General features: G+C 39.8%; 4 protein-coding genes, 3 long non-coding RNA genes and 1 pseudogene across 7 annotated transcripts in view; 2 read left to right on the top strand and 6 right to left on the bottom strand.

Annotated features, from left to right (window-relative positions):
• LOC104108844 (serine/threonine-protein kinase EDR1) overlaps positions 1–293 on the top strand; it is a 12226-nt gene extending 11933 nt beyond the window's left edge. Inside the window, exon 13 of the mRNA XM_009617972.3 lies at positions 1–293. This exon is cut by the window's left edge and continues 333 nt beyond it. The gene's annotated coding sequence lies outside the window, so the exon portion shown is untranslated.
• A 1197-nt stretch (positions 294–1490) lies between these two features.
• LOC104108842 (uncharacterized) lies at positions 1491–3836 on the bottom strand. The gene is made up of 2 exons (XR_011409529.1): positions 2095–3836; positions 1491–1882 (listed from the first exon to the last, which is right to left on the bottom strand). It is a non-coding gene; the product is annotated as an uncharacterized lncRNA (long non-coding RNA).
• Positions 3837–4145: 309 nt separating this feature from the next.
• LOC104108841 (uncharacterized) lies at positions 4146–4667 on the bottom strand. The gene has a single exon (XM_009617969.4). It carries the CDS (start codon positions 4665–4667, stop codon positions 4146–4148), a length of 522 nt encoding a protein of 173 aa, XP_009616264.1.
• A 691-nt stretch (positions 4668–5358) lies between these two features.
• LOC104108840 (probable RNA helicase SDE3) lies at positions 5359–9146 on the bottom strand (annotated as a pseudogene).
• Positions 9147–32223: 23077 nt separating this feature from the next.
• LOC104108839 (uncharacterized) lies at positions 32224–36878 on the top strand. The gene is made up of 4 exons (XM_009617968.4): positions 32224–33415; positions 33507–33656; positions 35562–35747; positions 36428–36878. Exons 1-4 carry the CDS (start codon positions 32366–32368, stop codon positions 36506–36508), a joined length of 1467 nt encoding a protein of 488 aa, XP_009616263.1. The 5' UTR covers positions 32224–32365; the 3' UTR covers positions 36509–36878.
• Positions 36270–36457, bottom strand: LOC108947314 (uncharacterized). Its single transcript, XR_001971754.3, has 2 exons — positions 36365–36457; positions 36270–36330 (listed from the first exon to the last, which is right to left on the bottom strand). It is a non-coding gene; the product is annotated as an uncharacterized lncRNA (long non-coding RNA).
• An 11732-nt stretch (positions 36879–48610) lies between the features above and the next one.
• LOC117276979 (uncharacterized) lies at positions 48611–49437 on the bottom strand. The gene is made up of 2 exons (XR_004507243.1): positions 48887–49437; positions 48611–48849 (listed from the first exon to the last, which is right to left on the bottom strand). It is a non-coding gene; the product is annotated as an uncharacterized lncRNA (long non-coding RNA).
• Positions 49438–49565: 128 nt separating this feature from the next.
• Positions 49566–52725, bottom strand: LOC104097182 (uncharacterized). The gene is made up of 2 exons (XM_009603710.4): positions 52251–52725; positions 49566–50682 (listed from the first exon to the last, which is right to left on the bottom strand). The coding sequence occupies exons 1-2, from the start codon at positions 52583–52585 to the stop codon at positions 50028–50030; spliced, it is 990 nt and encodes a 329-aa protein (XP_009602005.1). The 5' UTR covers positions 52586–52725; the 3' UTR covers positions 49566–50027.
• Positions 52726–72089: the final 19364 nt, after the last annotated feature.

The following is a 72089-nucleotide window of genomic DNA, read 5'->3' as shown; positions in this document are numbered from 1 at the left end:
ATTGAAATGTGTCGTTTACGTGCAACTCTTCTTGTATAGTGGTTGTGTATAAGTTGATCCCGAAGGGAGCAGTTGTCCTTTTGAGTTGTATATTCTTAATGACATAAATTCCTTGGTTGAGGCCCCCTCAAAATAATGGGGTGGTGCCCTTAATCACTTATCGCATGATCCCTGTATAGTCTATACAACAGTGGCTAAGTTGCCAGTTATAACGAATATATCATTGATCCCTTTGGCAAGTCTGCACTGTATCGATACTTGAAAAGCGAAAAAAAGATTAATATCTTCAGGTAGCCTGCTCGTGTGATCATCGTCTTGTTTGATGAGTAAGAAAGATGTGGTATGATTTGGTTATTTATCAGATCTTGCTTTTACATATCAATTTAACAATGTGATATATGTCTTTATTCTGACAGAAGACTAGAAAAACTCTTGGCAAATACTAACAGCCAATACAAGTAACAATCAACTTAGTTCTGATTTTAGTTGGTTGGTTTCACCTCTGAGTCCTTTGATTGCGTTGTGTTCTATTCTTAGTTGAATTTGTATTTATTCAGAGAGAGAGAGGGTGTTTTTTTTTAAGTTAATTTTTCTGAGTTCTGGTACCTCTGTCTTCTTTTAGCACATTTGTTCGTCATAATGTTTTACTTCCGGACTGATGCATGTGCAAGTCGGCGTAGAGCATTAACTTTTTAATATAATTTTATCTCTTCTCTTTGATGCCTTCTTTTTGCACCATTTGTCGTATGTAATGATCTCTAATCTTTTGCGAGTATGAAGACATATCCATCTTAATGTCCACGTTTTTATGACATTTGGATATGTTTTCCTTGGATTCTTAACATTCGATTGCATATAGTATGTAATTCTATAGAATTTGCCTTGGAATTTTGGAAGGTAATCTTCCCATCACATCGCATTCCTCAATTTCAGTCATTTTTCGAGTTTTTATTATGTTCTTGTTCATCATGTCATTTTATTTGAAGATGGAGTCCTGGTATGTGGATTATTTTCACTTAGGCATTACAATTTCGTCTAATCGTTCTTCACCTTAATCCTTCTTATGAAAGCTATTTGATATAGTGCATGTATATGTCATATTGCTATTACTTGAGACCCCCACTCTTTTGGTTGACTTTCGAGCTATTTGTGGTTAATTAACACCATATCATTTTTATCTAACTCGCGCTATATTCACTCGTTTGACATCTTTTCTCTACTTAATATACGATTGCAAAGCTCAGTTAGTCATACTATTACTTCTCTGGCACTTTCATCAAACCAGTATAAGGGTATCATCTGATCTGACCTAAATGTTTTTACCACAATCCCTTAATATTTCACAGCATTTTCTGTTTCATTACACCTAATTCAATGAGTTTAACTGAGAGCGATAAACAATTTATCATATTCTGTGGCGTCAAAATTTATTGTCAAACAAACAGATAGTACCCATTCTGAAGATCACATTTGACTTAGTTGATACTATGTAAAACAGAAAACCTGAATGCCCTTTTATTTGGAGAGTGAAACTCTGCCGAGTTCCAGTCAATACACAAAAAGATCTTTACATAGTAAAGAGCAAAACAAGACTGTTAAATATCAGACTCAGTGGATAAGAGACTGTACATCACCAGATCCACTATTTTCCCCTTGTGGTAGCCATATTTTCTCAATATGCCCTCTTTTATGAACCCAGCCTTCACTAATACCCTTTGGGATGCCTTATTCTTAACATCAGCTAATGCCTGAGGCCTTACTATTTCAGGAAAGTCATTGTATACTTGAGGGATTGTCATTTTGACTGCATTTGTAGCAATCCCCTGCCCCCAATATTCAACTGCAATAGCATATCCTACATCACCTCGGCTTCTATCATCACCTGATTTAGAGAATCCGAATTAGTTGGTCTAGTGATTGAATAAATGCAACAACAACAACATAACCAATGTGTTCCCACAAGTGGAATCTGGGGAGGGTGAGGTATGCACACACCTTACCCCTACCTTGTATGAGGTAGAGAGACTATTTCTGATATACCATCGGCTCAAGAAAGATATTGAATGAATGCATAAATAGAAAAAATAAGTTCACCTGATCCAGAAAATACTGATACGAACCCGATGGAGCGGTCATTGATGCATATTGATCGACGCCAAGGGTGAGGTAGACACACTTCCTTGATAAAGGTCAACGCTTCTTCTGTCGAGGTCAAAGTGTTCCATCGGATGGTCCGAGTTACTCGATCATCGCCTGCCCATAACATCATATCATCAACGTCCGTTAACTTAAATGGACGCAGACTAATTCTAGAGGAGTCCATATCTATTTCCAGTGTGAAGCAGATCTCTCAGTCATAATAATTGGAGTTCTAATGGATTATAGGTTGCTCAGCTAAGCTTTATATACTATGATAACATAAATGGAGTAGTACCTACCTTTACGAATTGTTAGTCAAAGACTAGGGGGGGTTTTAAATTGTGACAATGGGCAGTGGGGCATCATTTGTTTTTGCATGTGAAATTGTGGTGGGCACCTAAATCAAGGGCCTTGGTCTGAATTGCCGAAACGAACTGATCGTTGAAATTTCCACTATCTATTTATGCATTTTTTGCGGTGATACTTTCAAAGATTCTTATCATAACATGTTTAATACTACAAATTTTAAATTTTTTTTATGTTTCTTAAGTTATGGAACAGTATTTTTGAAGTTCAAGAGCACTTTCGTCTGTTTATATCCATTTTAATTGATAAATACAACGTAGCAACATCACTTCATCTTCATCCACATTTATACTACAATCAGACAAAACAAATGAAATGCACCAGTGAGAAAATTGCAATCAGGCCAAGCAACGAAAAGGAAGCAGGGGAAATCTTGAATTATTTTCCATGAATTCTTCTTAAGGAGCACAATTTCACTTGATTTGGAACAAAGTCACCATATCTTGCTATTCCTAGAACCTTATACTCATTAGCCAACAAGTCGCAGTGAATTCTACTAAAAAATCATAGGTTGCATAATTGAAAGGGAGATCCGAAGCTGCATTTTAAAACTTCAAAAGTAGTGGTAGAGCCAGGAATTCTAATTAAGAAGATTAGAAAAATTCAAGAATGTCACATCTGAAATTCGAACTTTCATCCCAAAAAAAAAAAATTTAAAAATTGGGTCTTGATCAAGTGGCACCACTGTACCATTACTTACATAAATGAAACAGTGAAAAAAAAGAAGAGGTTAACTTGCACATCAGCAACTAACAACAACATACCCAATGTGAACCCACATGTAGGGCTTGGGAGGATGGGGTGTACATACCTCACTCCTATCTTGTGTGAGATTGAGAAATTGTTTCTGATAGACCCACGGCTCAAGAAAAGCGTTCTCAAAATAGGTTTGAAAAATACAAGAGTAAAAAGCTAAGGATGCCAATACTGAAGAAAAGAAAAGAGCTTAACTTGCAGATGATAGAGATAAAAACTTGAAATTCATGGGCTTGGAGGGATGTTATCTGTGGATAGAAAAGTGTAAACCACATCAACCACCACAATTTGACATCCATTGATCTGGACTTGATGTGTTATGGAACCTTGGTAGAAAATTCCTGCCTTCTCCAATACCCTATGAGAAGCCTTGGCTAGGAAATGAAGTAGTCCACATTTTGGCTAGGAAAATAATCAATCAGTCCAACATGAATCAAACAGTTTATCTGCCATTTCCTCCACCTCTTGTTGAGACAAAGATGTTGACAGACAAAGATGGAGCCTCTTCTTTAAAGCTCGTTGTACACATAGGATGTTATCCGAACTTGTCAATTGTAATGCCTTACGAGGCATTCACTGTGGCATGTAATATAGAACAAATTTGATATATTTTCTCAGAAAAAAAAAAAAAAAAACTATAAATCAATGCAACAGGTGAAGATCACATTAATAGCACATCAACACAATAATTGCATTTCAAGATAATCACAGATAACTTTGGATAGGGTTTTTTCATCTTATATTTTTCATTGTCACTATTATACTATTCAAAGTATTGTATTAAAAAAAAAAAACATAAGAAATAAGTACAACAGACTTGTTCATGAAGAGAACAAAAGAAAGGGGTTCAAGAAGATGATGTTGAAAGCACAGATCTTGAAATTTTATGGATCTAATGAAGGTACAGAATCAGTGGAAAGTAAACTGTAAAGTACAACATCCTTAATTTCCCCTTTGAAGTAAAAATATTTTCTGAACATGCCCTCCTTAACAAATCCAGCCTTCTCCAACACCCTATGGGATGCTTTATTGTTAGCATCAGACAATGCTTGTAACCTTACTATTTCAGGAAAGTCACTGAAAATCAGAGGGATTGCCATTTTCACAGCCTTAGGAGTGATCCCTTGTCCCCAGTAGTCAACTGCCAAAGCATATCCTATCTCAGCTCGACATCTGTCATCATCAGATCCAGGGCGCGCCACCACGATTCCAATCGAACGGTCATCGATGCATATGGATCGACGCCAAGGAATGGTAGATTTTTCAATGAAGGTCAATGCATCTTCTTTGGAAGCCAAAGTATTGAAATGGATGGATCGAGTTACTCGATCATCACCTCCCCATAATAGTAGATCTTCAACATCTGTTGATCTATATGGACGGAGAGTGATTCTTGATGATTCCATATATACTGGAGCTGCTGCTAATTTCTACCAGATTGTTGTTATCTGAAAAACTTGGCATTATATAACAAAAGAGTTATTTAGTATTGTTAAAAACGTAAGGACATAGTTTTTGGGAGCATGACAAAGAGGATAAGATAAGTCAAAAAAGGCTACTTTCTTGGCAGCATGTGATATAAATAATTGGACTAGATCACATTGACCGAAAGCATGCCCAGACTTAGGTTTTGAAGGTGGTGGGGCACACAAGCAAACTACCCAATGGGACTTAAGACTTTTGATCTTAAGGCTTCCAAGCAAAATATATGATTATTTTTAACATATATAAACTTAAATACAAAAAAAATTGCGGAAGTTAACTGGGTCAGGTGACCCCTCTTCTTGAAGCGTAGGTCCGCGTCTAAGTCTGAAAGAGTATAAATCTTGGTGTCTCAATTTTTTGATTCTTGCATGTATCTTTTATCTTTTCTCGCTTAGTAGTTAAAAAGTAGAATCTCTTATTTGCAACATCACCAAATACTTGCACTTCAAAAGTTGAGCATTTCAGAAAAGTCACATATTTGCAGAAATCTAGCAATTAGTCTATTGATAGGTTTATATAGTCGACTGAAGTTTTGAAAAGTTTTTGAAATATTAACGAGCAGCCAATTCACCCTCCACTAGATCTTGTGTTTTATATCACCAACAACCACCGCTTTGATTAGGTTTAGATTTATCCTTTAGATGTTGGCTCCTCAACATCTTCAGACAATCTTCTAGGAAGAGGACATCCTTGATAGGAATTGTTATCCACACAGTACCATAAAAGCTTCTGCCAGTAAATGTCCTGCAACAGTAAACAAGCAATACTTTTAAGATTAGAACTTTCCACTTCTTGGATCAAATCATAAGCAGAGATATCATTGCAAGATCCCTAAAATGTCTAACTTCCAAATTGCCATAGAAAATAATACTCAAGGATGCAGCAATCATCCTTTCTCTTCTGTTTCTTTAGTTGATTTTCCTTTTTGGATTGGGATGTTAAAGAACATACCTTACAGATTATGTGTGGATTGCCAACAATAATGAGCAATGATTTGGCCCTTGTAATTGCAACATTGAACCTCCTGGGATTACTGAGGAAATCAATGGAGTAAGTTCTGTCAAACTCATTGTGCTTGACTGTGGATCGGACAGTAGACACAATAATAACTTCTCTTTCTTGTCCCTGAAACTGCTTAACACTTCCAACTTTAACATCAAATATCTCTAATGTTTCAAGGACCTTAGATATCTTTAGTACTTGCTGTCGATAAGGTGCTATAATACCTATATCAGTCTCTTTAACATCTTCACTTGCTCTGACCTTTTTAATAATATCAACTACCTTGCTTGCCTCTATTCTGTTAAACCAGGACGGGTTATTACCTTCTCTCTCGTCGCATCCTTGAATGCCAACAAAGAGTATCCGAAAATCTTCATGTGGAAGAAGTTGGAGCAAAGCCTTATGAGAGGATGTATCCTCTTTAGATGCAATCAGTTCTCCACTATAAAAGAGCCTGGAGGGGAGGTCTAGAATAGTGGGGTGACATCGATAGTTCTTAACAAGCTTCGTGATGAAATCACATTTCATTAGTCTCTCCAAATACGATATTCCTAGCCCAAATGTCGTTGCATCTTCAGAGTATACAACTGGACCTAATTGCTTAGGATCTCCAGCAAGTACGACTACTGTGTCCTGACGACAAAGATTAGCTATAGGGACCATTGTTTCTGGTTCTGATGCTTGGCCAGCTTCATCCAAGAAAATATGGGAGAAGTGGCCAGGTTTAATCTCTTCTGCAAAAAGTAAAGATGAACTCATATAGGTAGAGATAATGACCCTATAACACAACAATGCCTTGAGTAGAGGACACCTAAAAATGGAGTTCTCAAAATAGCAAAAGCGGAGAAAATCGTGCTTAATATCTTCATATTGACGACTAGAAGCATTTAGCCTGAAAACTTCATTATCTTTCACTTCAGCAGTTTCATCGCTAACAATTTTCTATAGTATGTGATCTGCTGCACTGTTGGAAGCTGCACAGACGAGAATGCACGCATTTTTCCTTCTAGTGTAAAGTTGTAAGATTGCTTCCACTACTGTCATCGTCTTACCCGTACCTGGAGGCCCATGGATCACATAAGGAGGTGCACCCTTACAACCAAGAATCATTTCAACAGATAGCAGCTGCTTCTGATTGAGAGATGCAAATGGAACTAAGGGAGTTCCTTTATTCGACCGGTCTATTATTTCTGAAGGAAAGAGAATATTCAGGTCTAGACCTTCAGCTGCTTGGACAGTTTGGTATAGTCTCCTCATGTTAACTCTGTTGCATGAAAATTGAATGTCATACAAGTTCCGGGGATGATGTTGCATATGAAAGTCCTCACAAAATTTCAAGAGAACTTCATCTGCCTCGATACAGTATATGTAACCCTGGAAATTATCACTTGTTGTTAGACACTTACAAGGTATTTTTAGTGGATTGTCTGCTACAGTATGCTAATATTACATGATTATCCTGCTTCGAACTTACTGTTTTACTTGGTGTTATGTTAGATTCAGAAGGACAAAGATACAAAAAATTCAAAACCCAACTGTTCGAATGAAGGTTGGAGAAAGGCCTAAAAGATAAGATTTATTTGCAAAGTCATTTCACCAATGCTGAGAGGCAAGAAAGGTAACATGCCATGTGAGTATAAATAAAAATAATCTTTTAACTGCTTTCCTCCAAATTGCAAGTCAAAGAACCAAAATACATAGAACATGGAGTGTGAAACATAACAATTAAATAACTTTTGACCTCAAAACAAATTTGGCCAGAAAGTAAAGCAGACTAGGCCTGTCTATCTCTATTTGTATAGTCAATTTTTGTGGTTCATATTTGGCATACTCTGGGAGGTTAAAGCAAGATGCCTACTCCTCTGATCATTGCATTATTACTCTGTGCTCAGGAAGATATTTGCAGAAGAGGATGATATTTATATTAAGAACTATATCCGAGCAAAGATGTAACTTGTTGTTATGCTCTGACAATCCTTGTGTTACTAATTTAAGACACTAAATCAGAAACTTTACATGCTTTCTTTAGAAAAAGACAGGTAATAATCTGTGGTTCCCTTGAGTATATTAGCTACAAATGTCAATTCTAGATCCAATTTGAGTTCATTAATTTAGTCTTGAAGACGCAGGGGCGTATCTAGAGTATAGCGTATGGGTTCCCGGGAACCCAGTAACTTTTGCGTAGACCCTGTATTTTTATTAAAAAATTTACTAAATATCTATAAATATCTATCTGTGAACCCAGTTATTATGGTTATTAATTTGATCTAGATCGCGACAGGAACCCATAAATTTCAAATCCTGGATCCGCCTCTGTGAAGACGAAACAGCGAAAATAATTTATTTAAAGTGGTTCTTCCAGTAAAGTAACTCATTTTCCCCTTAAAATGAAAATATAAAGGTTAACCTGATGTGTAGGAGTTGAGTGATTTGGTTCTTCAAAGGTAAGTCTGGCAAACACAAAATCTCCATGCACAAGGGAAGGCCTTCGCTCAGCCAGGCCTGGGAGTTCAAGAGCCAATAAGCGATTCCTTCTGGTTTTTATTTTGGCATTCAATGTATCATAGTTTCTCATTTCCTTCTGAAATAAAACAACATACCATTCATATAAACCACAATGCAGATAAATTATGAACCACAACCTAAATAATCAAGGACCACAATTTACTTCCACGCATACTGCAGATAGGGACTAATTTTACCTCCAAATGTAGTTCTTCCATGATAAGTAGAGTGCTGAAGTAATCGGCATATTTCTCCCTCTTCAAACCTTCTCGAACAATTTCAGGAATTTTCTTGTTTGTCAATAAGTTTCTAACTTCCTCAGGGATTTCAAACTGAGGGAGCATAAAGTTGAACCCTTTACTCATCACTTTAACATTATGTGCAGCAGCCACAGAGAACTCATGGGCAGCTTGTCCGCGTCGTGGGATTCTTGAACATGGTTTCCTGGTAGACAACGACTGAGAAACTTTATCCTCAGCCAATAGAAAAACCACGCGTTCAATCCTATCATCTCCAACATCAAGTTCCAGAATAGACGTGTGCAAACCAATTTCCTTAGGTTTGCAAGTTAATCAAATAGTCAGAGTCCGCTGTGGCTGGGGTGTTCTATCATCAAGGGAAAATCCCTCTAAAAACCTTTGAATATAATCTGCATCTGAATCAACTGAAGGGGGTTTAAGTAATGATAAAGTGAAAGAGTCAGCAGGGTTTGAACAGAAAATCTTCACACCCCAAAGTGGCACTGACTCTCTTGTTGTATTCTCCAAAGTAATAGGGTATGACTGATAGTTGCAGACAGAGTCATCATCCTCAAAATCAATAAAACTAAACTCCTGCTTGTCTCCAATGATAGAATATTCATCATCTCCATGGTCCCTCCCAAATGTATCCATCTGTCAGTGAACTTCTAAAGTTCTGAAAGAAAAGGATTTTGATACACATTACAATATATTTTATGCAGAGTCACTAGTTAGAATCTATATAGTAATCATACTGGGGCAACAAATGCTTGCCAAAAAGTATGAACCAAAACATATCATGTCAATGAAATTGATGGAACCTGAGATATCAGCTAAGCTAATTTACATGGTTATTGCTATCAAAAGCAAGTGTGTTTGAACAGGTGCCTCTTATTTAGCATGCAGCCATACTACTTATGTTCTAGTGTTGGGTTTCACTGGCCTTGTTTACTAAATCTCAACACTGCGCTTTGCTTTACAACAATCCAGTATAATTCCACTAGTGGGGTCTGGGGAGGGTAATGTGTACGCAGACACCCCTACCCTGGGGTAGAGAGGCTGTTTCCGATAGACCCCCGGCTCCCTCCCTCCAAGAACTCCCCACCTTGCTCTTGGGGTGACTCGAACTCACAACTTCTTGGTTGCGCTTTGCTTTAGAAGAACATAAATTTAACTTTAGATTAGAAGAGTCATCACTCTTGAAGTCTTGAAGTTGTCATAAATTCAGTCAATTTTAAGAGTACTAAAGCGTAAATGTTACAAAGATTTGCCTGAAATTCTCAACTCTGCAAGACAAAAGACGTCAAACATAATGCTAGTTCAGAGCTCCAATGTTATTACATGTCGTGTTCACAAACACTAGTTTCTCTGAGAAAGAAACAATGGAATGAAACTAAAATCTATCTATTGATTTACTAAGTTTAAGAGGTTTGAACATTGTCTTTCACAATGTTAGTGAAAATATTGTAAACACAAGTACTGTCCTGTTTCCTTATTTCTTCCTTTTTAGCTTTTAACCCTCCATTTCTTGTCCTCTCCTTAGAAAGCCTATTGATCAAACAACAAGGAGAAAAAGGTTTCAAACATTACGGTAAATCTATTTTTGCTTGCTTTTCTAACTACGTCAAATTAACTGTAATCCAATCCCAAAATGTGAAGTCCACAAAAAGTATTGCTACCAGGAGTTAGGGTCCGACCTAATCATAAACTATATCAACTAACTAAGCTATGATCTGATAGATACCAAAAAACTAAACTATCTTTTTCCTGCTCGGGGCAGTCCGGTGCGCGAAGCATCCCGTGTTCACGCAAGGTTCGGGGAAGGGCCGCATCCCAACTTCCCAAGGGGTGTGATGTAGGTTGCCTACCCTAATGCAAGCATCAATGGCTAATTCCACGGCTTGAACTCATGACCTATAAGTCACAGGAGACAACTTTACCATTGCTCCAAGGCTCCCCTTCATTTTTTTCTTGATCCAATGGGAAAAAAGCCATGGCTGAATTGTTTATCTATCTTACCACTATTCCTATGCTATCAGTTGCATGTTGCCTAAACTAAAGGAAAAACATAGCAATGTCAAATTGTATACACACGTTATGATCAACAACAAAGCAAGAACCTCCCAGTTACAAATTGGGCATATGCTAAAATGATGCATTTCACCTAAGTCCTCAAGTGATCTTCCTTCATTGACATAAAATCAACATATTCAGGGGACAAAGGCAAGTATTCACATCTAACAGAGATGTGTGAAAACCTTACAAAGATAACTGTTGAGGTTTTGTTTTTAAGATGAAATATTCTTAAAATGAGGGTGAATGGGAAATGGAGGGAAAATGAAATTTTGAGTAAAATTTTAAGTTTCCCCTCTTGACAATGAGACATTGTCCCATATTGGAAGAGGAAGACATTTTTGGTGGGTATATATATAATTGCTCTTCTTGTAGCTCTTAAAGAGTTAAGAAGAAAGCAAGCCTCGCGCCGTCGTCGTCGTCGCTCGGCTACGGCTACGGCTACGGCTACGGCTTCGGCTTCGGCAATGTAAGATTATCCGTATTTGTAACGGATATTTTCCAATCTGTGTATTGACCATTTGGCAGCCGCCTAATGCTCTTCCCACCATGAAGTGCTTGCTCCACAAACATGTAATGCTTGCTCCACCATGAAGGGTGGACGTTTGGTCTTCTTCAATATTTTGCTGCTATATATATGTGCAGCAGATATTGAAGAAAGACACTCAACACACAACACACAATTCGCTTAACAAATTGGCTATACAGTGCACTCCTTCCTCTCAGCATTTCCATACGATTTTATGAGTTTATACTCCTTCGTTCTGCATTGTTTTTAACTTCAAACAAAGCAACTGTAAGTGTGATTTGCTACCAAACTTTGTGTTCGCTGAAACACTGGGGTTTGAAGTAAGTATCGCTACACCAGTGTGTTATTCGTTCTATCCTGGGAGGAAATAATCCATTACCTTGGGTACTAGGAGGGGAATAAATTCCTTAAGGAAACACTGTGAATTCAGTGGGCTCGAATTTATTACTGTTTCATAAAGTTAACTTATATTTTGCAGAATTATTATTTACAAATACAGCAATATTGACGGGAATAACAATCTTAAGGAATTTAATATTTATTTCTGTATTTGTGTTATTCTTATTATTCTGCAAACTAAAACCTTTGTGGTTTGTGTACTCCCGTTTTGGAGAGTTAAGCCTTCGTGGCATTTTGTTGGATATTAAAATCTACGTGATTTTTATTCCAGTTTGAAAACGTGTATTAAACGTTTGTTTGTGTCATTCTTTTACAGAAAACAAAAATGATGACTGAAAGCGAAAACCAAGCTGTTCCGATGGTAACTGCCAACGCATCGACAAGCCGAACACCGGCGTTGGCACCGGCAGAAAAACCCGAAAAATTTTCCGGGATTGATTTCAAGCGCTGGCAGCAGAAGATGTTCTTCTATCTAACTACGTTATGTCTACAGAAGTTCATCAAGGAAGATGTTCCTGATCTGCCAGATAAAACTCCAGAGAATGAACGCTTTCTCGTGATTGAAGCGTGGAAGCATTCTGATTTTTTATGCAAGAATTATATTCTTAGCGGACTGGATGATAATCTGTATAATGTATACAGTAGCGTGGAGACCTCAAAAGAATTGTGGAATGCGCTTGAAAAGAAATATAAAACTGAAGATGCCGGGATGAAGAAATTCGTTGCCGCAAAATTTTTGGACTACAAAATGGTAGATAGCAAATCTGTTATTACCCAAGTCCAGGAATTGCAAGTGATTATTCATGATCTACTTGCTGAAGGTCTTGTCATCAACGAAGCATTCCAAGTAGCAGCAATGATTGAGAAGTTGCCTCCGTTGTGGAAGGACTTCAAAAATTATTTGAAACACAAACGAAAGGAAATGTCCCTTGAAGATCTCATTGTTCGGTTGAGAATCGAAGAAGACAATAAAGCTGCTGAAAGGAGAGGCTGTGGAAATTCAACAATAATAGGAGCAAATATTGTTGAAGCTAACAAAAAAAGAAAGAAGGCTTCTGGTCCGAAATACAACCCAACCAAGAAGCGGTTCAGTGGAAACTGCTACAACTGTGGGAAAACCGGACACAAATCTATGGAGTGTCATGCTCCGAAGAAAGACAAGAAAAGGGGTCAAGCAAACATGGTAGTAAACCATGATGATGTTGATAACTTATGTGCCATGCTTTCTGAATGTAACTTGGGGGGAAATCCTAAACTGTGGTGGTTTGATTTAGGAGCCACTCGCCATGTTTGTGCAGTTAGAGAAGCTTTTGCTACTTATGCTCTTGCTGAACCTGGAGAGACAGTTTATATGGGAAATGCTTCAACAGCAAACGTTGAAGGATATGGAAAGATATTTCTGAAAATGACTTCTGGCAAGGTCATGACTTTGAACAATATCCTTCATGTTCCCGAAATGAGAAAGAATTTAGTCTCTACTGGACTTCTTGTTAAGCACAGTTTTAAGTGCGTTTTTGTGTCAAACAAGGTTGTAATTAGTAAGAATAAAATATTTGTAGGAAAAGGTTACCTCACCGAGGGCCTTTTCAACCTAAATATAATGGTTGTGGAAAATAATAATAATATTTCAGCTTCTTCTTACTTACTTGAGTCAAATGATTTATGGCATGTACGTTTGGGTCATGTCAATTATAAAACCTTACGTAAAATGATTAACTTGGAAGTACTGCCCAAGTTTGAATGCGAAAAATCAAAATGTCAAACATGTGTGGAATCTAAGTATGTTAAACATCCTTATAAGTCAGTTGAAAGGAATTCAAATCCTTTAGACTTAATTCACACAGATATTTGTGACATGAAGTCAATACCATCTCGCGGTGGAAAGAAGTATTTCATAACTTTTATTGACGATGGTACTCGATATTGCTATGTTTACTTACTGAATAGTAAAGATAAAGCAATAGACGCATTCAGGCAATACAAAAATGAAGTTGAAACGCAACTTAACAAGAAAGTAAAAATGATAAGAAGTGATAGGGGTGGTGAATATGAATCTCCTTTTGAAGAAATATGTTTAGAATATGGAATTATTCATCAAACAACAGCCCCTTACACGCCCCAATCTAATGGGATTGCGGAAAGAAAGAATCGCACATTAAAGGAGATGATGAATGCGTTGTTGATAAGTTCTGGTTTGCCACAGAACTTGTGGGGGGAAGCCATTCTTACGGCTAATCGAATATTAAATCGAGTGCCCCATAGCAAAACACATTCCATTCCATATGAAAAATGAAAAGGAAGGAAGCCCAACTTGAATTTCTTTAAAGTGTGGGAGTGTTTGGCAAAAGTGCAAGTTCCTAAACCCAAAAGGGTAAAGATAGGACCGAAAATCGTTGATTGTGTTTTCATAGGATATGCGACAAATAGTAAAGCATATCGATTTCTGGTTCATAAATCAGAAAATCCCGACATTCATAATAATACGGTTATAGAATCAGATAATGCTGAGTTCTTTGAAAATATATATCCGTATAAAAAGGAATGTGAGTCGTTTGGTGAAGGATCTAAACGACCTCGGGAAGAAACAAAAGAAAGTACATGTAATCAGGAGAATCCAAGACGTAGTAAACGTCAAAGAACGTCTACTTCATTTGGACCAGATTTTGTGACTTTCTTATTGGAGAATGAGCCTCAAACATTTAAAGAAGCTATGACTTCTTCGGAATCATTGTTTTGGAAAGAGGCAGTCAATAGTGAAATAGAATCCATATTGAACAACCATACATGGGAATTGGTTGATCTTCCTCCTGGAAATAAACCTTTGGGTTCTAAATGGATTTTTAAGAGAAAAATCAAAGATGATGGCACTATTGATAAATTCAAGGCAAGGCTCGTAGTCAAAGGGTATAGACAACGAGAAGGTCTAGACTACTTTGATACATACTCTCCAGTTACAAGAATTACGTCCATACGGATGTTAGTAGCATTAGCTGCAGTGTATGGTCTTGAAATTCATTAAATAGATGTTAAGATTGCCTTCTTAAATGGAGAGTTGGAGGAAGAAATTTACATGGAACAACCTGAAGGATTTGTGGTTCCAGGTAAAGAAAAGAAGGTATGTAGACTTGTTAAGTCTCTTTACGGACTAAAACAAGCACCCAAACAATGGCATGCGAAATTTGACCAAACAATATTGTCAAATGATTTTAAGATAAATGAATGTGTACATTAAAAATGTTCCAAATCACATAGTCATTATTTGCCTATATGTGGATGATATGCTGATAATGAGTAATGACATTGCCAACATAAATGCTACTAAGCGTATGCTCAATAGCAAGTTTGATATGAAAGATTTGGGAGTTGCTGATTTAATTCTGGGAATTAAGATCCATAAGACTCCTCAAGGTCTGGCATTGTCACAATCTCATTATATTAAGACAGTACTTGAAAAATTCAAGCACTTGGGCTTTAAAGTTGCAAAGACTCCAATTGACGTAAATCTTGCATTAGCAAAGAACAAAGGCCAAAGCATATCACAATTGGATTATGCTCATGTGTTGGGATGCTTAATGTATATCATGAATTGTACACGGCCAGATATAGCTTGTGCTATAAGTAAACTGAGTCGATATACGAGCAATCCAGGCCAATCTCATTGGATGGTAATGAAACGAGTCTTGGGATATTTAGAACATACCCCAGAATTTTGAATTGCACTACAGTAATTTTCCTGCGGTGATTGAGGGATACTGTGATGTAAATTGGATCACCGGTTCAACTGATTCTAAGTCCACGAGTGGATATGTATTCACTATTGGTGGAGGAGCGGTATCTTGGAAGTCGTCCAAACAAACATGTATTGCCCGCTTTACAATGGAGGCTGAATTCATAGCCTTAGATAAAGCCGGTGAAGAAGCTGAATGGCTCCGGAATTTCTTGGAAGACATTCCATTTTGGCCCAAACCGTTGGCACCAATATGCATACATTGTGATAGTCAAGCGGTAATTGGAAGGGCTGGAAGCGTTATGTATAACGGTAAATCTCGTCATATACGACGAAGACATAAAACCGTTAGGCAATTACTCTCTAGAGGAATTATCACGATTGACTATGTAAAGTCAAGTGATAATGTGTCAGATCCACTTACAAAAGGCCTAACTAGAGAGGTAGTTGAGAAATCATCAAGGGGAATGGGGCTATGGCCGAGAACAAGTCATTGTGGCGGTAACTCTACCTAGAAGACTGGAGATCCCAAGATCTAGGTTCAAAGAGATCAAACAAAGTCATTAATGACGGTTCAACATTGTCAAATAAAATTTTAGTCCATTCTCGTGATGAGACAATGTTCAGTACCAAGGATAAAGCATTAAGGCTTTTTAATGATTTCTAAATTTGATACGGGGTATATCAAATAGTGTATCTACAGGATGACACGTTTAGGAATCACCTATGTAAGTGTGAAGTGTTAGCCGCTTCAAGGAGAACTTTGTAAGGCCAGTTCTCTATGCACTTATGAAACCAGGCGGTGTTCATGGCTGAAACGAACACAACAATGAGAACCAAAGACGGTTAAGGGTTGATTGTGTGACTTATGGTTGTCTAGGTATACACCAAAGATCGACGGTTCAAAGATATCAAATCTACCGATTGACCGAGTATATCCGACATAAGTTTACTACGGAAAGTTCAAAGGGAAACCTACTTATCCAGATGCGATTAATCCTTACTTGTAAATCACACAGTTTTTCCATGCATACTTCCGTGATATAGCCATTCCCCATTCATGTGGGGGATTATTGAGGTTTTGTTTTTAAGATGAAATATTCTTAAAATGAGGGTGAATGAGAAATGGAGGGAAAATAAAATTTTGAGTAAAATTTTAAGTTTTCCCCTCTTGACAATGAGACATTGTCCCATATTGGAAGAGGAAGACATTTTTGGTGGGTATATATATAATTGCTCTTCTTGTAGCTCTTAAAGAGTTAAGAAGAAAGCAAGCCTCGCGCCGTCGTCGTCGTCGCTCGCTCGGCTCGGCTTCGGCTACGGCTACGGCTTCGGCTTCGGCTTCGGCTTCGGCTTCGGCTTCGGCTTCGGATTTGGATTTGGATTTGGATTTGGATTTGGTCAAATGATCGATTGATTGATTAATTTTTTGGACCAAATTTATTTATTAATAGTAAATATTAACGTAAGATTATCCGCATTTGTAACGGATATTTTTCAATCCGTATATTGACCATTTGGCAGCCGCCTAATGCTCTTCCCACCATGAAGTGCTTGCTCCACAAACATGTAATGCTTGCTCCACCATAGAGGGTGGACGTTTGGTCTTCTTCAATATTTTGCTGCTATATATATGTGCAGCAGATGTTAAAGAAAGACACTCAACACACAACACACAATTCGCTCAACAAATTGGCTATACAGTGCACTCCTTCCTCTCAGTATTTCCATACGATTTTTTGAGTTTATACTCCTTCGTTCTGCATTGTTTTTAACTTCAAACAAAGCAACTGTAAGTGTGATTTGCTACCGAACTTTGTGTTCGCTGAAACACTGGGGTTTGAAGTACCGCTACACCAGTGTGTTATTCGTTCTATCCTGGGAGAAAATAATCCATTACCTTGGGTACTAGGAGAGGATTAAATTCCTTAAGGAAACACTGTGAATTCAGTGGGCTCGAATTTATTACTGTTTCATAACGTTAACTTATATTTTGCAGAATTATTATTTACAAATACAGCAATATTGATGGGAATAACAATAACTAATGAAGTGACATTTTTATGATGACCCACAAGTGCAACATATTCAGTTGTAAGAACCTTAAAAATTGAATTCATGAAGTTTAAATTCTAAATCCACCTCTACCGTCTACACAAGAAGCACAAAAGAAATACTTCTACATGATTCCGGAAATTAGTAAAATTAGCCAAATGGCATAAATGCATTAATCATTTTTTCCGTATGTGGAGACATGCAATATCTAAAATCAGTTGAAGAGAACATCATTTTCAAGATTACCAGCTAGCAGCAAACCAAAATACTTGCGCTTCTTCAAGATCAAGAATATGGCGAGTTAGCACAAATGCTTAATTTGCATTTATTCATACTCACGTTCAAAATTTGAATTAGATTAATCAGAATGAAGAAATAAAAAGATCCAAAAAAAGTGTACCTACTGCTGTTATGGTTTGATAAAAAGTCCAGACACTTGAAGGAGGAGACTTTCCCGGTTTGCAGTAGTACTTTGTTAAAGCACCATTAATAGTAGAATTTAATCCATATTGTAATATATGAGCTCTTGATTTATAACCGTTGTACAAATATCGCATTTCCCAAATGGAGAAGTTTTTGTTAAACTTTAGAAGTTTCAATGAAGTCCAGTACAATTTTTATGAGCTTTTGTAGTGTCAAGGAACATGACTCTTTGTAGTAATTTAGAGGAAGAGGGTGTTTGGATTGGCTTTTATAGCCTGTTTGGCCGAACAGTAAAAATCAGTTTATTTTGAGAAGTGCTTTTTTCAAAGTGCTTCTGAAAAAAGTAATTTTTGAGAGAAACAATTTGTGTTTGGCTAATCACTCTGAAAAGCACTTTTGAGAAATAATTTGTGTTTGGCAAACTTTTCAAAAAGTGCTTTTAAGTATTAAATTACGAATAAGAACAGGAATAGATTTTTACTTAATAGTTAATATTATAAGTAAATAAATAATCTCAAAAATTTATTATTACGGGTAATAATTAAATCTTTTCATTTAATTTAAGTAAAATATGAAAATAAAATTAAAAATTACTTTAATTCTTTTAATATTATTCAAATATATTAAAAATTATTCAACAAATATAAAACCATTCACTCTTAAAGTCACTGTATATTAAAAAATTATCCTAAAAATAAGAAGAAATACTTATACATTAATATCCTAAGTATTAGATTTAACGGTTATTTTGGTATGTACTATATTTTGTTAAGAGTATTTTTGGTAAGAAGAAAAGTCAAAACTGCTTCTATTTTTGCTTTTGGGAAAAATTACTTTTTTTTCCTTCTCAGAAACTGCTTCTACTTCTTCCTAAAAATATTTTTTTTCCCCAAAAAAGCTTGGCCAAACACCTTAAGTTAAGGGGAAAAGTGCTTTTGGGAAAAAAAAAAAAAAACTTTTGACCTTTGGAGAAGCTTGGCTAATAATGCTTTTAAGCCTGTCAAATAAGCTTTTATGCTTTTTTCCGGTGTTTGTCAAGGTCAAAAAAGGGTGCTTAAAATAAGTTAAAAAGGGTTCCAAAAGTAATAAGCAAGGCAACCCCAACTTATTACTTTTTTACTTAAAGCTATTTTTGCTGAAAAGTCACTTTTTTTAAGCTAATCTAAACGGGGCCTAATAAATCTTTCTTGTAAAGAAAATTAACACGCTCTCACTGCACCTATCAAAATTGAGTCAATTAAGTTAACAAATTAATTTCGGTCCAATTAAACTACCTGAACCATTGTAAAATAAGAGTCTCAATATATGAAGAAGAGTAAGATGATTATGAATCGAGTTTTTGGCTAAATTAATCCCTCAACTATGGCTCAAAACTAGAGTACATCCTTGTGTAATAATAGTGAACAAAAACATCCCTTAACTATCCAAAAAAGCAAAAATCATCCTTCCGTTAATTCACGTTAAGAAACTAACAACTGCAACCAAAACATGTGTCAAGCACGTGACTTCACCCCCCCTCAAATCTCACTATTTTGTCCTTATTTTGTCCTTCCCGATCATCTAGTCTTCATCCTTCACCGAAACTAAGGCTTCTAAAACTTGATTTTTCTTTGAATATAATAAATATTACAATAATAAACCTTTATATTAAATAAAAGACTTACTATAACTTTGTAAATTCAGTAATATCAGTATAAGTTAATGTGAAAGCTATTGTATATGATATTATCGAATGCTTAAAGATATGTAATATCAATAATACTATAGTTGGTGGGGATGATTGGCCGTTTAAACTTCAAGTCAGCATTTTCCTATTGTTTCTTATGCTTCAACCAACAAGATCTGGTGCTTTTAAGAATGAGGAAGATATTTAGTTTGAGAAATAGCAAAAATACTACTCCATAGAATGGGAAAAGCCAAAATATTTTCAATGGCTATTGTTGCTTTTATCTTATTTGTGAGGTGTGGGAAGATAAGTAATGGAGAATAGCCCTTTCTTCAATTCTTGTTCAAGAAAATAACTTATCATGTTGCTCTAGTTATTTTTTGAAGTTAAACGTAGAACATATAGCTTTTGAAGCCTTAGTTTCACTGAATATGGAAGAGCGGGATAGCTTCGGGGGGATAAAATCAGGAGTGAAGGGGGATTGGGGGGGGGGGGGAGTCACGTGCTTGGCACATGTTTTGGTTATAGCTTAACAGAAGGATGAATCTTGCCATTTTTTTAATAGTTAAGAGATGTTTTTTGTTCACTATTATTACACAAGGATGTACCCTAGTTTTGAGCCATAGTTGAAGGATGATTTTTGTCAAAAACTCATTATGAATCCCTAATTATAATGTGAATGGTATATGTTTGATCAAGTAAGTGGTTTAATTTTAAGAGGCATACATAAGTGAGTGGATATAATGTTGTTGATTGGGCCTTTTCAATTTTGGTAAAAGGTTCTTAGCTCGTTATTGTATATTATTCATAGAGAACATTATTTTCTATAAGAGTAGGAAAACAAAATGTTGTATCTCTATCAAATGCTAAAGCAAAGCACAAAGCCAAAGTCATGACTCATGACCACATGTTAACGGTGGCATAACCAAGAATTTCGCGAAGGCTTTAATATACATTGTATACGGTCGAAATAGATTTCGGCCTTCGTACGTTTGATCGAGTTCGAATGGTAAGCGACCAAAGTGAGACTTCGAGACTAGTTCCGAAGATAGTACAAACAAGCTTCGAACTCCAAGACCGATCGAGGAATCGGCTAGGTATCATTATCGAGCCCATGACCAAATTGAACCGCAAGGCAACGTGAAGGTTGTCGGAGACGCACAGACCGATTGACACTCACCCCGAATGTCGAACTCGAACCAAGGCCGAGGGCTTGACCCAATACCGAGCTCGAGCCAGTATCGAGCTTGCAGACCAGAGCCGTTGCAACCGCACTAGGGGAGAGAATCTTGGCGGGAATCGAGAAAGAGACAATTCATCATGAGTTCTCCATTATATATTTTTTATTATAAATAAAATAAGATCTCTCTACTATAAAGAGGGGAATCCTTGTAAGCATAGGGCATGTTCATACATTGTAAGAAAAGACTATTTCTCTTATTGAAGAATAAATCTCTTGAGCTTGTTTTACTCAGCATATTCACTCTTCTTGTTCAATAATTTATCTCCCATTTTTATAGCCAAGAATCTAAACATTTTCACTTCTACGTACGATTTGTGTCAAGTTATATCACATATCCTTAGAACTACTTATAAAGTTAACTATATCTGATTTTTCGGGTAAACAGTTTGGCATCCACCGTGGGGCTAAGGGTAGCGGTGGTTGTTTGATACAAATTTGCAATACACACCAGTTTACAACTTCGAATCAGCAATGGCAAACCCTCGATTGATGGCTTTACCTATCGATCACGAAGCCGGCCTTCAAGATTAAACCAACAACTTGATACCCAAGGCTAGAAGGCCACTTAACGATGTCACTGAAGCTCGAGTCGAAGTACCAGAAATTCGAGTCGAAGTACTGCTAGATGTCAATTCACAGGTGGCTCTTGAGGCGAACCAACGTTCCGAACCGGAAAAAAGCATTCAAGGCGGTACTCGATCCGTAGCTCGAGACACCCATAACATGCAGGAGATCGGAGTCAGCTTACGGATGATCTTCGAGATGTTACAAGCCCAAAAAATAGCGATAGCTCAGTTGCAGAGCCAAACTCAGGTACAAAGCAGGTCGGAGCCCAATCCGCTTCGAGAAATCACCCACAGAACAAAGCCAGCCATAGTGAAGTCAAACGAGCAATAATCGGGGACTACTCCCGAAATTACTAAATTGCTCGAGGAACTCACAAAACGAGTCGAAGCTAACTATAAAAAGTAGAAACATATAATTACAGGGTCGATCAGATCCCGGGAGCTCCACCAATGATAAAAGGGCTGGATTCGAAAAATTTTATACAAAAGCCTTTCCCTCCGAGTGCAGCCCCAAAACCAATCCCCAAAAAATTTCGTATGCTTGAAATTACCAAATATAACGGTACGACCGATCCCAACGAACACGTCACCTCTTACACGTGTGCCATCAAGGGTAACAATTTGGAAGACGATGAGATCGAATCCGTATTATTGAAAAAATTCGGAGAAACCCTCTCGAAGGGAGCAATGATTTGGTATCATAATCTGCCACCAAATTCCATCGATTCTTTTGCCATGTTAGCAGATTCGTTTGTAAAGGCACATGCTGGTGCCATAAAGGTTGCAACAAGGAAATTTGACCTCTTCAAAGTAAAACAAAGGAGTAATGAAATACTGAGGGAGTTCGTGTCCCGATTTTAAATGGAACGCGTGGAATTGCCACCGGTTACAGACGACTGGGCCGTCCAAGCTTTCATCCAAGAGTTGAACGAGCAAAGTTCAATAGCATCACGTCGGCTGAAGTAAATTTTGATCGATTATCCAGCAATAAGTTGGGCGGATGTACACAACCGATATCAGTCAAAAATTAGGGTCGAAAACGACCAGTTGGGAGCTCCTTCCGGATCCATGCATCAGAACAGGACAACTATTAAAAACCAGAAGGACATCGACAGAGAGTAAAGGCCGAACAGAGACCTATATCAACCGTACGTCGCAGATCGAATGAACAACGATTCAATGCGCAATGCCGCTCGGAATAATCGAACGAGTGATCGGGAACAAAATTCTCGGGGGCTTATGAGCAAGAGTGGATTTGATAAATATGCCGATCCTATAGAGGCACCTCGACTATCGGAGTACAATTTCAACGTCGACGCATCGGGCATTGTATCGGCGATCGGAAGAATCAAAGATACTAGGTGGCCCAGACCCATGCAAACCGACCCTTCCCAAAGGAACCCGAATTCGATGTGCAAGTATCATGGTACGCATGGCCACGGGACTGAGGATTGTAGATAAGTAAGAGAAGAGGTAGCCCGTCTATTCAATGAGGGCCACCTTAGAGAGTTCCTCAGTGATCGAGCCAAGAATCACTTCAGAGAAAGGGACGCCAGCAAAAAAGATAAAGAAAAGGAACCTCTGCATATCATTCATATGATCATCTGTGGGGTCGATACTCCACAGGGACCCGTGCTAAAATATGGCAAGATACCGGCCATAGGGGAAAAACGAACTCGAGGCTATGTACCCGAGGGCACTTTATCATTCGGAATTGAAGAAGCCGAGGGCATCTCTCAACCTCACAACGACGCTCGGGTAATTTCTATCCTATTAAATAAAGTTCAAGTTAAGCGTGTCTTAGTGGATCCAGGTAGCTCTACGAATATCATCCGATCTTGGGTAGTGGAGAAGCTCGATTTACAGAATCAAGTCGTGCCCGTAGCTCGGGTCTTAAACGACTTCAATATGACCGGTGAAACAACTAAAGGGGAAATTATTCTGCCCGTAAATGTGGCTGGAACCATCCAAAACACTAAGTTCCACGTAAATGAAGGCGATATGAGGTACAATGCCCTACTCGGAAGACCATAGATCCACAATAAGAGGGCAGTGTCTTCGACTCTACACCAAGTGATGAAATTCCCTACATCGGACAACGTGAAGACAATATACAGGGAGCAACATACTGCGAAGGAAATGTTTGCGGTCAGTGAGATAACACCGATACCAACATTATCGGCCTCAGAAAGGTCGAGCACAAAAGATAGGCGAGAAACCAAATAGCAATCACAACAACCAGTCTCGACCCAATCGGTGAAGCAGGAAATAGAAGATGACGAGGAAGAGTTTCCGACACCTCGAGCTCTCATCGTCCCTGACGACTCCGACGCCACCAAGTCGACGATCGATGAACTGGAGCAGGTTATATTAATCGAACGTCTGCCCGAGAGAAAGGTATACCTGGGAACTGGGTTGACCCCCGAACTCAAAAAAAAACTTATTCAATTTCTTATTGATAACATAGATTGTTTTACTTGGTCCCATTTAAACATGACATGGATCCCACCATCGATAACAACGCACCAGCTGAGTTTGGACCCTAGGTTCAAACTGGTGAAGCAAAAAAGAAGACCTCAATCCGAGGTAAAACACGCATTTGTAAGAGATGAGGTAACTAAACTTCTCAAAATAGGGTCAATTCGGGAAGTAAAGTATCCCGAATGGTTAGCCAATGTGGTTGTAGTCCCCAAAAAAGGGAACAAACTTAGAATGTGTGTAGATTATAAAGATCTAAACAAAGCATGCACCAAAGATTCTTTTCCACTGCCCAGCATCGATCGCTTGATCGATGCTACAGCCGGCCACGAGATCTTCACTTTTCTCGATGCCTATTCCAAGTACAATCAAATTAGCATGAACCCGGAGGACCAAGAAAAAACTTCATTTGTCACTAAGTAGGGAACCTATTGCTATAATGTAATGTCATTCGGGCTAAAAAGCGCAGGGGCTACGTACCAACGCCTAGTGAATAAAATGTTCGAAGAACAAATTGGTAAATCGATGGAAGTTTACATTGATGACATGCTAGTTAAGTCCCTGCGCGCAGAGGACCATTTGACTCATTTGCAGGAAACATTCAAAGTTTTAAGAAAATACAACATGAAGCTCAACCCCGAGAAATGTGCTTTTGGGGTTGGATCGGCAAGTTCCTCGGGTTCATGGTGTCGGATCGGGGGATCGAGATCAACCCCGACAAAATCAAAGTCATCGAAGGCATCACCGTCGTGGATAGTGTGAAAGTAGTGCAAAGGCTAACCGGACGGATAGCTTCTTTAGGCTGATTCATTTCAAGATCGTCAGATCGAAGCCACAAATTCTTCTCTCTACTCAAAAAGAAGAACGATTTCACCTGGACCCCAGAATGCCAACAGGCACTAGAATAACTGAAGCGGTACCTATCGAGCCCACCATTACTTCACACTCCGAAGACAGATGAGAAGCTTTACTTATACTTAACGGTATCGAAAATCGCGGTAAGTGGTGTCCTAGTTCGAGAAGAGCAATGTACGCAGTTTTCTATTTATTATGTAAGTCGGACCTTAGGAGAGGCAGAGACTAGATACCCACACTTAGAGAAATTGGCGCTTGCATTGATAAGCGCCTCTAGAAAGTTAAGACCATACTTTCAATGTCACCCCGTATGCGTTTTACCAATTTGCTCACTTCGAAATATTTTGCACAAGCCCGAACTATCGGGCCGACTGGCCAAATGGGTCGTCGAACTCAGTGGGTTCGATATTGAATATCAGCCTCGAACGGCCATCAAGTCCTAAATTTTAGCAAACTTCGTGGCCGATTTCACACCAACCTTCGCACCACCAACTTTCGCACCCGAAGTTGAAAAGGAACTCTTGTTAAAATTAGGTACATCGTCGGGGGTTTGGACCCTTTTTACAGATGGTGCTTCAAATGTGAAGGGATCCGGGCTTGGCATCGTATTAAAACCTCCCACATGTGGCATTATTAGGCAATCCATCAAAACTACTAGATTAACTAACAATGAGGTCGAGTACGAGGTCATGATTGCAAGTCTCGAGCTAGCTAAGAGCTTGGGAGCATAAGTCATTGAAGCCAAATGTGACTCTTTGCTAGTGGTGAACCAAGTGAACAAAACTTTCGAAGTTCAAGAAGATAGGGTGCAGAGGTATTTGGACAAACTACAGGTAACTCTACACCGTTTCAAAGAATGGACCCTACAACATGTGTCTCGAGAACAAAACAGTGAGGCCGACGCACTCGCAAATCTGGGGTCGTCGGTCGAAGAAGACAAGATCGACTCGAGGACTGTCGTTCAACTTTCGAGATCTATAATCGAGGGAGGGAATGTCGAGACAAATTCCAGAAGCTTAACCTGGGATTGGAGGAATAAGTATATTGAATACTTAAAGAACGGAAAACTCCCACCGAACTCTAAAGAATCGAGGGTTCTACGAACCAAGGCTGCTCGATTCACGTTGGTTGAAGATGGAACATTGTATAAAAGGACGTTCGACGAACCACTGGCAGTATGTTTGGGACCAGGGGACAACGATTATGTTTTACGGGAGGTCCATGAAGGCACCTGTGGAAACCACTCCGGCGCCGAACCACTAATTTGCAAAATCATCAGAGCAGGATACTACTGAGATAACATGGAAAAGGACACTAAGGAGTTTGTTCGAAAATGCGATAAATGTCAAAGGTTTGCACCAATGATCCATCAACCCGGAGAGTAGCTTCATTCAGTCATTTCTCCATGGCCATTCATGAAATGGGGAATGGATATCGTCGGCCCTCTACCATCGGCCCCAGGTAAAGCTAAATTCATTTTATTTATGACTGACTATTTCTATAAATGGATTGAAGCACATGCGTTCGAAAAGGTAAGAGAGAAAGAGGTTATAGATTTCATCCGGGATCACATCGTGTGTAGATTGGTATACCAGCAGAAATAACATGTGACAATGGTAAGAAATTTATCGGCGGTAAAGTGACAAAATTTCTCGAAGATCATAAAATAAAAAGGATATTGTCAACACTATATCATCCTAGTGGGAACGGACATGCCGAGTCAACGAACAAGATTATAATCCAAAACATAAAGAAAAGATTGAATGAAGCTAAAGGAAAGTGGAGAGAAATTTTGCCCGAAGTCCTTTGGGCATATCGGACAACATCTAAATCCAGTACATGAGCGACTCCATTTTCCATAGTGTATGGCTCCGAAGCTTTAATTCCGGTCGAAGTCGGGGAACCAAGCGCAAGGTTCCAACATACATCAGAAGAATCGAACTATGAGGCAATGAATACTAGCCTCGAATTATTAGATGAAAAACGAGAAGCGGCACTGGTTCGAATGGCTGCACAAAAACAACGAATCGAAAGGTACTACAACAGAAGAACCAACCTCCGCCATTTCAAGACCGGGGACTTGGTTCTAAGGAAGGTCACCGTCATCACTCGAGATCCTAATAAAGGGAAGCTCGGCCCAAATTGGGAAGGACCCTATCAAGTTCTCGATATAGCCGGGAAAGGGTCTTATAAACTTGGAGCAATGGATGGAAAACCATTACCAAACAATTGGAACATATCGCTTCTCAAACGATATTATTGTTAAGGTATGATTTTCTCTTCTCTATCGTCTATAAACGTATATTCGACACTAACTCATTGTAGGAATTCGGCAAAAAACATCAAGACCTCTGGTTTCAAAGCACGCGTTGTACTCTTTTTCCCTTAGTTCGGCTTTCTATTCCAAATGGGTTTTTCCGGCAAGGTTTTTAATGAGGCAACAACTATGTGCTACCCGGGGACAAATCAATAGTATCCGAGACTCCTTCGTAATCAACCTTGAATACTGGGGGGCTACCAATCGGATAAATCAAGTTTGGCACAAGAAAGTTGTTTCATATCAAATTCATGTCGAACAGGGTCTCGATAGAGAAAAGTGTAAGGGCCAAATGGTCAAAACGAACCATGACCACGTAGTTTTGCTCGAACTCTGGCACAAGATACGAACACATGTATAATGACTTATAAAGGAGAACTTCTTCTTTTTTCAGATATCTCACACTTTGAAAAGATCTTCCTGCTTCATAATTCAAACAAGCTTAAAGGCCAACCACCATCAAAAGAATTTTTGATACAAGCGATCATAAAAAGCCTACGGGCTACGATACTTTGAGTTCGAGTTTGAAACAATCACTCACTTAATTATTAAAGCCTAAGGGCTATCTTACTTTGAGTTCGAGCAATCACTCACTCGGTCATAAAAAGCCTACGGGCTAAGATAATTCGAGTTCGAGTTCGAAACGATCACTCACTCAATTATTAAAGCCTAAGGGTTATCTTACTTTGAGTTCGAGCAATCACTCACTCGATCATAAAAGGCCTACGAGCTACGATACTTCGAGTTCGAGTTCAAAGCAATCACTCACTCAATTATTAAAGCCTAAAGGCTATATTACTTCGAGTTCGAGCAATCACTCACTCGATCATAAAAAGCCTACGGGCTAAGATACTTTGAGTTCGAGTTCGAAACAATCACTCACTCAATTATTAAAGCCTAAGGGCTATCTTACTTCGAGTTCGAGCAATTACTCACTCAGTCATAAAAAGCATACGAGCTAAGATATTTTGAGTTCGAGTTCGAAACAATCACTCACGCAATTATTAAAGCCTAAGGGCTATCTTACTTCGAGTTCGAGCAATCACTCACTCGATCATAAAAGGCCTACAGGCTACGATACTTCGAGTTCGAGTTCGAAGCAATCACTCACTCAATTATTAAATCCTAAAGGCTATCTTACTTCGACTTTGAGCAATCACTCACTCGATCATAAAAAGCCTACGGGCTACGATACTTTAAGTTCGAGTTCGAATCATTCACTCGACTGCTAAGCCTACGAGCCACTTTTATTTCAAGTTCGAGCAAGCACCCACTTGACCATTACGCCTACAGGCTACTTTACTTCGAGTTTGAAACGTTCACTAGACTACTAAGCCTGTGGGCTACTTTTATTTCAAGTTCGAGCAAACACTCACTCGGCCATAAAGGCTACAAAGACCGAATTCGATGAAATCGCCTAAATCCTTATGAAAACATTCGCAAGGCATGAATGAAATCTTCATAAGGCAAGAAAGCAGAAGCAAGTCAGTAAAAGAAAAAGATATTTGTATAAATATACAAAGATTGTTTACATGAATAAATGCAACATAGAAGCTAAGGGCTAAGCTTCTGGATTATCATCGAGAGCGGTCTCTTCTCCACCGGGGTCCCCACAGTTATCGGACCCTCTCTTGCTACCGTCATCATCATCATCATCATCGTCGTCGCCATCAGAAGCCAAGGCTTCAGCATCAACTTTGAGTTTTTTGGCCCTTTTTATCTCTTCAACAAGATTGAAACCTCGAGCGTGTATCTCCTCGAGGGTCTCCCTCCGAGATCGACACTTAGCAAGTTCGGCAACCCAATGTGCTCGAGTGTCGGCAGTATCCGCTGCCTCTCTTGCCTCCATTTGAGCAGCCTCGGCATCGGCCCGACACACAATAATAGACTTGTCCGCCATAACTTTCGATGACTCAATCTCTGCCTTGGCCTCATCAAGCCTTGTTTCAAGCTCCTCGATCCTCTTGGCCTGAGCCAAACCTTTTTGCTTGACGCTTCGAAGCTAAACATCGACCGATGATAATTTGGTCAAGATAGTTTCTTTTTCTGCAGCCAGGCGGTCGATAGTCTCCTTCCACCGATCACATTCGACCTTGATTTGATCGACTTCTTCCCGAAGCAACCCGATCTTTTCAACCTTTTGTTGCAGCTGAGATAACGAAGGGTTAGCTTCCACAGTTGGGTCAAACCAATACTCTAACAGAACGAGGCTCACCTGCTTATCTAGTTCAGCCTCTTCTTCACGAGCCTTAGCCAAATCTGCTTGGAGGTCCTTTATAACCTCGTCCTTTTGGCCGCAAAGAAGCCGCAGAGCATCTCTCTTCCCCAAGACCTTCTGAAGCTCGACCTCACACTGGCTGAGGTCGGCTCGAAACTTCCTTTAACGCCTCCTCAGAAAAGGTCGGAAGATAAGGCAAATGACCCACTATCGTGGTCCCGAGCGAATTGCTTGGGACGCTCTGATCGAGACTCGGGGTATCGGAACTGGCCCCGGCCAGTGTAGCCATCATCGGCTCAGAAGGTCTAGCGACATCGATAGCTTTCGCGGATCGGACCACCAAAGCCAAAACATCTTCTTCTTCTTCTTCTTCTTTTTCTTCTTCTTCTTCTTCTTCTTCTTCTTCTTCTTCTTCTTCTTCTTCTCTCAGTCGTTGGACCGAGTCCATCGAAAGAGCGATTGCCTTCCTCCTCACCCTTCGAGTTTTGGGCTTGAGGTCCTCTGACCGAGAGACAGTTTTTCGCTTTTTATCTTTCCCCGGTTTCGGGACCGGGGACTTGGTTCCTTCCTCACCACTCGAAGGCCTCAAAACGGCATCCTTGGTTACGCCTGCATGAAAGGAAGTCAGTAACGAATGGAGCATAAAAAACGTTTCGAAAAACATGAGAAGTGACCCTTACCGTGATTCTTGGCCTCCCACTTACCTTTCGCCAAATCACGCCAAGCGCGTTCGGCATAAGAGGAAGTCATGGCTAACTTCCGAACCCAATTTCCGAGGTCGGGTACCGCTTGTGGCATCCAAGGGACACCTGTATATCAGAGGGAGATATCAGATAGAATCAGAGAAAGATACGAAAAGCAACGCCTTATGAAAATCACTTACGGTCAAAATTCCATTCCTCGGAAAACGACATCTTCTCTTCCGGGATAAGGTCATGAGTCCTCACCCGAATATAACGGCCCATCCAAACCCGATCCTTGTCTTCGTCGATGCTCGACATTAAAGCTTTCGTTGCCCGACGATGGAGCCTGATTAGTCCTCAAAATTTGAGGCTGATACAATCGTATGAGGTAGTTTAGGATAAAATCCAGCCCCCGACCTTGTTGGAGAAGTAGCGAAGTAAGATTACTATGCGCCATAGAGAATGATGAATTTGACCGAGGGTGATCTGATATCTTTTGCAAAAATCAATGATCACTGGGTCGACGGGACCCAACGTGAAGGGGTAAGTATAAACACTTAAAAATCCCTCCACATGAGTGATGATGCTCTCTTCGGGAGAGGGAATTTGCAACACAACCTCGGGACCCTAGTTGCAGTCTTTCCTCACAGCCTCGAGATGGCCCTTTGTTATTGAGCACATGTACATCGACACATGCTCACATCGACCCGGAACCGACGAAGAATTTTCAACATTAAAATCGATCTTTAGAGTACACGGGCCAGGAACATACTCGTGGGGAGGCGGCTCTACCGGCGCCTTATCGCCGGACGGCTGTGAAGAGGAAGCTTTGGTATGGGTTTTGAAGTTTTAGCCATTGATATAAGAAAAAGAAAAACAAAGAAAGATGAAAGGTTGATAGTGCCAAACGCTGGTGAAGGTGACTCTACAAGCGACGAAATAGAGGCAGAAAGAGTAAGAAAATTTGGGAGATTGAAGATGTAAAAGTGGTAAATGATAAATGGAAGGGTTATTTATAGGTTTATACCATGGCGGTTCAGTATCAGCGGTGGTCGACCACCGTCTGACATGCATTAAATACCTTGAAAGACTAAATCGATAGGACAACTATCACGTACGTCATGATCGAGCCCAGTGAAAACGTTAGCTTATAATCCGATCGAGCCGTTGAAGATCATATTGCTTCTCACCACATTCTTCCTGAGAAACGAGGCGACTATTTGTATACGGCCGAAATAGATTTCGGCCTTCGTACGTTTGATCGAGTTCGAATGGTAAGCGACCGAAGTGAGACTTCGAGACGAGTTCCGAAGATAGTACAAACAAGCTTCGAGCTCCAAGACCGATCGAGGAATCGATTCGGTATCATTATCGAGCCCATGACCAAATCGAACCGCAAGGCAACGTGAAGGTTGTCGGAGACGCACAGACCGATTGACACTCACCGCGAATGTCGAACTCGAACCAAGGCCGAGGGCTCGACCCAATACCGAGCTCGAGCCAGTATCGAGCTTGCAGACAAGAGCCGTTGCAACTGCACTAGGGAAGAGAATCTTGGCGGGAATCGAGGAAGAGACAATTCATCATGGATTCTCCACTGTATATTTTTTATTATAAATAAAATAAGATCCTTCTACTATAAAAGGGGAATCCTTGTAAGCACATGGCATGTTCATTCATTGTAAGAAAAGACTACTTTTCTTATTAAAGAATAAATTTCTTGAGCTTGTTTTACTTAGCATACTCACTCTTCTTGTTCAATAATTTATATCCCGTTTTTATAGCCAAGAATCTAAATATTCACTTATACGAATTATGTCAAGCTATATCACATATCCTTAGAACTACTTATAAATTTAACTATATCCGATTTTTCGGGTAAATATACACATATAAAAAATAATTTTTGACTCATATACACAATATAAATTTCTATATAGACAGTATAATTTTTCGATAAAAAATATTCGATTGACCACCCTTCAATATATATGGCTATACAAACGTTGTGATTGGGTGTTACTATTCGAGAAAAGTTACAACATCAAAAGTACTATGACTACATTTGTTAGTTCGAATAATCAACTAACATACATTTTATGGTAAAGCTCCTAGAATTCCTCAAATTGATTATGTTTGTAACAAGTTTGATATACATGATATGAATTTGAGGAATGCTTAATATAACACGCTAGTAAATAGATCAGGGATCCGTACATGTCTTCCTTGTTCTTGTTATAAATACAAAATAAAATAGAATAGAGAATCAAATACATATAAGTCATCTTGAGGTATATAAAATCATTTTATTCGGAGTTACATTTCAAAAATTGTATTGAACCTACCTCTAAATACAAGTAACCATTTGAGGTAGTATTTATTTTCATTACAATTTTTAAGACTGGGTTATTTGAAAATTAACTTGTGACTGTAACAAGCAAATCACATTCTGTAAAACTTAGTAAATCCAATAGTATTCCTAGTTATATTAAAAAAAAAAAAAAAAAAAACCAAAATTCAAACCCAAAACCACCACTGCAAACACTTCATAGTACATACTGGGACGTTAAACCCTGGTGCCCCTTTCATTCCCCCTTTGGGATCTCATTGTTTCATCTTCAACACATCTTCTGTACAAGAAATGAGACGAAGCTTGACCAAGCTTTCTCACTGCTCCATCGGCAGACCCCCCACCACCCCACCCTCTTCCATTTCCTCCGCCTTTTCCACTTTCTCCGGCGGCGGCGGCAGTGGTCGAGGCAGGGGAAGAGGTTCCGATTCCCCAAACTTCGGATTCAGTCCGGGAAAACCCGAATCCAAACCCGAATCATTCCCTCCTACGGCTACCCCTGATGGAATCGGACATGGAGGAGGCCGAGGTAAACCATTCCCGTCCTCCCCAATTCTCCCCTCATTTTCTTCCTTCGTCGATAAACCCAATCCTAACCCTAGTCCCCCGGCTGGACGTGGCCGAGGTGGGCCCGGACAATTTACCCCACCACAACCTCAGCCGCAACAGCAGCATCAGCAGCCGTCGCCGCTGAAGAAACCTATTTTCTTCGCTAAAGAAGAAGAAACATCTGATTCAAATCCTAGCTCTTCTGATGCTCCGAAACAAAGAGAAGATAGTAATCTTGCTTCTAGTTTAACATCGCTTTTGTCCGGTGCTGGACGAGGGAAGCCCCTGCAAACAGCTTCTTCTCCGGTATCTGAGAAGCCTAAGGAAGAGAATCGCCATCTCCGGGTTCGGCAGCAGCAGCAGCAGCAGAGAGCTGATGCTGATTCAGGGAAGAGGGCGAGCAGTCCACCTCCCCAGAGGTTGAGTAGGGAGGATGCTGTAAAGAAGGCCGTAGGGATATTGTCGAGACATGATGATGGTGATGGTGATGGTGATGGTGGTGGGAGAGGGGTAGGAGGGTTTAGAGGGAGGGGTGGACGTGGTGCAATGAGAGGTAGAGGGGGGAGGGGAAGGGGAAGAGGACGAGGTTATGGTCGTCGTGAGGAGAATGAGAATGATAGTTTAGAGAGTGGGTTTTATCTAGGTGATAATGCTGATGGAGAGAAATTGGCTAACAAGCTTGGACCTGAAACTATGAACACATTGGCTGAAGCCTTTGAAGAAATGAGTGCTAGAGTGTTGCCTTCTCCTATGGATGATGCTTACGTGGAGGCCCTCCACACTAACATGATGGTAATACATTTAGTTTGTTGAGAGATTCGTTTACTTGAAGCACTTTCAGTTGCTTTATATTGTTTATTTTTTATGTTACTTTTGTCTACAGATAGAGTGTGAGCCAGAGTACTTGGTGGGAGACTTTGAAAGCAATCCTGATATTGATGAGAAGCCTCCAATTTCCCTTCGGGATGCTCTTGAAAAGATGAAGCCATTCCTCATGGCATATGAAGGGATTAAGGATCAAGAAGAGTGGGAGGTAAACTGAGATCTATCTTGCTTCTGCTTTTATCGTATTGTGTACTGCCTTATAGTAAATGGTGTTGCCTCAACTATGTTCTGGAATCTTCAATATTTGCGGATTCCAAATCTAGTTTTTCATGGATTCATGGTACTCAGTTTTGTCTCCATGGTCAATTCTTCATTCTGTAAAACCACATTGGAAGGGTCTAATTACTAGACCAATTACCTTATCTGATATAATATTAGATTCTTAAACCGTGCCGTCATTTCCTCTATCTGTGATTTGACCTATTATGTAAACTATGTGCTTGTAAGACCTTCATATTTCTATGTCTCTTTCTGCTTTAATAATTGATTCGGTGCATTTGCTTTTACGCTCTATGCTTCACTGATGGCTAAAATGTTTGAGCAATTATGTATGGTACTTTATTGCCTCTACTCTGTGTTTATTTCTTAAACCTATGGCCTAGAGGACTTCACTGATTCCTAATTGACAATTTATTGCGTATCACCCACAACGAATCTGATCTTTCTCATCTGTCTTTTGAGTGCTTCTATATCATTTCCAGCATTAAAAATTTAGCTGACAATCTACGCTTAAAGTGATTTTCCCTATATGCAAAAAGATGCCTATGTTATAGCTTTTTGGTTAGTGAAGATCTTTTGAAATTGTTTCCAACCTTACCTTTCAAAAAGAAAAAAAGATCTTTGGGAATTGCATTAAATCCAGATTCTCCAACTAAGCATGTTCATAATGAAATATTGCTATGCATGGACCCCTCTACAACAAATAAGTAAATTCCAGGATAATGGGAGAGAGCGAGAGAGGCTGGTGCACCTAATGTATGAACTACACTAGTATTGATGTGAAAGCTGACAAACTCACAAGTTCTTTAGGGCACTGGTGCAGCAATGCCAAGTTACAATTCGAGTCTAGAGTAGTACACGAATTTATCTGTAGACTAGTAGTGTGACAGAAGGATTTAAGTACATGTAGCTATAGTGATTATGCAGTGGACTATAGATTCCTGGACATTTGGGGATTGTAGTGGCAGTTTGCAACAAAAAGAATAAGTTCCCACCTGTGGGATTACACTGGGTTTATTGTTGTTGTTGTTGTAGTGGCAGTTTGCAAAAATCTCAAGCCTTCTGAAAAAGAAGTCTTTGTAGAGGTTTCCTACAAAGAAGGATCAATTAAAAAAGTCAACTTGGTTATATAAATCTCCCTGACCACGTTCCCCATTTAAGTTCATCTCAGACCATGTTCCATGAACAAAACATGAAGGATAAACCAAATTGAGGACATCATAGTAATTCTGCACTGCCGGATTCCAAGTGGAAATAAAGCAATAAAAGCAAATTCAAAAATCCTTGAGGGCATAACAGTATCTGGCTTGACCACCAGCCTAAATCACCTAAGCCAAAGCACAACCAACTAGTAAAAGAAAGGTAAAAGAGCAGAAATGTCTGAATTACCGCATAATGTGACCGAATGGCAAGATGCATGGGGTGAAACCTCTCACTTAATGTACATTAGATTAGGTTATCTGATTACTTCTTGCTTAATTTGCAAGTAGTTCTTAACATTCCGATTGGTGATTTTCACTTTATTCTACAATATTATGTCCGTGACACTTATAGATTATCATCTACTTTTGTCTGGTATTGTGGTGTCTCATTTTATCCCCAATTCTATTTTTCAACCGTGGAATCTCCTAAGCCATATCTTGCAGGGCTCATGAGTTTAAAACTCAAAACATTTAGCTTCCAATGTTTTGTCCATTGAATGGAGAATTGCATTTGTTTGACTTAATGGTCTTATTGCTTGTTGTGAACTCAATTAAGCAGTTAGTCCTTTGGTACCTTTTTCTTTATTGATCATCTTCTTCAGCTGGCGTAAAATCTGTTTTCCCCCTCTCAGAAAGTCATCGAAGAAACTATGGAGACAGTCCCACTTATGAAAGAGATTGTTGATTACTACAGTGGACCTGATAGAGTAACGGCAAAACAACAGCAACAAGAGCTGGAAAGAGTGGCAAAAACTCTTCCACAAAGTGCACCTAATTCAGTAAAGCGGTTCACAGAGCGTGCTGTTCTGTCTCTACAGGTCAATTATTATTAACTGGTTATTTGCTTTGAGTAATAGCTTAAACCTAATAAGAATAAAACAGTATGAAACCTCATTATTTGAAAGTTGAGGCATAGCAAATTGGTCTAAGAATGAAAAACACCTCTCTGAGATAAAAGAAAAGAAAAACTAACTTTTAGACAAGAAAATCAACTATCTTCTTATTTAGTTATAATATTCCTGCCAACTAACGATTATCGTCTTTTACTTATAGAAGAATAACTATCCTCCCTGATTATTTAGTAGTTTTAAAAGAGACTAGCACAACCACCCATTCTTTCTAATATACTCAGTGAAGTTTTATAGACATGTTGCTGTTGTAGGAGGAAGTACATCATTGGATGTTGAGGGACTAGACTTAGCTTTTGTGTGCGCGTATTTATTTTGTGGTGTTCAATTTGACTATAATCAGTTTATCATAATCTTTCTTTTTTATGTTTTATTTTTATATCAAAGATTTTTTTTTCCCTTTGAAAATTCTAATTACAGTTATATTAACTCCTTTTCGTCAATCAATCATGAATCTAGAAATAAAGATATCTTGAACTGTTTCATCTTTTACCTATAAAGACATCTTGAACTGTTTCATCTTTTACCTGGACGCTCGCTTCTTAAGTTTCCACTGTGGCGCAATATCTGACAGTTATGTATCTAAACAGAGCAACCCAGGGTGGGGATTTGACAAGAAATGCCAGTTCATGGATAAGGTTGTATGGGAGGTTTCTCAGCATTACAAGTAGATCATTTCATAATAATCTTTAACGTTGAATTTGAGCAAGAGGTGCTTAAACAGTAGCATTATGATCAGGGTGGTGAGGAACTACTGCAGTACAAGTTTGTTTACTAGAATGCTGAGCATTTGGCTTCTGTTATGGACATTTTTGATTTTTTTGAGTTGTGACATATAATGGTAGTTTTGTTTTAAGGCTCTCCATTGGCATTGAGACATCTCAGTTTTCAATAATTTGAAGATGATTTCTGGTCACTTCTTAGAGGTCAGGAATTGTTCGGATTTGCTTAATACTAATGTCTTACCCTCAAGATACTAGGAACATACTTCTGGAAATAATGATTTCAACCCTCCCTTTTGGGAACTCTAATTTCTTCCAATTGTTCCTTTTGGATTACATGATTCTTGTATAGCCAAATTTCTTGCGACTATAATCTTTTACGTGCAGCAGCTGATCGCAACTCGACATCGAGGATTACTGCATCGTTGGTCCTGATGTTGAACCTTTAACTATGTTTCTCAATTGTTTCAATTATTTTCATTACTTTCAATGCAAAAACATAGTTCTCAGTAATTTAGATCTCAGAGAGTAAACGAATCAATGTCCAATGTTAGATTGAAAAATAATCAAGTGACCCCATATTAGAAGATGGACAATTAATCAAGTCACCACTGAAACAAACTAATTCCACTGTATATGGAGCTCTGACTTGGGAAATGTGCCAACTATTTCTCTCTCTCTCTCTCTTTGTAACATGCTCCGGCAATATTTCTTTCCCGTAACACTCCGACTTCTTTTAAAGTACAATGGAAAACAAAATCTTTTTAATTTCAGGTGAAAAATCTTTCGAACTTATAGACTACGGTGAAGGGTGGTTTGTGTTGATTGAAAGAGGCAGAAGATTTTCAAGCAGGATTAAAATCGATGAAGAAAACCTTAGATGGGTTTGTGATGTTCTTAATCAAGCATCAAAGAGAACAAGGAACAACTACAGGAAGTCATAAGCATACATCTACAGAGCCTTTTAGAACTTCAATATGTATGGCTGTTACATGCACATTGAAACATTGCAGGGGATTAGGAAATCAACAGTAATAGTTCCTGAACCGGACAACAACAGGGGATGGGGAGACATAGCTGGGAAAATTTTACATTTTCTCGGGAAGCATACAACAAATAGATTCAAGCATTCTAACACTCCTCAGACGAAGTCTTATATCGATACCGCCAAAATTGCCCAATGGCCGGAGTTAGCGAAATTCCCAGCGACGGTGGTTGATAAGGTGATCAAGGTCAACCCAGCAACAGAAGATAGCAATCACCAGTTTTTATCGAGATGCTTGGTTGGAACTTTCAATGATTCTTTTAATCACAACCCAAATCAGGAGGTGATTCAAAAATGGTTCTTGAATAGATGGAAGATCTGTGCTGGCATGAATGTTACCCATCTCTCCTACAACCAATTTCTGTTTGAGTTACCATTGAGGCAAGAAGCCGTGAGAGTTCAGGCTGGTGAATGGTTCTGGAATGGACGACGTCTAACTTTACAGTGGTGGTCACCTTTAACAGGAACCGAGTTGGCCAGGCAGAAATCCAAGAGATCTGAGCATAAATGGGTCAAAGCTTTTGGGATTCCTCTCCATACGCGGTCACTTGATACCTTCAAAACAATTGGGGATCTCTGCGGTGGTTTCATAGGTATTGATGAGGATACAAAGCATCGAAGTCATCATTATTGGGCGAGAATTTGTGTTAACATCTCTGATTGTAAATGCCCAGAGAAGATTGAGCTCGATGTGGAGCACTGGAGGTACGAAATTTCAGTTCTAAAAGATGTTACCGGCACCCCAAAGCCAATCCCAGTCTTTAAACTTGCCGGAGAAGAAGACGCGGGGTGCTCGTCAGTCAAAAAAGCTGTGGGTACATCGGGTTTGGTGGTTGAAGGACCTGTCTATTCGAAGCATGTGGGTAGATAGGTGGTTGCAGAACACTTTAATTCAAACCATCCGGGCCGGGTCTCAAAAGATACCACCAAGGTAAATGGTTTAATTAAGGGCAAGGAGAAATTAAACTTGGGCCCAGCTTCTGTAGTCCCATTTTATTCCAAAGGCCCAACAAAGAAGGCCCATACAAAGCTTATAACTAAGCCCTTACAGGAGTGGAGACCCAGAACAGTCGCACCAGATATCTGTTTTCAATACGGACCTAAAAAGCCTCTGTATACTACCAATGCCTCTCCATCAGAAATTCTGCAGCAACCCCAAGTCGATAACACTATCATCATCGCACAGTCACTACATGCAACAACTATTAATCATTCTGAAGTGGATGCAGATGCGGACGACGAAGCTGACAACTTCATCAACAACCCTAGGGGCTTTCCCCACAGTTTAAAATGGTCAGATATTGCCTCAACAACTTCAGCATGCTCAGTCACTTATTATTCATCTTCTTCTTATAATGACATGTTGTCGTTAACCTGGCATGATGATGAGCACCGGCAATTGCAATAAATTCAGCAACATGCAGTCATTGAGACCTCGAGATGGACCAAATTAGTAACGGGAAAAGCTTGCAAGGCTTTTGGGATAAATGTAACTGGTTTTGAACATGAGATTTTTGAATTAATTATGAGAATGGATTAGAGACGGCAAGCTCAGATGCAAAGTAAAGGGGAATCAACAAGTAAGAAGAAAGGGAAAAGGAAAGGGGAAGCAGAAGTGCAAAACTTAATCTGTGGTATCAACTATGATAGAAGTGGTAGGGGCAGGTACTACAAAGCAGCACCCAGATGAAAGTCAAAGTTTTCAGTTAGAACATAAGGGGACTTAATGACAAGAATAAAAGGAGCACTCTCGACTCATTAGTTCGAGAATGAAGAGCAGACATTGTGTGTCTTCAGGAATCCTATAAGTATGTTTTATCAAATATGGGGGAATAGATGGGTTGAATGGGCAGAATCGAAGGCATCTTGAACCAGGGGTGGTATTGTAGTTATGTGGGACAGAAGGCTTTGGAAATGTAATGATTCTCACCAAGGCAGCTTCTCAATCACATGCTTTCTTGAAAGTTTACAAGAAGATTTCAGATGGGCTTTCACAGGTGTGTATGGTCCACACACCAATGCAAAGAGGAAGGAATTATAGCATGAACTAGTAGCTATTAGAGGTATATGGAGTGACCAATGGATGGTTGGAGGGGATTTTATTGTATGTAGATTCGAAAATGAAAGGCTCAACTGCACTAGAAGATCCAGGGCTATGAGAAATTTTTCAGATATTATTATGGACCTGCAGCTATTAGATTTACCTCTCCAAGGGGCACAATACACTTGGGCAAGGGGGGAGGATTGTTTACAGGCCTCTAGGATTGATAGGTTCCTTATACGCTCTGAGTAAAATGAAAGCTTCAAAGCAATCAATCAGTTGGCCCTCCCAAGAGCTCTCTCTGATCACAAACCTCTTATGTTGGAGAGTGGGGAATGAGGCTCAACACCTTCTTATTTCAAGTTCGAAAACATGTGGCTGCAACAAGAAGGGTTCATTGACATGGTGAAGGAGTGGTGGCAGAGTTACCTCATAAGTGGCAGCCCAGATTTTATACTAGTACAAAAATTGAGGAATTTAAAAAAGGACATAAGCAATTGGAACAGAGATGTCTATGGAAAAGTGGAAGCAAAAAGAACTAAGGCCTTGAAGGAGCTCTCAGTTTTATATCAGACAGCAGAAAACAGAGCCTTAACACAAGCTGAGAAGCAAATGGTAATGAACCTGAAAGTGGAGCTAATAGAATTGGCTAAAGCTGAAGAAATATCATGGAGGCAAAAATCAAGATGCTTGTGGCTCAAAGAAGGAGACAGGAACACACGATACTTCCAAACAATTGCAAACTCACACAGGAGGAACAACAATATTGACAAGCTCAAAGTGTATAATGAAATAACAGATTATAAGGATGTGATCAGCGAAGAGATTTTGAACTATTACCAGGACCTGTACACTGAGAGTGAAACGTGGAGGCCCAATGCTAATTTTGATGATGTTGCCAGATTATCAAGTGAAGATGGGGAGATGTTAGAAAAAGCTTTTGAGGAAGAAGAAGTGCATGCCGTTGTCCAGTCATGCGCTCTAGATAAAGCACCTGGTCCAGATGGATTTACTATGGCCTTCTTTCAAAAGACATGGGACTTTATCAAGCCAGAGATGATGTGGGCGCTCAAATACTTTCACCAGCAGTGTTACATGGTGAGATCATGTAATGCATCTTTCATCACTCCGATCCCCAAAAAGAAAGGAGCAATTGAACTGAGAGACTATAGGCCTATTAGTCTCATTGGAAGTGTTTACAAGATTACAGCGAAGTTACTGGCAGAAAGGCTGAAGAAGGTAATTGGGAAGCTGTCACGATCCCAAATTCCCTCCGTAAGAGGTCGTGATGGCACCTAGTCTCTAAGACTAGGTAAGCCTATCAATGCGAAATAATAATAAATATCTGAAGTAAATAAACTATAATTCAAACAATTTCAACTCCCAAAACCCGGTAGAAATAAATCACAAGCTTGTAAGAATTTATTCTCAATGTCTCTATATGTCAAGGTCTAAATAAAATATAAGGAAGCAACATAAAATGATAGAAGGGGACTCCGAAGTCTGCGGACGCTGGCAGATATACCTCGAAGTCTCCGTGCGCAGGTAACTCACTGACGTCTAGGCTGGTAAATTATACCTGGATCTGCACAAAAAGATATGCAGAAGTGTAGTATGAGTACACCACAACGGTACCCAGTAAGTGCCAAGCCTAACCTCGGTAGAGTAGTGACGAGGTCAGGTGAGGCCCTACTGGAATATAATAATGGCATGGCAAAATGTTTATCAATATAGTAAAATAAAATGACATTGGAAATGAATCAAATAGTATGTCACATTTAATGACACCAAATAATTGCAAATAATATCTCGTGGAATCAAAACAGAATTTCCTTCAACTTTATGAAAATCACAACAATTAATCGAAAGCAACTATGGCCATAAATCAATATCAACAAGGGCACTACGGAAGTACCGCCTCGTAGTCCCAAATTATAAATAATTTCACAATATCTCATTTCCTTATACCACCGCGGGAGCCTTCACAATTAATTTAAAGAAAGCATTTTTTTTTTCCGAAATAGCATCCCGCGTTTTAGCCACCCTTATCACACCGCATGACTTCTAGTAGTCACCCCTAGCCATGCGTATCAAGCCACCCTTATCTCACCGCATGCATCCAGACCTTATACCACCACATGCGTATCAATATAATAATATATCACAATTTGCACCTCAAGTGCCCAATATTTCAATTTTTCACAAAAAAATCAACAACAATATTTTTCAATAATAAAGAGCTCATGGCTCAGGCCAGAATAATCCAAAAAAAAAATCTTACGAAAATATTCAAGAATAAATAATTCAGGAAAATAATATTTCAATATTTCAAATTTAAAAATGTCAAATACTTCATATTAATATTACTTAATTTAAAGAAAATCAACCTTCAAATAATGCACAGTATAAAAGAAACCAAGTTTCAATTAAACATGTAAAACAATTAGCAGGAAAAAGGTAAACAAATCTAAAATATATAGCAAAGATCAATGATGAAGAATATAACAAGATAAAATAATTTAATAACTGCGCAACAATGATCTACACAATTTAAAAATATAATCTTTCACATTTAGCCCGTGTACACACTCGTAACCTCGTGTACACGACTTTCAACACATTTCAATAATCATATTAATATCAATTCTAGGGAAAATTTCCCCACCACAAGGTTAGACAAGTCACTTACCTCGACTTGCTCCATTTAATCAAATATTATGCTTTTTCCTCGATTTTCCGACTCTGATCGACTCGTATCTAGTCATAATTAATTCGATATAGTCAACAAAAATTATAAAATTAATTCTATACGAAAATACTACATTTTGTTTTCCAATAAAAATCTGAAATTACCTCAAAAATGGCCTGTGAGGCCCATGTCTCGAAATCTGGCGAAAGTTACGAAATATGAACGCCCATTCAACCACGAGTCTAACCATACCAAAATGACTAAATTCCAATAACGATTCGACCCTCAAATCCACAAATCTATCCAAGAAGGTTTTCAAATTTTTCCAACTTAAATCACCAATTAAATGTTAAAAACAGTGATGGATTCGGGTAATCTAACCAAGATTGAGTTAAGAACACTTACCCCAATATTTTTCCTTGAAGATATATCAAAAATCGCCTCTGCTCAAGCTCCAAGTTGTTAAAAATGGTGAATGGGACGAAACTCCCCTGTTTTTATAACTTACGGATCTGTCTAGGCTGACCTCGATCGTGGAGTCCAATCCTGGACCTCGATCATGAGAGTCCGATCCTGGACCTCGATCATGGGAGTTCGATCATGGGGAGTCCGATCATGGCCCTCGACCCTGGGGCTCGATCACAACCGTCGATCCTCGCTATCGATCATGGCTTCGATCCTTATGGCCTTCGATCACTGGCCTTAGTCATAACCCTCGATCCTGGGCCTTCGATCAGTGGCCTTCGATCATGGATCTTGAGCCTGCCTTCGATCCTCGGCTCGATTTCTGGGGGCTCGATTGCACATCAGAAGAGAATTTGCAGTAGCTTTTGCAGCAGCTGTTTAAGTCCCATTTTTGATCCGTTAACCATCCGAAACTCACCCGAGGCCCTCGGGGACCTCAATCCAATACACCAACAAGTCCTAAAACATCATACGAACTTATTTGAAACCTCAAATCACATCAAACAACGCTAAAATCACGAATCACACATAGATTCAAGCCTAATGAACTTTGAAACTTTCAATTGCTACAAACAACACCGGAACCTATCAAATCAAGTCCGATTGACCTCAAATTTTGCACGCAAGTCATAAATGACATAACGGAGCTATAAAAATTTTCAGAATCGGATTTCGACCCCGATATCAAAAAGTCAACCCCTCGGTCAAACTTCCCAAAAATTTAACTTTCGGCATTTCAAGCCTAATTCCACTACGGACTTCCAAATAAAATTTCGATCACGCTCCTATGTCCAAAATTACCATACGGAGCTGTTGGAGTCATCAAAATTCTATTCCGGGGTCATTTGCACATAATTCGACATCCGGTCACTATTTGAACTTAAACTTTAAATTTTTCATCAAAATTCGATATCTCGGGCTAGGGACCTCGGAATTTGATTCCGGGCATACGCCCAAGTCCCAATTCACGATACGGACCTACCGAAACTGTCAAAATACTGATCCGAGTCCGTTTTCTCAAAATGTTGACTAAAGTCAACTCAGTTGTGTTTTAAGCATCTAATTCACATTTTAATCCATTTTTCACCTGAAAACTTTTCGAAATTTTTTTTACGGACTGCATACGCAAGTCGAGTAATGGTAAATAGTGCTTAGATTACATAATTAATTATTAAATTTAAAGATGATATTTTTGGGTCATCACAGAAGCTAGTCTCCAACCATCAGAATGTCTTCATTAAACACAGACAAATAACTGATGCAACTCTCATTGCCAATGAGGTACTAGACTGGAGGATTAAAAGCGGTGAACCTGGGGTTATGTGCAAGCTAGATATTGAGAAGGCTTTTGATCAACTTAATTGGTCCTACCTTATCTCTATTTTAAGGAAGATGGGATTTGGGGAAAAGTGGATCAAGTGGATCAGATTTAGTATTTCAACAGTGAAATACTCAATTATTGTTAACAGAGGACCTGTGGGTTTTTTCTCTTCGCAGAAAGGGATAAGGCTGGGAGATCCACTCTCACCTTTCCTTTTCATCCTAGCCATGTAAGGACTGAGCAAAATGTTGGAAAAGGCTAGACAAATGCAATGGATCCAGGGTTTCAATGCTGATTCAAATGCTGAGAACATTGTCAAAGTATCACATCTGCTATGCCGATGATACTTTGATCTTCTGTGAGGCAGAAAGATCTCAAATGCTATACTTGAATCTGACTCTTCTACTATTTGAGGCTTTATCAGGGCTACATGTCAACAAGTTGAAAAGTATCATCTATCCGATAAACAATGTGCCAAACTTAGAGGAGTTGTCTAGTATCGTGGGCTATACTATTAGAGCACTTCCTACGACCTACCTAGGTCTCCCATTGAGGGCTAAATTTAAGAGTTGCGAGGTATGGAATGGAGTCATTGAGAAAGTTGAGAAGAGATTAGCATCATGACAGATGCAATATCTATCAATGGGTGAAAGGTTAACTCTCATAAATAGTGTGCTCGTGTCATGACCCAGAATCTCACCCGTCGTGATGGCGCCTTTCTCAATACTAGGCAAGCCGACAATCTCAATAAACCACATATCTTTTAAATTTGAAAACACAATAATTAAATTCAGCGGAAGAAATCTCACAAGTACAAATATAAACACTCCCAAGACCCGGTATCACTGAGTACATGAGCATCTAATATGAATACAAGTCTGGAAAACACGGTCTATAATAGTCTGAGACCAAATACAGTAAACAAGGAGATAGGGAAGGAGAGACAAGGTCTGTGAAACACGGCGGCTACCTCTGAATCTCTGAAAAATCAACTGTGCGAAAGAATCAATACCCGCTATGTCCGAAAATACCTGGATCTGCACATGAAGTGCAGGGTGTAGTATGAGTACAACCAACTCAGCAAGTAACAATACTAAATAAAGAACTGAAAGTAGTGACGAGCTTCACAACTGAGTCCAATTACAGTAATTTCCAACATAATAAGATAGGCATGCTTTCAAGTTCAACATTTAAGGCCAAAACAGTAATTTCATGTCAAGTTCAACTGAAACATAAGATAATATCTCCTAGAAATTTTCAAAACAGTGATATATGACAGCTGAAGTGCAACAGTAATGAAATCAAATGCATTCTCTAAGGACCACAGTTACTTAGCCATTCCATTCACTCAGCACCCGCATTCAGTAGGTACCTGCGCTCACTGGTACCCGCGCTCAGTGGGGGTGTACAGACTCCGGGGGGGCTCCTACAGCCCAAGCGCTATAATCTGCACGGACAACTCACGTGCTATAGCATCAATATCTGGATCCACACGGACAACTCTCGTGCTGCAGGGACAACTCACGTGCTATAGTATAATATATGGATCCGCATGGACAACTCACGTGCTGCACGGACAACTCACGTGCTATAATATAATATCTCACAATCAGGACTTCGGCCTCACTCAGTCATAAATCTCTCCAGTCTCTCGGGCTCTCAATAATCATGAAATCAGCCCAAACAACAATGATATAATGCATCAATAATGAACAATAAGAGACTGAGATAAAATAAATAAGTAAACTGTGACTGAGTACAAAACAACAATTAAACAGATAGTTCAACATTTACACGACCTCTGTGGGTCCATACAATGCCAACATATAATCTAAACATGATTTGTGGTTCAATTTCTCTACCACATGGAGAATGTACAAAAAGCAACAGATTATTCAACTATACAGTTCTATGGAATTTGACCAAGTCACAATTCCTATGGTGCACGCCCACACGCCTGTCACCTAGCATGTGCGTTACCTCAAAACCGATCACATAACACATAATCTGGGGTTTCATATCCTCAGGACCAAATTTAGAATTGTTACTTACCTCAAACCGTGTAATTCTTTATTCCGATATGCCTTTGCCTCGTGAATTGGCCTCCAAACGCCTTGAATCTAGCCACAAATAATTCGATTCAGTCAATAAAATTTATTTGAATTAATTCCATAAGAAATACTAATTTTCCAACAAAATTCGAAATTTAGCTCAAAAATCGTCCGTGGGGCCCACGTCTTGGAACCCGATAAAAGTTACAAAATCCAAAAGCACATTCAACTACGAGTCTAACCATACCAATTTTATCAAAATCCGACCTCAACTCGACCTCCAAATCTTCAAATCTTATTTTCAAATCCCTAGGTTCAAATCCCCGATTTACCCCTCAAAAACATGTAATCTAGTCAGATTATTCAATGATAATTCAATATTATGGAGTAGAAATGATCACAAGTGACTTACCTCAAGATTTCCCGTGATTTTCGATCAAAAATCGCCTCACCCATTTTTGAAAATGTCAAAAATGACAAAATTTCTCGAACCCTTCTGTTTTGTACACTGCCCAATGCTTTCGCACCTGCGACCATATTTCCGCATCTACGGTCCCGCTTATGCAGTGAAAACACTGCATCTGCGAAAGTCACTTAGCCCAGCTGCCTCCGCTTCTGCAAGCCTTGGACCGCATTTGTGCCTTCGCAGGTGCGGAAAATTCCATCGCACCTGCGCGCCTGCCCGCACCTGAGCCCGTCCTCCCGCTTCTGCGCCCACAAGTCCGCATCTGCGGCCCCTACCCAAATCCTTCCTAACCGCTTCTACGGCTCCCTCCCCGCTTCTGCGGGATCGCACCTGCGGTTCCCACTCCGCAGGTGCGATTACACCAGCAACAACAAAACTTTAGCTGCTTCTTCAACTTACTTCCTAGTCCGCTAACCACCCGAATTCAACCCGAGGCTCCCGGGACCTCAACCAAATATACCAACAAGTCTTATAACATCATAAGAACTTAGTCGAGTCTTCAAATCACATCAAACAACACTAAAAACACGAATCACGCATAGATTCACGCCTAATGAACTTTGAAACTTCCAATTTCTACAAACGACGCCAGAACCTATCAAATCACGTCCGATTGACCTCAAATTTTGCACACGAGTCATAAATGACATAACAGACCTATTCAAATTTTCAGAATCGGATTCCGACCCCGATATCAAAAAGTCAACCCCCTCGGTCAAACTTCCCAAAAATTCAACTTTCGCCATTTCAAACCTAATTCCACTACGGACCTCCAAATAATTTTTCGGACACGCTTCAAGTCCAAAATCACCATACGGAGCTATTGGAATCATCAGAATTCAAATCCGAGGTCATTTACACATAAGTCAACATCGGGTCAACTTTCCAGCTTAAGTTTTCAATTATGAGACTAAGTGTCTCATTTCACTTCGAAATCCTTCCGGACCCGAACCAACTAACCCGGTAAGTCATAAAACAACTGTAAAGCATAACTTGAGCAGTAAATGAGAGAACGAGGTTATAATATTCAAAACGACCGACCGGGTCGTTACAGCTCGATAGTATCCCTACATATAACATGTCTTTGTTCCCCATTCCCAAAAAGCTGTTAAATCAACTAGACAAGATCAAGAGGAGTTTCTTATGGGATGGGAACAACAACTCTCATAAGTTCCACTTGATAAAGTGGAACAAGGTCATGCAACTAAAATACAAAGGAGGTCTGGGTATCAGAGACCTCACCATCCATAACAAAAGCTTGCTAATGAAATGATTATGAAGATATGGCACAAGTGATTCAAGCCTCTAGAAGGAGGTAATCAACGCCAAGCATGGGAAGAGAGATAATTGGAGCACTAAATTTCCATTGCACCTTATGGGGTTAGGCAATGGAAGTACATCAACAAACTTGGACATGAATTTGTCCAGAATGTCCACTACAAAGCAGGGAATGGAGCACATATCAAATTTTGGAAAGACAAATGGATGAGCAACATCTCACTCATGTTTGAATACCCCACCATTTTCCAGATTGCCCTTGATAAGGATTCCTCCATTGCCCAGAACAGAACTGGCAATATTTGGGATGTGCACCTCAGAAGATCTATACAAGATTGGGAAATGGACAGCTTGATGGACATGTTAGCCAGAGTGGAGGTCTTCACCATCGATGAGAATCTACCTGACACTATGAAGTGGGGGAACAATGGCATCTTTACAGTGAAAGAATGCTATAAGCACATCTGTACTCAGAACCAGGTATTTGACTCAGACCCTTGGCCATGGAGACTAATATGGAAGACCAAACTACCCACCAAGGTTATTTGTTTCAGCTGGATTGCTCTATATGAAGCCTGCTTAACACAGGATAATCTCAATAGAAGAGGCTTTCAGCTGGTCAATAGATGCTACATGTGTAAGGAAAGCTTAGAGAATGTCAGTCACCTGCTCTTGCATTGCCCAGTTGCCACTGATATGTGGAACATGTTTTTTTGTCTTTTCGGCTTGAACTGGGTCATGCCATTGTATATCAGGGAGGCATACACAAGAAAAAGTCTTTGGGAAGTTGATAAGGCCATCAAAGAGATCTGGTTAACGATTCCTGCAGTTAATTTTTGGGGGTTTTGTGGAATGAAAGGAACCAAAGATGCTTTGATGGAATCTCAACTCCAAATCACACTCTTAAAGCTAATTGTTTGCTCACCCTTTTTAGCTGGGTCAAGTTAACCCCTGTAATTAGCACTAACCACCTTTTGGACTTTGTTAGATCCTTAGTTATAGTTTAGCACATCCTAAAGGGGCTTACAAACTCTTGTTTTTCTGTATTTTTGTCTTCTGATTTTGTAACTATTGCATCTACTTGATGCCTTTCTAATGAAATACCTAACTTCATAAAGAAAAAAAACCTAATTCCTGCAGTTTTGGAGGAAAAAAGGTTCAGTTTATGAAAGTCATCAAAGGGTAGAGAGGTGCTCAAACCACCAACCATCAATATCCTTTTAGTTGAAATCTCATTTGTACAAGTAGTCCAATTGCAGAGACTCAAAATGTTGGTGTTCTCCATCCCGAGTTATACCACTTTCATCAGCAAAAAGGGTTGAAGTTTCCCCAAAGGGTTATCAACTGTCTGAATGTAGAGCTACAAATGCTCTACATAGGGAAAGAAATCAGACTCTTTTGAAGGAGAAGGATGTGTGTGTGTGCGCGCGCGCCCGTGTGTTTGTATTGATATATGAGAGAAGGAATTTACTCAGATCGAAATAAGATGTATCCTTGTGCTAGCCTTTTGGAGTAGGATGACAGATGTACCTGAAGCGCAGTAGAATTCTTTAGTTGTTACATGTACAGAAGGAACTGAGTTTTTGTACTTTCGTAATGCAACTCTTCTCTGGCAATCACTTGAAGGGGGAAAATGATTGACCTCATTCATTAAAAGAATCCAAACTGCAATTAAACAAAATCCAGAAGCAAGAATAACAAGTAGCATGCAATGTTACATAAGTCATTAAATAATGCACAAATAGCAGGTGATAAAAAACTGCTACAACTAGATGTTCAATTCAGTGCGAAGGTTACAAACTCGGGTATGGTAACATATCATAACCCTGTCTCATATATCAGCTTTACCGCAACAAATCATTTCTACTTCACATGGTCAGCCGCTATAGCTAAAACTCGATTCTTCAAGGTTAGGATCCGACAATGATGATCCACCTCCAAGCAGGAAATTGAAGCATCTTTACACAGAAAACGACAAAGATGGATTTCGTGCCAGACTTCGAGTAGTGAATTGCGACAAAAAAATGTACACGATGAAAGCATGCTTTCAGACGCAGCCTGATAACTGTTGGCATAAGAATATTAGGTCTTCAAACAACTCTCTACACGAATTCAAGCTCTGACTCGCCTAAATCCAAACCAAATCTCATAGTGATTGAATAGCAAACTATCATGGGTAAACTTGCCAATATACTCCAGCCCTAAATTCTTAAGCCTCTTTGTACATTCTTCTCCTCCCAATCGTGAACAAAACTTTATATTATGTGACACAAAGATTCGACCTTCTAAAGGTTTCAATTTACCAGCTAACCTCTCCAAACCAACCCAAACAAGTTTATCAGGCATATGAAGAAACACAGCGCTTGCATATATCAAATCATACATGGTTCCGGATCCGAATTTACTGAAATCCATGTCTTCACCTCTAACAATAAGAGGGCGCTTGTTTAATAAACCTTGAGCGGGAAGCTCATACCTGAATGCAGCCATTAAAGAAAGTTCATCTCTCTCGAGACAGTGGAAGTGTTTTGGGTTCAAATACCGGATGAAATGTAATCCAACACGAAGAGTCCCACATCCAATCTCAAGGACTTGGGAATCCGGAGTTAGATGGGCTGACTCTGCAAGGAATTCAAAAACATCCCGCCCTCCTGCCCATGGCTCTCCATAATTGCTATGGTGCTCTTCTACAAGGAGTTCACCAGGACAAGGAAGGGCCGTGTGATTATTTGCTTGTTCTCCTTCATAGTGTGATATGCCCTTGAACCTGAAAAAACAAAGAAGTTACATTAACATGCCAAGTTACGACTTACTAGCCACTAACGCTAGCACTTGATGAACAATTCAGACTGGAACCCGACTTGGAAAAGTAAAAGATGGTTTCATCAGGAAGTTGCAATAATACATACGTGAATGCAGAGTGAAAAGAAGATGAATAAAACTACAGAAAATTAAGAAGTCGTGAACATAAGTAAAGAAGAAACAAAACAAAAGTTAGTAGCCATTAGAGTCTTAAACAATTGAATATCCCTATAATTTTACTTTGCTTTTGCCAAGCCATAGATTGTTCTTCATGCGAAAAAGAGGAAAGCACCTATTAAAAAATTTCCCATTGCCTATCTGTGACTTGAACTACAGACGTGTACCCATTATCTTTCAAATAGAAAGGAAAAAAAAGAGACAGACATAGAAAGAGGGCGGTAAAACCATAAGAGAGAAGAAGTTCCATTAAAATGGATATATGTTTCTCGTTAGAGCTATGTTTCATGTTCTGCTAATACTTCAAAAAGTGCAATCTGTTCTTTTTTTTTTATGAAAGTAAGAGATATTATAAAAAGCATCACGAAGATGCAAAAGAGCATTGTCCATGTGCTAATACAAAAGATGATATGTTAGCTCTGTGCAGATGGTCCTATGCTAGGGTTAAGGAGCTAGCAAATTCCAAAAATAATCCAGGGGAGCTACTAGGGGAGAGGTTACTCCAGCTATATAACAAAACTATACAATTAGCCTTCAAGGAGTAATTTGGAGTTGCTAAACCATCAAAACATCTTCTAGTCCTTTCTGTCCAAATAGCCCAAAAAATACATCCAGGAAACATTTACCAGATCTTGCTGATGGATTTACCAACTTTCCATAGACTCCAACTACTATAAGCATCTTTAATTCTCTCTGGCATCACCCAGTTGAGTCCTAAACTGAAAGGAACATGTTCCAGATATCTACAGATATCTGTAGCAACTGGACAATGCAAAAATAGATGTCTGTGCAATCTCTTCTTAATCATCTATTTCTCCATATACAAATAAAAAATTAGCCACATGGAACTTTTTTTTTCAGAGATAAGTAATATGAAGCTTTTGACTCATTGCCTTCTTACTCATTTTCTACTCCCCTGCACATAGCCTTTGAAAAACACAAATGCTTATTTTACCATAGAAGCCATTATTATCTTTCTTTAGATATAGATTAATGATTAAGTTAATCATATAATTCTGTCTACATTCTATATCAATTTCCACCTATATTAGATTAACTAGATTGTTAAAACTCTCACAAAGATCTAATTCTAAAGTAAAAATCTAGCACACTAGAAACAAAACCGCCAACTAGTAATTATACTAAAAAAGCATGAAGTCGCAGATGCTTCGACTGGATATCTTTCTAACTTAATCTGCAGTCACTTAGTACTTCCTAAGAATAAGCAAATTCCAATAAAACCACAAAACTATCATGAAGTTCAACAAAATTACAGAATTTACGAGCAATCACAATAAAAGCATGATCTTTTTAACTGCTAAATCAGATAAAGCATAAATTGGAAAAGTTTCATACTGAAGTAGATCCTGGAGCTGTTGTTGGCGGGTACGAGGGTTGATCCCTTTGCGCAACACATTGTCCGCCATATGGAGTCCATTTCCCTCGATCTGTTCCTTCACCCATTCTATATCCTCTATTGTCGTCGAGATCCTCTCTCCGGCGCCGGATCTGGATCCACCAACGGCGGCGACTGTGGTGGTTGTTGGAGTGACGAGGCAATTACACGGAGCTGGAGGTGGTGGTGAGGAGAAAAGAAAGAAGAGGAGTACTGCGGAAAAGGCGGCGCCGGTGAGAACCAGCACCGGCAGAGATATTACCACTCCTTTCGATGATGATGATAGCAGAGCCATGAGAGTAAGTGGCGAGATATCTCTGCCTTACTGTATTTTGTTGTAGATTTTGTAGTTCAATAATGGCGGAGTGCTACGAGCTTTGCATCTATTATACCATGTGTTTCACAGATTGTACTCCTACTTTTATTTTCTCCACGACACGATTGTACTCTTTACTTTGACAGGATAATTTTGGGCGTGCTTTACTAGGTTCATTAATTTGTATAATACTGATCCAAGAACAATTAATTAAATGTAAAACATAGTATAATTACATAAAAAATTATTGAACTTATATATAGACTTAAAAAAATCATCAAACTAATTTTTATAGCAAAAGAATTACTACTGAATTTTCACTATATATAGCTTAATCAATTAGTCAAAGCCAACCTTCATAGGAACTCATCCATATCTAATTTAAAATCACGAATTCAGAGAAATTTCAAAGTCCTATTAGGAATTGGAAATTCGGAAGTTGAAATTTTCCTAAACTCAGAGGGTTCCTTTATGCTAATTACTCCAGTAAAGTTTCGATCCTTTTAACAGTGGGATTTAAGTTGTGCTTTAAAATTACACGTCTTGCAAATTTGTCTCTCAAGAGAAAGAAGAAAAAAAAATTGAGCCAAAGCATTGCTTTCATGGGGGCGAAGTGTATAAATAACCATTTTTAGGGTTGTTATTTAGTGATTAGCTAATACTTATTTTTTCTTTAAATTTTATATTGAAAATCTTAATTTCAGAATATTTGCGTCTCGAAAAATTGAACTGAAAAACTAAAATTTAGGACGCATTAATTAATTTTTAAATAGTAATCCCTTAGAGTGGCTACCTGGTGTCGCTTTTACGCTTTTCATGTGATAAATTGTTGATTTTCGATGTAGAATTGCATCTTTTTTATTTTGGAATAGAGCCAAAAAGACAAGAAATGAATGATCTGTGTTCAAGTCTTATTTTCGAGCAAGCTTACACTTCAACAAGTCTTAAACTAGAGGCATTTGTAAATTTATATCCCTAAAAAATTTAAATTATATTCTAAATTCAAAATATATTGCTCCAAATAAATATTATTGTGACTAAATATAATTTGGTTAGTTATTTGATTTTAATTAAATGTTGCTCCAAATAAATATTATTGGGTTAAATCATTTAATTGGGCTTTTACCAAATTAGCACATACATGTGGTGCAAGCACAATGGCCCATTAGCCTAATTCGAAGAGAGTTCTGAAGATCAAGATTACTTCAATTAATTTCTCCACAAAATGCATTCAAGCATTTCATACAAATTTAAGTATTAAAAGATCAAGAACGTTAATAAAGCAAAACTTAATGCATTCAAGATCGAAATTACTTGTTCGTCACATTTGATCAACAATCAGTATTTGCGACAATCATCAAAGTGTCCGTGACGAATGGATCAGGGTCTCACTCAAATTCAAACTAAGCTTTATGTGATGAACAGCCATATCATCAAGCCACATAGGTGCCATTTGGCATATATTAAAGATATGTGGAAGCTTACATAGGAGGAAGGCTAGTATTTGTGAGAAGATTCTAGAAAAGTATGAACATTTCCTTTGGAAGACCCTAGATCCCTATGGATTTACTAGAAAAGTCCTTGGAATCTTCTAGGCTTGTAGAGAATTCTAGAGAAAGTCCTCATATTGTAAATATTAAGGACTTGTATAACAATTAATATTTACACACTAGCCCCTAGGAGACTAGTATATAAAGGGGGTCATTCATTTATAATTCACCAAGCAAAATAATCAAGTTCTCTCTAATATAAAGCTTCCTTTAACAATTCTTTTGTGTTCTTTCTACCATTCTCTTAGCGATCTTGAGTGTAGTAAGACTGACTTGGCATAGCAAGAACGTGAGCAAGTTGTGCAAGATCGTGAGCGAGTTGTCAAGTGCCGCACGTGTACTTAGTTAACGACTAAGGACGTGACAACGTGGTATCAGAGTAAAGGTTGCAACTAAGGGAATGACGAACGATGGAGAAATTAACGCTGCCAACACCCAAGCCAACGTCATCCAAGATGCTGCTGACAAGAGTGACCATAACAAAAAGAGGAATGCCACCAATAAGAGCTAGGAGGTGCCACCCGAGGTTGTATCAAACGAAGGGCTTACATCCCAAGAGCCATCTGCCACTGAGGCGAGCGAGGATGAAGTGGAGGTCCTGCCCGAGGACGTCTCGCTCGGTAAAGAGTGGGTGATGAAGATGAATGCGGGGATGGACGACTTGGAGATCTTTGACCAACGCTTGGGGAAGGTGGAATGCACCCTTAGCGTTCTTGAGGGGCACACTCTTGAAGAGATTGAGAGTATACGAAATGACTTGGAGGGACGTACACAGACCGAGATGGAACTAAGGTAAACCATCACTGCCTTAGAGTGCAGACTCATGGAGGCTTTGAGTACTATCGATGCTATGAAGGCAAAGATAGAGTCAGTCGAGGAGCATGTTAGTGCTGGCGTGACCGTGGCAGCCAACAATGTTGTGGTGACGATGGAGGCCAAGATTGAGGATCCCAAACCCCTGGTGTTCAAAGGTGTTCGTGATGCACAAGAAGTGAAAAACTTTCTTTGGCACTCGGAGAACTACTTCAGGCATGACAAAGTGAGGGACGATGAGGCCATGATCAACACTGCAGTGTTGTACCTCTCAGAGACTGCCATGCTATGGTAGAGAAGGAAGATGGCCGACGTGGATAATGGTCTATGTACTATTAGCACATGGGATCAGTTCAAAGCCGAGTTCAAGCGACAGTTCTTTCAAAACAATGTCTTGTAACAGGTGAGGTGCAAGCTTAGGGAGTTGAAGCAAACATGGAGCATACGTGTCTATGTCAAGGAGTTCACTACCCTTATGCTTCAAATCCCTAACCTGACCAATGATGACTTACTGTTCCACTTCATGGACGGGTTACAAAATTGGGCTAAGCAGGAGTTGCAACGCCGGCAAGTCGCAGATATAGACCAAGCCATAGTGGAGGCCAAATCATTGATGGATTTCAGGCATGACAAGCATGACAAAGGAAAAGGCAAAGAATCAAAGGTTAATAATGTCAAAGGTGGGCGAGACTGTTGCAAAGGCAAGGAGATACAACAACAATACTACAAGACTCAAGATTCCAAAAAGTCGAGTGGCCGTCAGGGCTACACTGAGAAGAAGGCGCAAGCACAGAAGAAGGGATGTTACATATGCGGAGGGCCGCACAGCTTCAGGAATTGTCCCGACCTAAAGAGCCTCAGCGCCATGGTCCGTGAACAGAAGGAGCAGCCGCAAGGAGAGAGTTCGGGAACCGCACAGTTGGGTATGATCGGATTATGTGATGTTATCACGAAGCGAGCTATCCAACCTACTGAGAATGGCAATCAGTACGTGGATCTCACCATCAACAACAAGCCTGCTCATGCAATGGTGGATACTGGAGCAAGTCATAATTTCGTGACTGAGGCTGCCTCAAAGAGACTAGAATTAAAGCTTCCTCCAACCAACTCTCGTGTCAAGACTGTGAATGCCGAGGTACAGAATGCTCGTGGGGTAGCTAATGGAGTTGGTGTCAAATTGGGAACTTGAAAAGGTATGGCAAACTTTACCGTAACCGCTATGGATATCTTTGACTTAAAAATTGATTTTAGTTGACTTCGATCAATATTTTTGGTAAACAGGCCTCGATCCGTACTTTGACGGCCCCGGTGGGTCCGTATCGAATTATAGGACCTGGACGTATGTCCAAAATCAAATTCGGAGGTCCCTAGCTCAAGTTATGAATTTTTGATAAAAATTAAAAGTCTGAAAATTAATTATTTTTAAGAATCGATTGATATTTGGCATTGTTAGTACTTTCATATTCTAGTTCCGGAGCCCGTTCAGGTTCATTATGATATTTAAGACTTGTCTATGAAATTTGGTGATAAACGGAGTTGATTTGACGTGATTCGGACGTCCAGTTGAGAAGATACGAATTTTAAAGTGTTCTTGAGAATTTCATTTGATTTGGTGCTAAATTCATAGTTCTAGGTGTTATTTTGGAGATTTGATCGTGCGACCAAGAACGTATGATGTTTTAAGACTTGTGTGCATGTTTGGTTTGGAGCCCCGAGGGCTCGGGTGAGTTTCGGATAGGCCACGGGATGTTTTAAACTTAGAAATTTTGCTGGTATAACTGAACCTGTTACAGGCCTCTGATCTCGCAATTTCGAGATCAGGCATCGCAAATGCGAACATAACAGGGTCTGCAATTGCGAGGCTTTCATCGCAATTGCGATCAGAAGCCTGGGCCAACAGTTCTCGCATTTGCGAGGTTACCTTCGCAATTGCGAAGGGAGTCTGGGGAGGGTAGGTTCGCAAATGCGAACATTTACTCGCATTTGCGAGGTTCAGTGGTTGCAAATGCGACACTTTACTCGCATTTGCGAAGGCAGCGGGATTGTGAAGGGCATCGCAATTGCGATTGTTCCTTCGCAATTGCGAGCTTCACATTTGCGAAGCTTAGGTCGCAATTGCGACACCTGCAGCTGAGTAAAAGGGGCTTATACGGGATTTTTCATTCATTCTTCATATTTTCAAAACCCTAATCCTTAAGAGGCAATTTTTCAAAGACCAAATCTTCCACAAATCATAGGCAAGTGATTCCTAACTCTTTTCTTTTAATCTTTTATATCTTATAACAAGATTTCAACCTAGAATCTAGAATTTTTATGGTGAAATTAGGATTTTTGGGTAGAACTTAGGAATTTCAAAATTTGAGGATTTAGACCTCAATTTGAGGTCAGATTTTAAAACTAATTACATATTTGGGCTCGGGGGTGAATGGGTAAAAAGATTTTTGGTCTGAATCTCGGGTTTTGACCAAGCGGGCCCGGGGTCGATTTTTCAAATTTTTTGGAGGAAAATTTGGGAAATTTAATTTATGAAATATAATTGATTTCTTTAGCAACATTTGATGTTATTGAGTCATTTTTGAATAGATACGAGTGGTTTAGAGGTAAATTGTAAAGAAAAAGCTGTGATTGAGAATTTAGTGGTCTTCGGAGCAAGGTAAGTGTTGTGTCTAACTTTGGCTTGAGGGAATAGGTATTGTGTGAGTAATTGCTACGTGTTTTGTTGTTGAATACTATGTATAGTTGAGGTGACGAGCATCTATACATTGTGGTCGAGTCATAGCATGCGAGTGAAATTCCATTCTTACAAATTTATAGTCTTAAATCTTGTTATCCATGCTTATTGGTGTTGTTGAAATGTTGGGAGACTTGTATCGGGTTCCACCAAGGTTGATAAAATTATGAATATTGATTCGAGGTTGAGATTTTAAATTGTGAAAGTAATCATTGATGAAATATTAATTTCTTTGTGAAACTTCTCTCTATCTGTTTTTATTGATTCTGTGGATTGTGAGGAAGAGTGTAAAGCACGAAGGGTGATGCTGTGTATATTATGAGAGGTTTAAAGCACGAAGGGTGATGCCGTGTATATTATGAGAGGTTTAAAGCACGAAGGGTGATGCTGTGTTTATTATGAGAGGTATACTGCAGAAGGGTGATGCCGTGTCATTCTATTTATTTATTTGGTGAGGTTGAGAGTAAAAGCACGAAGGGTGATGCCGTGCAGTTTTCCTTGCTGTTTTAATTGCTCAATTCGTTTAAGGATTCTCGGTTTAATTCTGTCTTTTCATTATTCTCACTCTTTATGTTGTATTCCCCCCACTGCATGTTCCCTTCCCATTATTTCTGCGTTATTTCTTTATTTACTGTTGCTGTCACTAGCATGATTATACCGTTCAGGTTACATGTGGGTGTCTTATCCTAGCCTCGTCACTACTTCGCCAAGGTTAGGCTCGACACTTACCAGTACATGGGGTCGGTTGTACTGATACTGCACTCTGCACTTTCTGTGCAGATTTTGATACCGGCTCGGGTTGATCGAGATTTTGCTATTGGTCCGCTGTCCGGAGACTCAAGGTAGATCTGTCGGCGTTCACAGACCTTGAAGTCCCCGTCTATCTTTTCTGTTCTACTGTTTCTTTCATTTCGACAGTTGTATTTCTTTCAGACTATTACTTGTAGTAAATTCTACAATGCTCGTGAATTTTGACTCCAGATCCGGGTGGTAGTAATTAATACAGTTTTATGATATTCCGCACTTATTATATTTTATCTTAATTAATTATTGTTAATTACTGAATAGAAATAAGGAATTAGTTAATGATTCTCTATCGTTGGCTTTCCTAGCAAGTGAAATGTTAGGCGCCATCACGGTCCCGTCGGTGGAAAATTTCGGGTCGTGACAGTTGGTATCAGAGCACTAGGTTGCCTAGGTCTCATGATTCACGAGCGAGCTTAGTAGAGTCTGTATGATCGGTACAGAGACATCTGTGCTTATCTTCAGAGACTATGAAGTTTAGGAACAAGTTTCACTTTTATTCTTCTCCGTCGTGCGATTTTGCTTTCTCAATACTGATTGAACTCTTCTACTCATATTCTCTCGCAAATGGCAAGAACACGTACCGCTTCCTCAGCTGAGCAGCAGCCAGAACCTCTAGTGGCAGCTCCTACGCGGGGCAGAGGTCGGGGCAGAGGCCGTGCCAGAGTCCGAGATAGGGGCAAGGCTCAGCCTAGAGCCCGAGCAACAGCCCCAACAATGGAGCCTCAGATAAAGCTTGACGAGGAGGTTCCAGCCCAGACTATTCCTGTCGGACCAGCTCAGGTTTTGGAGGGGTTCATTGCCACCCTAGTACTTCAGGACGCTTTGGTCCGTTTGGTGGGCCTTATGGAGAGTATAGCCCATACTTGCGCATTTCCCATGGCACCAACAGTCTCTCAGGATGGAGGAGGAGCCCAGACTCCTACCACTCCCGCTCTAGAGTAGATAGCTCCCTAGTATCAGGCTCCAGCAGCTTAGCCAGTCGGATTAGTTCAGCCGGTTATTGCGGCACATGTCAGAGATGGGCCAGCTATGTCTTCTGAGGCTTTATGGAGATTAGACAGGTTTATCAATCTCTTTCCTATTCACTTCAATGGTGCTCCTTCAGAGGATCCTGAGGAGTATCTTGACAGCTGTCACGAGGTTTTACGGAACATGGGTATAGTGGAGACCAATGGGGTCGATTTTGCTGCATTTCAGATGACTAGTTCCGCCAAGAAATGGTGGAGAGATTACTTGTTGACCAGACCAGCTGGGTCGCCTGCTCTTACTTAGGACCAGTTCTCTCAGCTCTTCATAGAGAAATTTCTGCCTATCACATTGAGAGAGGAGCGTCGCCGTCAGTTTGAGCGTCTCCAGCAGGGCAGTATGACTGTTACTTAGTATGAGACTTGTTTTGTGGATTTGGCCCGTTATGCTATTCTTCTGCTTTCCACCGAGAGAGAGAGAGAGAGAGGGTGAGGAGGTTTATTGATGGACTTGCTCAGCCTATCAGATTGCAGATGGCTGAGGAGACTAGGAGTGAGATTTCTTTTCAGGTGGTTGTTAATGTCGCCAGACGAGTCGAAATGGTTCTTACTCAGGGAGGTCAGGGGTCTGACAAGAGACCTCGTCATTCTGGTGAGTTCAAAAGTGCCTCATCTAGAGGTAGGAGTAATTTTGGTAGAGGTCATCCTCCCATGCCGTTTCATTCAACGCTTCAGGCATCCCACAGTGCCTCAGGTGGTTCTGGACCTCAGATGCATTATTCCGACCAGCTAGCCTACAGTGTACCACCAGCTCCTATTAGTGCACCTCCACTCCAGAGTTATCAGGGTGGTTATTCAGGTCGACAGGTTAGTTTTAGGGCCATCAGTCATAACAGTCGAGGTTATGTTATACTTGTGGTAATCCGAGGCACATTGCTAGATTTTGCCCTCGGACAACGGGCAACTCACAGTATCAGAGTTCTCGTGCCATGGTTATGGCACCGGTTGCTGCACCACCTGCTCAGCCAGCCAGGGGCAGGGGTCAGGCAGCCAGAGGTAAGGGCCAGACAGTTAGAGGTGGAGGTCAAGCCATTAGAGGTGGAGACCAGCCAGCTAGAGGCCGTCCCAGGGACGTAGTTCAGGGTGGTGGGGCCCAGTCTCGGTGTTATGCTTTCCCAGCCAAGCCTGAGGCTGAGTTATCTAATGCTGTTATCACATGTACTGTTTTAGTCTGCAGTAGAGATGCTTCAGTACTGTTTGATCCGGGATCTACTTACTCCTATGTGTCATCATATTTTGCTTCCTATTTGGTTGTGCCCCTTGCTTCTTTGAGTGCTCCTGTGTATGTGTCCACACCAGTGGGAAATGCTAGTATTGTAGATCGTGTTTATCGTTCGTGTGAGGTCACCATTGGGAGTCTTGATACTCGTGTGGATCTTCTACTTCTCGACATGGTTGATTTTGATGTCATACTGGGTATGGATTGGTTGTCACCTTATCATGCTATATTAGATTGTCACGCCAAGACGGTGACCTTATCCTTGCAGGGGTTGCCCCGATTAGAGTGGAGATGGAATCTTAGCCATTCTGCCAGCAGGGTTATCTCTTATGTGAAGGCTCGGCATATGGTCGAGAAGGGGTGTCTAGCTTATTTGGCTTATGTCCGCGATTTTAGTGTGGAGGTTCCTTCCATAGATTTGGTGCCGGTTGTTCATGAGTTTCCAGAGGTATTTCTTGCAGACCTGCCGGGGATACCACCCGACAGGGATATTAATTTCTGCATTGATTTGGCTCCGGGCACTCAGCCTATTTCCATTCCGCCATACCGCATGGCCCCACCAGAGTTCAAATAATTGAAGAAGCAGTTGTAAGATTTGCTTGATAAGGGCTTCATTAGACCTAGTGTCTCGCCCTGGGGTGCACCTGTGTTGTTTGTGAATAAGAAAGATGGATCGATGAGGATGTGTATAGATTATGGGCAATTGAACAAAGTCACCATCAAGAACAAGTATCCATTGCCGAGGATTGATGATTTATTTGATCAGCTTCAGGATGCCATGGTATTTTCAAAGATTAATTTAAGATCTGGCTACCATCAGTTGAGGATTAGGGCATCCGATGTTCCTAAGTCAGCTTTTCGGACTCGGTATGGGCATTATGAGTTTCTAGTGATGTCATTTGGGCTGACAAATGCCCCAGCAACATTCATGGATTTGATGAATCGGGTGTTCAAACCCTACTTGGATTCCTTTTTGGTTGTGTTTATTGATGATATCTTGATCTACTCCCACAGTCGAGAGGAGCATGAGCAGTACCATCGGATCGTTCTTCAGACTCTGAAAGACAGCCAATTATATGCTAAGTTCTCAAAATGCGAGTTTTGGTTGAGTTCAGTTGCTTTCTTGGGTCATGTTGTATCAGCAGAGGGTGTTCAGGTGGATCCTAAGAAGATTGAGGCAGTTCAGAACTGGCCTAGACCCACATCAGCTACAGAGATCCGTAGTTTCCTGGGTTTGGCGGGCTATTACCGTCGATTTGTGGAGGGGTTTTCATCCATAGAAGCCCCATTGATCATATTAACCCAGAAGGGTGCCTCGTTCAGGTGGTCAGACGAGTGTGAAGCGAGATTTTAGAAGCTCAAGAATACTTTGACTACGGCACCGATATTGGTGTTACCCACAAGTTTAGGATCTTATACAGTATATTGTGACGCATCCCATATTGGTCTGGGTGCGGTATTGATGCAGGGTGGAAAGGTTATTGCATATGCTTCATGGCAGCTGAAGGTTCACGAGAAAAATTATCCTGTTCATGACTTAGAATCGGCAGCCATTGTTCATGCGCTGAAGATTTGGAGGTATTACCTTTACGGTGTCTCGTATGAGGTATTTGCTGATCATCGTAGCCTTCAGTATCTGTTAAAACAAAAGGATCTTAATTTGAGGCAGAGAAGATGGTTGGAGTTGTTGAAAGACTATGATGTCACCATTTTGTATCACCCCGGAAAGGCCAATGTGGTGGCCGATGCGTTGAGTAGAAAGGTTGTGAGTGTGGGCAGTCTTGCGTATATTCCGGTTGGTGAGAGGCCATTAGCTGTAGATGTTCAGACTTTGGCTAATCAGTTCGTGAGGTTAGATGTTTCAGAACCCAGTCGGGTTCTAGCTTGCACAGTCGCTCGGTCTTCTTTATATGAGCACATCAGAGAGAGGCAGTATGATGATCCTCATTTACTTGTCCTTAAGGACACGGTGCGACACGGTGATGCCAAACAGGTTACTGTGGGGGGGGGAAGATGGGGTTCTGCGAATACATGGTCGTATTTGTGTGCCTAATATGGATTGGCTTCGTGAGTGATTCTTGAGGAGTCCCACAGTTCCCGGTATTTTATTCATCCAGGTACCGCCAAAATGTATCAAGATTTGTGGCAACATTATTAGTGGAGGAGAATGAAAAAGGATATAGTTGCATATGTAGCTTGGTGTCTAAATTGTCAGCAATTTAAGTACGAGCATCAGAGACCTGGTGGTTTGCTTCAGAAGTTAGAAATTCCTGAGTGGAAGTGGGAGCGTATAACTATGGATTTTGTTGTTGGGCTCCCACGGACTCAGAGAAAATTTGACGCAGTTTTGGTCATTATGGACAGGTTGACCAAGTTAGCACATTTTATTCTAGTGGCAGTTACCTATTCTTCAGAGAGGTTAGTTGAAATTTACATTCGTGAGATTGTCCGCCTTCACGGGGTGCCCGTGTCTATTATTTCAGATCGAGGTACGCAGTTTACCTCACATTTCTGGAGGGCTATACAGCGTGAGTTAGGTACGTGGGTGTAGTTGAGTATAACATTTCATCCACAAATAGACGGACAGTCAGAGCACACTATTCAGATATTGGAAGATATGCTCCGCGCTTGTGTTATAGACTTTAGAGGTTCTTGGGATCATTTCTTGCCACTTGCAGAGTTCGCCTACAACAGCAGCTACTAGTCGAGCAGTCAAATGGCTACCTATGAGGCATTATATGGTAGGCGGTGTCGGTCGCCAGTTGGGTGGTTCGAGCCGGGAGAGGCTCGGTTGTTGGGCATAGACTTAGTACAGGATGCCTTGGATAAGGTCAAGATTATTCAGGATCGACTTCGCACAGCTCAATCCAGGCAGAAGAGTTATGCCGACCGTAGAGTTCGTGATGTTGCATTCATGGTCGGAGAGAGAGTGTTAATTCGGGTATTACCCATGAAGGCTGTAATGAGGTTCGGAAAGAAGGGCAAGTTGAGCCCAAGGTATATCGAACCTTTTGAGATTCTGGAGAGAGTGGGAGAGATGGCTTACAGGCTTGCGTTACCACCTAGTTTAGCAGTTGTTCATCCGGTATTTCATGTGTCCATGCTTCAAAAGTATCACGACGATCCGTCCCATGTGTTAGATTTCAGTTCTGTCTAGTTGGACAAGGATTTGACTTACGAGGAGGAGCCGGTGGCAATTCTAGCCCAACAAGTTTGCCAGTTGAGATCAAAGAGTTACCCTTCAGTTCGAGTGCAATGGAGAGGTCAGCCTATTGAGGTAGCTACTTGGAAGTCCGAGTTCGATATGCGGAGTAGATATCCCCACCTTTTCACCAGTCCAGATACTTTTCTATGTCCGTTCGAGGACGAACAATTATTTTTGAGGTGGAGAATGTGATGACCCAAAAGGTTATCTTATGTCTTAGAACTCGAATCTGAGCTCTTAAGACTTACAAATCTCATTTTTACCCTTCTCGATTTACGTGCACAGTCCGGACAGGTTTTTGAGCCCGGATCCGTGCTTTGACGGTCCCGGTGGGGCCGTATCGAATAATGGGACCTGGGCGTATTCCCGGAATTGAATTCGGAGGTCCTTAGCTAGAGTTATGAATTTTTGATGAAAATTAAAAGTGTGAAAATTAATTATTTTTAAGAATTGATTAATATTTGGCATTGTTAGTACCGGGTCCGTATTCTGGTTCCGGAGCCCGGTACAGGTTCATTATGATATTTAAGACTTGTTTGTGAAATTTTGTGAGAAACGGAGTTGATTTGACGTGATTCGGACGTCAAGTTGAGAAGATATGAATTTTAAAGTGTTCTTGAGAATTTTATTTGATTTGGTGCTAAATTCGTAGTTCTAGGTGTTATTTTGGCGATTTGATCGTGCGAGCAAGTTTGTATGATGTTTTTATACTTGTGTGCATGTTTGGTTTGGAGCCCCGAGGGCTCGGGTGAGTTTCGGATATGCCACGGGATGTTTTGAACTTAGAAATTTTTCTGGTATAACTGAACCTGTTGCAGGCCTCTGATCTCGCAATTTCGTGATCAGGCATAGCAAATGCGAACATAACAGGGTCTGCAATTACGAGGCTTTCATCGCAATTGAGATCAGAAGCCTGGGCCCGCAGTTCTTGCATTTGCGAGGTTACCTTCGCAATTGCGAAGGGAGTCTGGGAAGGGTAGGTTCACAAATGCGAGCATTTACTCGCATTTGCGAGCTTCAGTGATCGCAAATGCGACACTTTCCTCATATTTGTGAAGGCAGCGGGATTGTGAAGGGCATCGTAATTACGATTGTTCCTTCGCAATTGCGAGCTTCGCATTTGCGAAGCTCAGGTCGCAATTGCGAGACCTGCAGCTGAGTAAAAGAGGCTTATACGGGATTTTTCATTCATTCTTCATATTTTCAAAACCCTAAACCTTAAGAGGCGATTTTCCAAAGACCAAATCTTCCCCAAATCATAGGTAAGTAATTCCTAACTCTTTTCTTTCAATCTTTTACATCTTATAACAAGATTTCAACCTAGAATCTAGAATTGTTATGGTGAAATTAGGATTTTTGGGTAGAACTTAGGAATTTCGAAATTTGAGGATTTAGACCTCAATTTGTGGTAAGATTCCAAAACTAATTACATATTCGGGCTCGGGGGTGAATGGGTAAAAGGATTTTGGTTCGAACCTCGGGTTTTGACCAAGCGGGCCCGGGGTCGATTTTTCAAACTTTTGGAGGAAAATTTGGAAAATTTAATTTATGAAATACAATTGATTCCTTTAGTAACATTTGATGTTATTGAGTCATTTTTGAATAGATACGAGTTGTTTGGAGGTGAATTCCAAAGGAAAAGCTGTGATTGAGAATTTAGTGATCTTCGGAGCAAGGTAAGTGTTGTGTCTAACTTTGGCTTGAGGGAATAGGTATTGTGTGAGTAATTGCTACGTGTTTTGTTTTTGAATACGATGTATAGTTGAGGTGACGAGCATCTATGCGTTGTGGTCGAGTCATAGCATGCGAGTGAAATACCATTCTTACAAATTTATAGTCTTAAATCTTGTTATCCATGCTTATTGTTGTTGTTGATATGTTGGGAGACTTGTATCAGGTTCCACCAAGGTTGATAAAATTATGAATATTGATTCGAGGTTAAGATTTTAAATTGTGAAAGTAATCATTGATGAAATATTGATTTCTTTGTGAAACTTCTCTCTATCTGTTTTTATTGATTCTGTGGATTGTGAGGAAGAGTGTAAAGCACGAAGGGTGATGCTGTGTATATTATGAGAGGTTTAAAGCACGAAGGGTGATGCCGTGTATATTATGAGAGGTTTAAAGCACGAAGGGTGATGCCGTGTATATTATGAGAGGCATACTACACGAAGGGTGATGTCGTGCCATTCTATTTATTTATTTGGTGAGGTTGAGAGTAAAAGCACGAAGGGTGATGCCGTGCAGTTTTTCTTGTTGTTTTAATTGCTCAATTCGTTTAAGGATTCTCGGTTTAATTCTGTCTTTTCATTATTCTCACTCTTTATGTTATATTCCCCAACTGCATGTTCCCTTCCCATTATTTCTGCGTTATTTCTTTATTTACTGTTGTTGCCATTAGCATGATTATACTGTTCAGGTTATATGTGGGTGTCTTGACCTAGCCTCATCACTACTTCTCCGAAGTTAGGCTCAACACTTACCAGTACATGGGGTCGGTTGTACTGATACTGCACTCTGCAATTTTTGTGCAGATTTTGATACCGGCTCGGGTGATCGAGATTTTTCTATTGGTCCGCTGTCCGGAGACTCAAGGTAGATCTGTCGGCGTTCACAGACCTTGAAGTCTCCGTCTATCTTTTCTGTTCTAATATTTCTTTCATTCAGACAATTGTATTTCTTTCACACTATTACTTGTAGTAAATTCTAGAATGCTCGTGAATTGTGACTCCAGATTCCGGTGGTAGTAATTAAAATAGTTTTATGATATTCTGCACTTATTATATTTTATTTTAGTTAATTATTGTTAATTACTGAATGGAAATAAGAAATTGATTAATGATTCTCTAACGTTGGCTTGCCTGGCAAGTGAAATGTTAGGCGCCATCACGATCCCGTCGGTGGAAAATTTCGGGTCGTCACAAACCCGATTCCCCAATATATATATATATATATATATATATATATATATATATATATATATATATGTCGACTTTTAAATAAGTCTGTTACGACGTGCAACCCGATCCTCCAATATGGACTTTTAATAAGTCTGTTGCGGCGTGCAACCCGATCCTCCAATATAGACTTTTTAATAAGTCTGTTGCGGCGTGCAACCCGACCTCCAATATATTCATTATCATCAATTCTGTTGCGGCGTGCAACCTGATCCTCCAGCATATTCATTATAATCAATTCTATTGCGGCGTGCAACCCGGTCCTCTAACATATTCATTTATCAATTCTTATAGAAGAAATTTCCCCAATAAATACAATAATTAATATAAAATTATAAGACAACAAGCATACGATAATTATGATTTAATTATGAAACAAACAAAGGCAAATAGCAAATTATTATGGAAATTAGAGAGAAAATATGCAGTTTAATATTTAATATGCTAAATGTCAAATAACAATTAATGCACATAATTCAAATAGCATGTAACAATTAATGCAGAAATTCAAGAATTAATAATTGATAAAGAATAGGAGAGAAATAATTATTATAATAATTAATTCATAATTTAAAATAATTTATGATTTTTCAAGTAAATACGCAAACAATTAATTTGACGACGTATAGACACTCTTCACCTCGCCTATATGTCGTTCACATGCATTTCACATAATAAATAATTTAGGGGTTCTATTCCCTCAAGTCAAGGTTAACCACGACACTTACCTCGCTTTGCAAATTCCAATCAATTACTCAACCACAACTTTTCCTTTTAAATTTGTCTCTGAAAGCTTCAAATCTATTCACAAACAATTCAATATACTCAATACGAATCATAGAAATTAATTCCGTATGAATTTACTAATTTTCCTGATAAAATCCAAAATTTATTAAAATATTCAGCAGTAGGACCCACGTCTCAAATCTCGAAAAAACTTATGAAATCCGAATACGCATTCCGAGATGAGTCCAATCATACAAAAATTATCCAATTCCGATATCAAATGGACCTTCAAATCTTAAATTTTCGTTTTTGGAAGAATTTATAAAAATATAATTTTTCTTCCATAAATTCACGGATTCATGATATAAATGAGTATGAAATCATAAAATATAATCAATATAGGATAAGGAATATTTACCCCAATATTTTGCCGTGAAAATCGCCCTAAAATCGCCTCTTGAGGTTTAGTGTTCGAAAAATTGAAGAATGAATGAAAAATCCCGTCTAAGACTCTTTTACTCAACTACAGGTGTCGCAATTGCGACCTGAGCTTCGCAAATGTGACGCTCGCGAATGCGAAGGAACACTCGCAATTGTGATGCCCTTCACAATCCCGCTGCCTTCACAAATGCGAGAAAAGTGTCACATTTGGGACCACTGAACCTCGCAATTGCGAGTAGATGTTCGCATTTGCGAACCTGCCCTTCCCAGACTCCCATCGCAATTGCGAAGAAAATCTCGCAATTGCGAGAACATGCTGGCCCAGGCCTTGTTCGCAATTGCGATAAATATCTCGCAATTGCCAGGCCTGCTTATTTCGCATTTGCGAAGCCTGATCACGCAATTGCGAGATCATAGGCCTGCAACAGGTTCAGTTATACCAGTAAAATTTTTTAAGTTCAAAACATCCCGTGGCCTATCCGAAACTCACCCGAGACCTCGGGGCTCCAAACCGAACATGCCCACAAGTTTAAAATATTATACGGACTTGCTCGTGCGATCAAATCAACAAAATAGCACCTAGAACTACGAATTTAGCACCAAATCAAATAAAATTCTCAAGAACACTTAAAATTTATATCTTCTCAACTGGATGTCCGAATCACGTCAAATTAACTCCGATTACTACCAAATTTCACAGACATGACTTATATATTATATTAAACCTGTACTGGACTCCGAAACTAAAATACGGGCCCGATACCAGCGAGATCAAACATTAATCAATTTCTTTAAATCCATAGAATTTCAGTCTTACAATTTTCATCAAAAATTTATTTCTCGAGCAAGGGACCTCGGAATTCGATTTCGGGAATACGCCCAAGTCCTATATTTTACTACAGACCTTCTGGGAATGTCAGAAATATGGATCCGAGTCCGTTTACTCAAAATGTTGACCAAAGTCAACTAAAAATAAATTTTAAATCCCCAAAGTAATTATTACTTTATAAATTTCCACATAAAGGCTTTCCAGAAAATTGTACGGACTGCGCACGCAAGTCGAGAAATGATACATGGTGCTTTTCAATGTCTTAGAACTCAAAATTACTTATTAAATTTAAAGATGATATTTTGGGTCATCATATTTTCCACTTCTAAAACAAACGTTCGTCCTCGAACGGAGTTAGAAAAAGTACCTGAGCTGGAGAAAAGGTGTGGATATTTATTCCGCATGTCTGAATCGGACTCCCAGGTAGATGCCTCTACCGGCTAACCTCTCCATTGCACCCAAACTGAAGGATAACTCTTAGACCTCAACTGTTGGACCTGCCGGGCTAGAATAGCCACCGGCTCCTCCTCGTAAGTCAAATCTTTGTTCAATTGGACTGAGCTGAAATCTAACACATGGGACATATCACCATGATATTTTCGGAGCATAGACACATAGAACACCGGATGAACCGCTGATAAATTAAGTGGTAATGCTAGCCTGTAGGCTTTTTCACCCACCCTTTCAAGAATTTCAAAGGGTCCGATATACCTAGGGCTCAACTTGCCCTTCTTTCTGAACCTCATTACACCTTTCATAGGTGAAACCTGGAGCAATATTCTTTCTCTAACCATGAATGCAATATCACGAACTTTACGGTCGGCATAACTCTATTGCCTAGACTGAGCTGTGCGAAGTCGATCCTGAATAATCTTGACCTTATCCAAGGCATCCTGTACCAAATCGGTACCCAACAACCGAGCCTCTCCCGGTTCAAACCAACCAATTGGCAATCGGCATCTCCTTCCGTATAATGCCTTATATATAGTCATCTGAATGCTCGACTGGTAGCTATTATTATAAGCAAACTCCGCAAGTGGCAAGAAATGATCCCAAGAACCTCCAAAGTCTATAACATAAGCGCGGAGCATAACTTTCAATATCTGAATAGTGCGCTCTAACTATCCGTCTGTCTGTGGATGAAATGATGTACTCAACTCCACCCGCGTGCCTAACTTACGCTGTACAGCCCTCCAAAAATGTGAGGTAAACTGCGTACCTCGATCTGAAATAATAGACACGAGCACCCCGTGAAGGCGGTCAAACTCACGAATGCAAATTTTAGCTAACCTCTCTGAAGAATAGGTAACTACCACTGGAATGAAATGTGCTGACTTGGTCAACCTGTCCACAATGACCACAACTGCGTAAAATTTTCTCTGAGTCAGTGGGAGCCCAACAACAAAATCCATAGTGATACGCTTCCACTTCCACTCAGGAATTTCTAACTTCTGAAGCAAGCCACCAGGTCTCTGATGCTTGTACTTAAATTGCTGACAATTCAGACACCGAGCTACATATGCAACTATATCCTTTTTCATTCTACTCCACCAATAATGTTGCCGCAAATCTTGATACATTTTGGCGGTACCTGGATGAATAGAATACCTGGAACTGTGTGCTTCTTCAAGAATTATTTCACGAAGCCCATCCACATTATGCACACAAATAAGACCCTGCATTCGCAGAACCCCATCTTCCCCCACAACAGCCTGTTTGGCATCACCGTGTTGCACATTGTCCTTAAGGACAAGTAAACGAGTACCATCATACTGCCTCTCTCTGATGTGCTCATATAAAGAAGACTGAGCGACCGTGCAAGCTAGAACCCGATTGGGTTCTGAAACATCTAACCTCACGAACTGATTAGACAAAGTCTGAACATCTGCAGCCAATGGCCTCTCACCAACCGGAATATACGTAAGATTGTCCATACTCACAGCCTTTCTACTCAAAGCATCGACCACCACATTGGCCTTTCCGGGGTGTTACAAAATGGTGATATCATAGTCTTTCAACAACTCCAACCATCTTCTCTGCCTCAAATTAAGATCCTTTTGTTTGAACAGATACTGAAGGCTACGATGATCAGTAAATACCTCACACGAGACACCGTAGAGGTAATGCCTCCAAATCTTCAGCGCATGAATAATGGCTGCCAATTCTAAGTCATGATCAGGATAATTCTTCTCGTGAACTTTCAAGTGCCACGATGCATATGCAATTACCTTGCCATATTGCATTAATACTGCACCAAGCCCAATGTGAGATGCATCACAATATACCGTATACGATCCTGAACCTGTGGGTAATACCAACACTGGCGCCGTAGTCAAAGCGGTCTTGAGCTTCTGAAAGCTTAACTCACACTTGTCTGACCATCTGAATGGGACACCTTTGTGGGTCAATCTGGTCAATGGGCTTGCTATAGATGAAAACCCTTCCACGAACTGGCGATAATAACCTGCTAAACCCAGGAAACTCCGGATCTCTGTAACTGAAGTAGGTCTAGGCCAATTCTGAACAGCCTCAATCTTCTTAGGACCCACCTTTATGCCTTCTGCCGATACAACATGCCCCAAAAAGGCAACTGAGTCTAACCAAAACTCACATTTTGAAAACTTGGCATATAACTGATTATTTCTCAAGGTGTGAAGCACGCTTCGAAGATGCTGCTCATGTTCCTCTTGACTGGTGGAGTAAATCAAGATATCATCAATGAATACAACCACAAAAAAATCCAAATAAGGCTTGAACACCCGATTCATCAAATCCATAAATGCTGATGGGGCATTTGTCAACCCAAATAACTTCATTAGGAATTCATAGTGCCCATACCGAGTTCGAAAAGCTATTTTAGGGATATTAGATGCCCTAATCTTCAACTGATGGTAACCAGACATCAAATCAATCTTCGAAAATACCTTGGCACCCTGAAGCTGATCAAATAAATCATCAATTCTTGGCAGCGGATATTTGTTTTTGATAGTGGCTTTGTTCAACTGCCGATAAGTCTATACACATCCGCATAGAGCCATCTTTCTTCTTTACAAATAATACTGGTGCACCCCAGGGAGAGACACTGGGTTTAATGAATCCCTGATCAAGCAAGACTTGTAACTGCTCTTTCAATTCTTTCAACTCCGGCGAGGCCATACGGTATGGTGGAATAGAAATGGG

Source organism: Nicotiana tomentosiformis, chromosome 1, assembly GCF_000390325.3.
Source record: "Nicotiana tomentosiformis chromosome 1, ASM39032v3, whole genome shotgun sequence".
Taxonomy (NCBI): Eukaryota; Viridiplantae; Streptophyta; class Magnoliopsida; order Solanales; family Solanaceae; genus Nicotiana; species Nicotiana tomentosiformis.
The sequence above is the reverse complement of the archived record's forward strand: the minus strand, read 5'-3'. Positions and strand labels throughout refer to the sequence as shown.

Bases quoted from the DNA above. Each gene is read 5' to 3' on its own strand.
- LOC104108841 (XM_009617969.4), bottom strand. From the start codon at position 4,667: ATGGAATCATCAAGAATCACTCTCCGTCCATATAGATCAACAGATGTT.
- LOC104108839 (XM_009617968.4), top strand. From the start codon at position 32,366: ATGAGACGAAGCTTGACCAAGCTTTCTCACTGCTCCATCGGCAGACCC. The intron at 33,416-33,506 runs GTAATACATTTA...TTTTGTCTACAG, and splicing joins CCCTCCACACTAACATGATG to ATAGAGTGTGAGCCAGAGTA. The intron at 35,748-36,427 runs GTCAATTATTAT...GTATCTAAACAG, and splicing joins GTGCTGTTCTGTCTCTACAG to AGCAACCCAGGGTGGGGATT.
- LOC104097182 (XM_009603710.4), bottom strand. From the start codon at position 52,585: ATGGCTCTGCTATCATCATCATCGAAAGGAGTGGTAATATCTCTGCCG. The intron at 50,683-52,250 runs GTATGAAACTTT...TTGTTTTTTCAG, and splicing joins CAGCTCCAGGATCTACTTCA to GTTCAAGGGCATATCACACT.